The 72,089-nt window shown below is 45.3% G+C and overlaps 3 protein-coding genes and 1 long non-coding RNA gene across 4 annotated transcripts; 2 read left to right on the forward strand and 2 right to left on the reverse strand.

The window, feature by feature from the left end:
• Positions 1–735: 735 nt before the first annotated feature.
• Positions 736–2,272, reverse strand: LOC139837822 (uncharacterized). The gene is made up of 2 exons (XM_071827113.1): positions 1,046–2,272; positions 736–945 (listed from the first exon to the last, which is right to left on the reverse strand). Exons 1-2 carry the CDS (start codon positions 1,976–1,978, stop codon positions 736–738), a joined length of 1,143 nt encoding a protein of 380 aa, XP_071683214.1. The 5' UTR covers positions 1,979–2,272.
• Positions 2,273–14,260: 11,988 nt separating this feature from the next.
• LOC127338092 (uncharacterized) lies at positions 14,261–15,782 on the reverse strand. The gene is made up of 2 exons (XM_051364346.2): positions 15,499–15,782; positions 14,261–14,801 (listed from the first exon to the last, which is right to left on the reverse strand). Exons 1-2 carry the CDS (start codon positions 15,756–15,758, stop codon positions 14,516–14,518), a joined length of 546 nt encoding a protein of 181 aa, XP_051220306.1. The 5' UTR covers positions 15,759–15,782; the 3' UTR covers positions 14,261–14,515.
• Positions 15,783–19,374: 3,592 nt separating this feature from the next.
• LOC139837823 (uncharacterized) lies at positions 19,375–22,402 on the forward strand. The gene is made up of 3 exons (XM_071827114.1): positions 19,375–19,431; positions 19,490–20,045; positions 22,344–22,402. The coding sequence occupies exons 1-3, from the start codon at positions 19,375–19,377 to the stop codon at positions 22,400–22,402; spliced, it is 672 nt and encodes a 223-aa protein (XP_071683215.1).
• A 7,279-nt stretch (positions 22,403–29,681) lies between these two features.
• Positions 29,682–31,083, forward strand: LOC127340976 (uncharacterized). Its single transcript, XR_007875096.2, has 2 exons — positions 29,682–30,107; positions 30,206–31,083. It is a non-coding gene; the product is annotated as an uncharacterized lncRNA (long non-coding RNA).
• The last annotated feature ends 41,006 nt before the right edge of the window (positions 31,084–72,089 follow it).

Here is a 72,089-nt window from a genome sequence, read left to right on the forward strand (position 1 = left end):
GAGCAAGAGAGAAACTCGCCAAGATCTTCAACGACATGTCGTTTGAGTCATCTGTGGATTCATATATAAGCGATGGTTCAAGCAATGTCGACAGTTACGACTTCATCGACAAATCTTTGACAGTGGGCAAGGTCTTCATCAATCTCAACGACGATGTCACCAAACCCAACATAGATCTGAGTACAAAGTATCATCAGATTTACGCCATTGAAAATCAAGAAGAGACATCTGAGGCTTTCGACAGTTTGGGAAATCCATACGTCGATCCCTCCAATCTGCGACAAGGCTTGGGCAACAAATACGTCGGGCCAGAGCCGCGAGATAGAGTTCAACTTTCACAAGCAGCGTGGGACAGAGCTGCGAGAGCTATGAACGGCACAGAACCAATGGCTACCACAGCCACACCAGAAGAATTGCAAGCATATCAATATAGGCTCGCACGAGCTGCCAGGGAATTGGAAAAACAGACAGCTGAGTTGAACAGGAGAAAGGAGGCAGCTTACGCATCCCGCCGGAGAAGGGCAGATCTAAGTCGACAATCTAGAACTACGGGTGATAGCCATCGGGAGGCGCGGAACAGAGCAAGGTCAAGACTGCAACACATACCCGAAGCGGAAAGAGAGCACTTGGTTCAAAACCTCGACATGTCCTTTATGTCGATAGATACAAGAGGAAACATCATCCCTAAGACACCAGAGGCTGGGTATATGGCGACACATGCTTTTATCCTTGCATCTAAACCACCTCCGGGTGACCCAAGGGAAACACTGCACATGTTGTACCTTCAGAGGCAGCATCCTTCTCAGTAGATCCCGCAGATTTTCGAGAATCTGCGGGTTCATTAACAAAAGAGGGGGTCTCCTGGTTGTCATCATCGACAACGGCTCTTTCTTCGACCTCTCCATCCTCAGGAAGAGGAGGAAGGGAAGCCATAGTAGGATGATTCTACAAGGAAATAGTGACAAAAGAGAATAAGTGAGATACCACTGCAATAAGATACAAGGAACAGTTCAGAACAAGATAGAAATTCGAGAAGACAAAATACCTCGGGAAGAGGATTGGAAGCACTGTATGGTTCCACTCGACAGGAGGAGGGAATAGGATCCTTCTTGCCTAATCGAGAAATTCTTCGAACCAATTTTTCCAGGTCCTTTACAGAAAGATCACTGGAAACTCTGTTGGCGTCATTTTCACCAGAATACGTCCAAAGGGGATTTTTGCGAGCCTGAAGAGGCTGCACTCTAATCCTAAGGAAGTAGGCAGTAATTTGAACACCAGATAGCTCTTTGCCTCGAGTGTTTTGAAGATGATGGATACGAGCCATGAGCGCCTCTGTCGCCTTTTTCTCTTCTTCAGAAGCTTCGGCATCCCAGGAACGGCGACGCTGAATCCTGGCACTTCCGTCAAAAGGAACTATGTTGTGCTCCACAGAATTGGCGCTTTCTTCGTGAATGTAGAGCCACTTTTTGCGCCATCCTTGGACAGAGTCAGGAAATTTGACGTCGAAATAGTCGACATCAGTACGAACACAGATTACAACGCCACCTATGTTATAAGTGACGTTGTGGGAGCCATTGCGGCGGAGGCAGAAAATTCGTTTCCAAAGAATCCAATTAGGAGTGATTCCAAGGAAGCACTCGCAAAGCGTGATGAAAATAGAAATGTGAAGGATGGAATTGGGAGTCAACTGGTGTAGTTGAATCCCATAAACGAAAAGAAGGCCGCGGAGGAAATCATGGATTGGGGTCGAAAGGCCGCGGATTAGATGATCAACAAAACTAACCCGGTACTCCATTGGAGGCTTGGGGTAGCTTTCTTCGCTGGGGAAGCGGATGGCGTCCTCCTTCTTCATGAGGCCAAGCCTCTTCAGCATGTTGGTGTCTTGGTTGGAGATTTTGGATCTCTCCCACTCAAGATCCTCGGCAGCCATCTTGGATTCCGGAGTGCTGTGGCGAGTGAGTCGCGTGCGCGGTGGCATCAACGGCAATGGGCAGAGTAAGGTCTGTGAGTGCGGAAGCTTGGAGAGATTCGGGCGCAGGAGAAGTTTTGCGAAGGGGAACAGATGAGCGGCGCAAGCGAGGGGATGAACGGAGGTTGAAGAAAGGTTTATATAAGAATCGGGTGAAGCAGCGTGCCGTTGGATGGAGAAATCGTGTGGTGAGAATAGATCTTCTAGAAACAAGGGTAAAAAGGTATTTTTACTGAGATAGGCGTTACCGTACGTGCGCCAGAAAAAGTGGAGGACGTGTGTCCCCCACTTGCACGACGTGTCAACGTGGTCGAAGCAATGGACCCACAGGGCAGAGAACTCACGACTATTAGAGAAGGATGAAGTAAATTTGATTAAGGGAAGTATGTCGACAAGAAAAATAAAAGAAAAGTGGCGACAGAAAGAATTATTCAATACTTCGGGAGCCTTTGATCAAATACAAGTTTTTGCCCAAATGCTCGGGGGCTACTTCAGAAAAAAGTAAATTTTCGAGTATGACAAATATAGAAATTGCGGGAGCCTACAACCAAGCACAAGTCCTTGGCTGTAGCCTCGGGGGCTATTCCCATCGGGAGCGCTGTTCGCGCACCCAAGAGATAAAAAAAGAGAGAGAAGAAGAAAGAGATCATATTGGAAAGTAATGAAAATATAGCGACAAGGTGAACTAAAATGTTGAGCCTACAACCAAGCACAAGTTCTTGGTTGTAGCCTCGGGGGCTACTCCCATCGGGAACGCTGTTCGCGTGCCCGATGAAATTAACAAAGGAAAAATAGAAGAGCAAGAGAGTATATTTCGAGTTATAATTAACTCTACATATACTCCCATCGGGAGAACAATATAAGTCATATTTGACTCAATAAAATGTGCCATTCCAGCAGCCGGAAAAGCACTCGACAATATATTCTCAGAACGCCAAAGTTGCGATCAATTTCTGAATGCCGCAAATTTGCGAAGGTAAGACCCCAGAATCCATTCTGCTGGGCGTGGCATCGCCAAAGACTGCGCTCTGCTACTTTTATCCGTATCAACAGATACGAAGAAAAATCCTAACGGACGCGTTAGGTACCCGATAAATTTGACTGGGACTCGACAGAATGGTAAGACCTTAAGCGGCACCTGTCGAAGTTTACACCAGTATCCCGAGATCATGTCCGGGGACGTGATTTTGAAGTAGGTTTTTGCGGATTGCCACTAGAGCAGTTAACTAGTACCTGATCCGTCAGATGAACTAGCCCCAATTACCAATATCCCTGTACAATATAGAATTTTATGAGAAGAAATATAGAAAGTTAAGGCTTTCGGGTAAAAATAAACAGTGGAGATTTTCCCTGACTTTACAATTCAAGCAAAATCTCGGGGGCTACTGACATAGGCATCCCAAATGGGCCTGCCGAATATAGTACCCGGGGTTTATTGAAGGCCCACTACCCGAAGAATAAGAAGATTCGGGAGCCCAAGATGCGTTTAAGGAAGAAATAGAGTTGTAATAGGAAGTGTTACTTGTAATCTGGCGGGATGAGTTAGAAACCGTCCCGAACTCTGTAAACTTGTACAACACGAATCCTTCGACTCCACCTCCTATATAAAGGGGGAGTCGAGGGACGAAGAATCAATCGAATCATTGTCTGCAAACCCTAGTTTTCATAGTCGTCGAGTACTTTTCGGCTGAAACCTTCGAGATCTACTTGCCCTCTACTTCTAACTAAACCCTAGCCTACAATCCATAGGCATTGACAAGGCAATACCTTGTCAATCCCCGTGTGTCCTCAAGAACGTTTGGTCATCATAAGTAAACAAACCGGCTTGTCCTTTGTGCTAAAAAGGATTGGGCCACTTGCTGCAATTATTATTCCCGCATTTTACTTACTTGTATTTTATTTATCTGCTATATCAAAACCCCTTGAAAACTTGTCTGTGAGCATTTACAGTGAATCCTTCATCGAAACTGCTTGTCAACACCTTCTGCTCCTCGTTGGGTTCGACACTCTTATTTATCGAAAGTACTACGATACACCCCCTATACTTGTGGGTCATCAAACATCTTTTGGGTTGATGGTGCAGCAAGAGATGTGTACAAGCTGTACAATGATTGCATATCGTTTGACACAACCTTCACGACTAATCAGTATAATATGCCTTGCGCACCATTCACCGGAATCAATAGATATGGTTAGTCCATACAGCTTGGTTGTGTTTTCCTGAGGAATGAGAGGGTTTCGAACTTTGAGTGGCTATTCCGGACATTCTTAGTAGCAATGGATGGTTTGCACCTTCTGAACATCATTACTTACCAGGATGTAGCTATGAGGACTGCAATTGAGATGGTATTCCCTGACACCATTCACCGGAACTGCAGATGGCATATCATGCAGAAGGTTCAGGAAAAAATTGGTCCTATGGCAGCAAAAAGAGAAGACTTGAGGAGGGATTTCAATGATGTTATTGACTACAGTGTTACTGAAGAAGAATTTGAAACTAGATGGGCTGAAATGATCCAAAAACATGATGTTGTTGATAATGATCATTTCAAGGACATCTATGTTCTAAGGAAATGTTTTGTTCCTGCTTATTTCATGAAATGCGTTTTCCCATTCTTGCTTGATTAAATTTGCAAAAAATTGCAGTAAAACATAAATGAGAAGAAATTCCAGATGTAATTGCTTGATTCAATTTTCCATTTCTCAGTTAAATTGTTCTGTAAAAAAATGAGGAGAAGCAGCTTCATCACCTTAACAACAAGAAAGCAGACCTAGATGTATAACCCCCAAGGTGCTTTGTTCTCCGCGCGGAGCCATTTGTCAGTGTATAGTTTTCTGATGTTTGGCAAGTCCTTCTGTGTGAATGATGAAACCATCCTTCCATGTTTTTCCTCAAGGTTCTTCAACATAAAGAAACCGCAATCGTATCTAGGTGTGCATATGGATCAGGAACATAGTTAGCATATATTGAGATATCGATAAGATGTAACAGTAAACTATTTGTCTTGTCAAGTACCAAAAACAAGAAGTCTTACGTGTTTGTTTGACGAGGACTGTCAATAACTTCTATTGGCCAATTCGCGATTTGCACTTTTGATTTTGCGTACTCTCTTTTCCACATAACCTTGATTCCCGCTATGAGCATGTGACATGCTTCCATCATAAGAGCTTCCCCCTTTTTCCTTGATGATAACGAGTCAATTATCTCGAATCTTTCTGCTTTTATGTTTAGAACAACCAACCAGTAATGTCCAGAACAATTTGTAGGTGTTCATGCCCACTTCTCGAGTGTCGGGAAACAAACCTGTTAGAAGAAGGATGTTATTGTCTGTATGTTTTTTTTTTAAAATCAGCTTAATGTGCAGGCACATCTGGTGTATAAAATTCAGTTAAAAAATTCAGTTTAGAAGTTAGCGAACTTACAATTTCTTTGTGATCAAGTCTGTTGGCTGGGCTGTTCTCGAAACACCTTGTAACATCTTTTAAATCATATCGGGAATCAATGAGGTATTTCTGTACAAGAGATGCAGGAATTACATGCTGTAGGATTAATGGTGACAAAGGAAGTGCATGAACAAAAATGGTAAGAACAAGAATTCGATGATTGTTTACTTACAGCAACACGTAGTGGCATTATGTATTTCTTAGGATTTTTGTTCTCCAATGTCAATATGTGGATTCCAATCTCAGCTACTGTATTTATCAACATCTTCCCTGGTGCAACTGAATCTGCCAACTGCCCGAGGTTGCAATAGTAGTTTGTTGTATCAATGACTATTTCTTTATTCGTCGGTGAGCTAGTCTTCCATCCATGCTCACACACCATGTTATACAGAGTTTGCACAGACTTGGAAACATTGTAGTTGACCTTGGATTCTAGGTTGACGAATGGCGATTTTGCTAAGTGGCCTATTTTGACATTTCTCTTTTGATATTCGTGAACCACAGGTGTAATACTCCTTGATGAATCTGTTTTTTTCTTGATGTGTGGTGCTGCAACCATAGCTTCTGCTTCTTTTATCTCCACTTCTTTGTTAGCTTCGTTGACGACTAATGCATCTTGATCATTAGTTTCTGGTGGTGTGCTTAGATCAAAAGGTGGTGGGTCCGGAGCCATCCTCATTGCGTGCATTCTCCTTTTAGATTCTGTGCTGTCGAAGTTTAGTTTCCTATTCATTGGGTCGAACTTTGTTGAACTTGGGATGCTACTGGTTGTTGTCTTGATTCCAGATGAACTTGGAGTTGCATCTTTCTTGGGTTCAATTTTTCCATCACTTCCTGCTATTTCTCCGTCAGTTTTTGCTGTTGCCATAGTGCTCAGTGTTGAATGTCTTGTTTGTTTGCGAGAATTGCTGTCACTTGGACTTGATACATGGCGATGAGTTGTCTTTGTTGGCATCATTGTTCTTCCTTTTGTTGCTGTATTTACTTGGACTCCACCTAGATCCTGCGCTTTCTGTGGGCTTGAAGCCATTTCTTCGTGGGCAGCAGATCTTGTTCTGTATCTGGATGGAGATGGAACTACAGAAACTGATTCCTCTTTCATTTTCTTGCTTGGTCCATGTGCGAACGAGACCTTTTTCCGTTTGTTTGCTTCTACTTTTGGCACCATGTCTAACAAAAATTTATCCATCTCAGTTGTTTTGCTTCCATCAATTAGTGATTCCAATCCAGAAGATACTTCTACATCTGGCTTGTTTGTCAATTCCTGAAACATCTGTCTCCTTAGTTCAGATGTATTTTCTTGAATCCCACTGTTAGATATCTCTGGAACTTGAAGGATTGGTATGCTTAACTTGTGAATGTGTGAGAACCCTACATAGTGCATGAAGCCTATCCTTCTTTTCTCTTCAGTGCTTACTGAGCTATCTTCATCATCGAACATGACACCTGATAGTTGATGGTAAGTTACATTTTTGTGCTCCAAGATTCCAGTATCGACAGCTTGAGTTGATGGCAGCTTGTCTGAATTGGTGATAATGCCGTTATTCTTCATGGTTGATGTCCCGGTCTCACTAACAACTTCTTGATTTCCCCCCTTTTTCTGCTTATATTCTGCCACAAGTGTACCCAGAGAATATAATTTCGATTTATCTTCATTGTTGCATCCTACATGATTGACATCATCCACTGCGCTCTTGTATACAGTATCTGATATGTCAACTTTCAGCTCAATGCCTGCCTCATCTTGAGCAGAAATTGTGGGTGGAATGCTTTGGTCTTCGATGAACGCTTGTTCAGCAGCAGGCCCTGTATGTGGAATGACCGTTTTGTTAGTGTTTTCGACATCTTTCACTAAATTGCCATCAGGATGTTCTTTCACCTCAATATCTGCATCATCTTCAGCAGGACCCATAGTTGGAATGCTTTGGTCTTTGATTAATGCATGTGGACTCGCTGGTTTGGTAGTGGCATCAATATCTGTCAAAGTATTGCCATCTGGATGTTGTTTCAACTCTTCTTCAGATCCTTCTATGTGTCCATCTGGTACTGATTTGCTGGCACAGCCCTCGTCTTTGCCCATAGAAACACAGCCCTCGTCTTTGCCCATAGAAACACAGCCTTCTGAATGCATCCTGAAGGTTTTTTCATCATGTGTTGTTGATGGTTGCTGCTTGGAAAAACCATTTGTGGCTACTGAATCTTTACTTTTTCTCAGTGTTTCTTGCGAGCTGATTTGCTGACCTGTGAAATCTGGATTGTTTTTACTCTCTGGCCTGGCTGGTAACTTTCGAACTAGCATCTGCAAGCTTGCTTCAAAACCATGACAAGCGTACTCAATTGCTTCTTTGAATCTATAGGTTTCCTGCAAATGACAGTAAGTTTGTAAGTAGTTTTATCAGCATTATTTCGTACAGAAGTAATAAAATTGCAGGGAATGATACATCCTAAAGAATGTGAACCAATGTGTAAAACTAAAGAAATTAAGATCCAATGAAAAAAAGTATTTAACTACAAAAATTATGTTAAAATCCAAGTTCTTGTTAGTGCAGATGTTTTTTTCCTGAAAAGTTGGTTTAAATTGGTGTCACACTTGTATAAGAGGGAAAAATGTATGTCAAATTCCATGGATGTTAATTCAGGTGGTAGTTGTATGTAAGGGATGGGTAGCACTCCTTTTATTCTACTAGTGGTGGTTGAAAACATGGAAGATTTAAGCAGAAAAAACTATGGTAATTAATTGCAAAATTGAATCCTCTGATGGTAACATTCAACTCCAATGCGTACATGTTTTTTTCAGATGAAAGTTTTATTCTACTTTAGTGAGGGTGTTATTTTCTAGGTGAGACGTAAAAAGAGTAACAAAATTTTGTTTCATGCTTACTTGCTCTGTGCAGGTAGATGGCACATTGTGTCTGATGAACCTATCAATAACATCCGGGTCTGCAAAAAGTATGCTTTGCCCCCCAGTATATGCTTCTGGTTTGTCATCTTCAAACTCTTCTTCATTTATGTCACCATACTTCCATTCATCATCGGCAGGTTCTTCAAAATGTTTGTTGTCGCTTTGGTCTTGATGGTATGTGTTGTCTTCATCATGTCCGAGTGTATGTGACTGCTCCATAGATTCATCCCTATCAGTTGACCTATTGCTTAGGTCGTTGAGTTTATCCTGCCCATGAGCTTCTGAATTTTCAACAGATACATCTCTTTCAGTTGATTCAGATGCACTTGTGTACGCATATTCAGGTTTCAACTTCACATTCATAGACAGAGAGGAACATTTATCAGAGAACATTCGTATGGTTTGGCTGAAAAGCAAAAAAAACTACAGTTAACTACATATGCTATTTCTGTATGTACTTACCGGTGCATTGCCGAACGAACCATCAGCTCCTGTATCCTGCTTAATAGCTTTCGTGATCATTGCGTTTGTCCAAACTGAAACACGCGTCCCTTCATCACTGATATCCATATCATTTAGTTGCAATGAATCTAGGTATTTAACATGTAACATATGTAAAATGAAAATCTGTAAATAAAAGAGGACATTGTTTCCAGGCATGAAATAAAAATGATCAAATGGAAAACAAATTAGGAGCAGAAAAAGCTACCATTATGTACAACATGCATGACTTTAGAATTGCCTTTTCTGAGCTTGACTGAGTTGCTTTCTGAATCATCGTTATCACAAACTTGCAGACATTCAGATTTTTTGCTTGTTTGATGTTAATAAAAGATGAGTATATCCTCGGGCTAATGCGTACTCCTGTAGTAGGAGCTAGCACGGAGCACATCCCTTATGTTATGAACAATCTTAGGTACCGGCTGTCAGCTTTCTTCATTGTAAGAAGTTTCTTTTCTAAAGATTTGATAGTTGGCTGGTGGTTTCCTACATACCCAATCTCTTCTTTCATGAACTTTATTGCATCTGGAACTAGATCGTATGATACTTGTAACTTGCCACGTGGGACTCCTATAACCTTTTGTACAGATTCTTCAGTAATAGGGATTGAACCTCGCCCAGGGAAGACCAAACTGCATGATGCTGAATCAAAGCTTTCCATGAGAAACTTGCACAATTCAGGTTGCAGTTTTGAACATTTGATTTCCAATAATCCACCATAATCTGCATTCCTAATCATTGTCATCTGATCAGCTGTAATGCTAGGATATAACCTCACTAGCTTCATTGGGGATGCACGCTGTAGTAATTTCTTCCTTTTCACCTAGAACAAATGCAAAAAATGCCTTTAAGTAAACTGGAAAAGGAAATTATACATGTACATACAGTCTATGTTTTAAATTAATACTTGTCAAATGAAATGATATTGTTTTAAGAGACAACTTGTAGTTGGAAAGGAAAGTCAATAAGTTTCTGAATTTGCCAATTTGCCTACTACCGCGGTAAAGCCCGCTGTCTTGGGTATGAATGATTTTACATTTTTTTGGGAATGCAGTAACAAAAAGAATATATTAAGACTTACTGAAAAACATGTACATCACTTCCCCCATAGGAAAACATATAGTAAAAAATGGAGATGTACTACAAGTTGTAGGTTCTTTATCTCACCTTCACAGGTTTTACTTCTTCCTCAACAACATTTGCTTCATTTTGTAACTGAGCTTCTTCAACAACATTCACTTCATCGTGGATAGCTTCAACAGATACATCTCCTTCACTTGGTAGCTCACAGTGAATTGCTGAAACCTTGTGCTTCAATGTAAGCTTCTTGCGCATAATGCTTAGCTTACTGTGTTTTCTGCCAGACTTGTTTTTCCTATGACTGTTTGACTTTGTCATTGATGCCTGTTGAAAATTGCCAAGGTGGAAATTATTAGGGGAAGAAATAGCATATGTCCACACAGGTGTAGATGTCACTTAGCAGAAAAATGTTACTATATGCGGAAAAATGGTGCACTGATGTCACATATATAGCAGAAGGTTTGAAAATATTTCAAGTGGAATGTCAGTTAGCATGTACTGAAAAAATTGGTGTGAAAATATGTTTCTGATTCAGATGTTACTGAGACAAAACATTTGCTACCAGATGTTGCACACAACCCACACGATGTCATCATGATTCAGATGTTACTGAGACACAACATTTGCTACCAGATGTTGCAAAACAACACATGATGACATCGGAAAAACCTAACTGACCAGATAGCAACAACCTCAAAAATCAATTGCAGTAGCATGTTATAGTACATGAAATTGCTACTAGATGTTGCACAAAAAATACACATGATGACATCGCAAAAATCCTAAGTGACCAGATAGCAAACATCCTCAAAAATTAGCTGCACTAGGATGTTATAGCAGCAAATTTTCTACCAGATATTGCACACAAACCACATGATGACATCGAAAAAATCCTAAGTGACCAGATAGCAAACATCCCCAAAAAATCCCATGCACTAGGATGTCATAGCAGCAAATTTGCTACCAGATGTTGCACAAAAACCACATGAGGATATCACAAAAATCCTAAGTGACCAGATAGCAAACATCCCCAAAAATCCCCTGCACTAGGATGTTATAGCAGCAAATTTGCTACCTGATGTTGCACACAAAACACATGAGGACATCACAAAATCCTAAGTGACCACACAGTAACATCCCCAAAAATCCCCTGCACTAGGATGTCATAGCAGCAAATTTGCTACCAGGTGTTGCACACAAAACACATGAGGACATCACAAATCCTAAGTGACCACATAGTAACATCCTCAAAAATTCCCTGCACTAGGATGTCATAGCACGAAAATTGCTACCATATGTTGCACAAAAACCACATGAGGACATCACAAAATCCTAAGTGACCACACAGTAACATCCTCAAAAATCCCCTGCACTAGGATGTTATAGCACGAAAATTGATACCATATGATGCACAAAAATCACATGCGGACATCACAAATTCTAAATGACCACACAGTAACATCCTAAAAAATCAACTGCACTAGGATGTTGCGCAGAAACCACGCGTACCTTACTGTGGCGGAGACAGAGGAAATCACGTCGAGGATGTTGTCGGAGAGACGGCGATGTTAACAACGGCGGGATTAACAGACAACAACGGCGGCCACACACGACCAGAACACCGGCGGCAGCGCGAAGAGTAGATCCACGGAGAAGGATGTCACCTGAGAAAACCCCGAGGTGAAAAACAAGCAGAAACGAGAGGCACTCATGCGGGGACAGCAACGGAAGTGGGGCGGAAAACCAACCTAGGGCGAAATCAGACTACGGCGAGTAATAATCCGTCCACGGCGACTCCGACGACCACTCCTATCGGCCAGAAATGAGAACCACGGCGAAGGATGGCACCCACCTGAGAACCCGAGGAAAAAATTAGAAGCAGGGAGAAGGTGTGCGACGGTGCGGAAGAGCAATGGAAGTGGGCGAACCGAACCTGGTGCGAAAATATGTATCCGGCGAGTAAGATCCGTCCACGGCGACTCCGGCGGCCACCCCAATCGCCAGATTTGGGGACGGGGCAGAGCACCTGGACGAACGCATGCGAGGAGGGAGGAAGAGGAAATGAAGCCGCTCTCCCGGACAGGCCGCAATTAATTTTGAAAAATTTAATGCTCGGGCTACGGGTACCCAACAACAGATACTGCACGTGGGTCCCCACCAGGTGCGCCAGGCGGAACGCTCCGGACCATCGGATGCCAATCGCGCGGCCAGGAGGAGCGATCTGGCGTTAGCTTATAGCCAGATCAGCTTAGAGATAGATTTTCCGTTGTATCATATATGTCTCCCCTTAGCAATAAATTTCCTACCAAAATTTAATTAATCATATTAATTGCTAGAGATGGATGTAAGAGATAATGCATTGTATGACTTATATCTAATGCTTTCTCTAGCTGATGTGGCGGGGTAAGGGAAGGCATGCCTTCTCTACCATTGTACATGCCCTAAGTGAGATAATCAGATCCAAATCTATCTATCTATTATATACTAAAAGCAAAATAACGATGTTTAAATGAGACACCACGTTAATCCACATGTACTTAAATTATTTGATCCATTGATCTATTATATACTAAAAGCAAAATAACGATGTTTAAATGAGACACCACGTTAATCCACATGTACTTAAATTATTTGATCCATTGATCTTAATTGTAATGGTTAAGATTTAAAGCCAGCAATGTTACGTAAACTAGAGTCATGTACAACATGTCACGTAGATGGACACGTAAAATATTTATATATATCGACCAACTATAAGGATGATTGCGCATCGTCACGTGAGAAAATGAGCCGTCTCAACAACTAGCATGGGACACGATATACCTAAAAAAAAAAGAAGAGAAAATATGGAAGGATAGATTAGAGATTTATTGTTATGATGTAATGAAAAAATATTACTCGCGTAACCTATCTGACACGATATTTTTACAAATATCCTACGCTAGAAAAAGACTACCATGTACGCTAGCTATCCCGGTAGGAAAATCAGGTAGAGGATATGTTCTCCCGTAATCAAGCAGTCGGACCATTAAATAATAAGTTAGGATCTGCTAGAATAGAAAAAAAAATGTTTGGTAATGATTTGATTCCATACGGCACAACCGCTCAAGGTGCAGCTTGCATGTACGTTCCTCCGTTCAACATAATATAAGGAAGAAACAAGAAACAACTGATTCGTTTCCTTACGATGTGTTCCATCTAACATAAGGAAAAAAAATCAAAGAACATCGATCATATCGTAGGTGCGCGCACGTCCGTTCACGAAAAAGAAAACATGGCAATGTTTTTTTCTTGAGACGAAAACAAGGCGCTAGACCATGGTTACACGATAGATGTGATAATAAATAAGCCGATAACGTACTGATCCGTATAGTACATATGTAATGTATATGCAAGTTATTTTTGTTGGCTGGTATTTCCGAAATTTCGCAGGAAATCGGTTTTACCGGCATAATCGATATTTTTCTACCGGACTAAATTTGCTGATATTAATATTATTTGGTCAAATTTAAATATGTTTTAGATAGTTTGAAAGAATTTATGAATTTGTTTTATGTATCTCGGGCGGAATACCTGCCCATATTTCCATATTGTGAAGAATGAAAAATAACGGTACCTAGCGATTTTTTACCCTTCCAAGAAAAAAAGAAACTTGATTGTCCATTGACTCTTTTTCAGCCGGAGAAAAGCTACTGCGAATTGAAAATATGTTATTCATAATACATGGTATGATACATGTCGATCTACATATACATCTACCGATTGGATCTCACATCAATATTTTTCTCAGCGGTACCGGTATTAACATAATTTTTTCAAATATAAATAATTTTAGGTAATTTGGAAGGATTTATGAATTTGTTTTGAATATCTCGGGAAAAATATCGGCATGTAATTCAGTTTCCTATGGTAATTTTAGGCAACCAAGAAAAAAAACTTGACTATAAATAGAATTTTTTTCCTCCCAAGGGAAGCTACGCAAATTCCAAATATATTATTCAGCGTCAGGGTTCAAATCCATGCCAACCTACATGTACATCTACCAGATTGGATCTCCCATTAAATGGATGGAACTTAGGTAAAATACACACTATTACAATCTCGCCGTACAATAAAAACTTCATACACAAACCTAGCTAGATCGTGGTTTTATAATTTCATTTGTATCACATATAAAGAGATACAAATGTTTATAAAACATTAATTCTGTTCTAAGATGCAAACTTACTCAGGGATAGGGAAACCCCGACATATTCACATTGAAATGAAAATAAACAATTGAAATCTATTATAGAAAATATCGGTGGATTACAACACAAACTACAATCCTGAATTTCTCACATCGGTCTAACTATTTTTGCGGACTATGGAACTATATTATTTCCTTCAATGGAAAGTGCCACTTTCAAAAAATTAAAGATGATGCCCTCGCAAGGGCCACACTGCTAGTTTATTAAGAAAGAAAAAGTGAGTCTACAGTCAAAAATGAAAGTCAAGGCCAGTGTCCCACCTTTCCCACTTCTACATCCTCCATTACGCCACGTAGAGACTAGAGAGTGTAAGCTCTAGGATCAATTCAGTGAGGCATCAACGCTCCCTCACAGGAGATCCATCAGTGGCTACATATTGCAGCTGCCGGCGTCCGACATTGCACCATCATCGCTGGCGGCATCACTGGCATCCTTGGGGAAGGAAGGATGTCCAGGGTGCTCCTCTTGTTTGTTTTGTACTGCACTTTCCCGGTGTTCGCTATGCTCATCAGGTGACGGTATCAGAGCTTCTAGTATCATACATTGGTTGTCGTAATCGAGGCGCTTCAGCTTCACGGTCATCATCGGTGAGTACCAGTGTGCCTTGACCTCTTCGACCGTCCTTCCAGGAAGCCTCCCGGCGATGATGGACCAGCTGAAAAATATCAATAGATCGGGAAATAAAAAGTAGAGTTATTTATGGAACCTTATTTTTTCTCTCTCCCAAACAACTATTAATGAGAAACTTTACGGGTCAACACAATATTTTTTAGTACAAAGTGTAGATTTTAGTAAACCGAGAGTATGTGCATACAATTCATACAATTTTCTCTCCGTTGCTTCTTCCAAGTGGCAAAACATATGAATGTTACATGCCAGCATAACTCTAGTAGGATTTAGCCGTATGCAGCAGGTTAACATTGAAATTAGTCCAATAATCTATTTGTAGTTTTTATTACTTCTGGATCTCTTTCTACTGGTATTGATGATTATTAACAGGTCGGTGAAATTTTCGCAAAAAAGAAGAAATTACTCATAGCTGACCGGCGTGTTCCTGGAATTACATGGATAATTACTTAACCACTTCTATAGCAACCCAGCAGTGCTTTTAAAACGACCCAGCAATTGAGCATAGATGTACATATCAGATGCATGTCTAGTTATAGAAGAAAGAGTGTTGGTTTCAGATTGCAATACCTTCGACACTAAATATTTGTTGCCAGTTAGGGCAAAACATTTACCAAAATCCATCTAAGTTCATTGACGCTGCGACAAGTATTTAGGGCCGGAGGGAGTAGGTAATTTACCAGAGAAGATAGTTTACTAGAGAAGAAAGAACGTCGACGCCGTACCGGTTACCGAGCAAAGCGTGCAGCTTGATGAGGAGGTCCTCCTCGTCCTCGGAGAAGCTCGCCGTCTCAGCAACAAAACTTGCAGACATAGCACTAGGAGGCTGTACCGACGACAACTCATCACTACTGCTGGTAGCGGTCAGATGCTCGGAGCAGACAAGCTTCGCGTCTCCCGTGCTGCTGTTCGGCCGTCGGCGCCGTTTCCGGCCGTCTCTGGTCATCGCCATCGGCTGCTTGCGTCGTGGCCGTGCCTCCCTCATTGTTAGCTAGCTAGGTAACTTAGGTTGTCCTGTACGTGCTTCCAATGGATTAGATCTTCTTTGCTAGTTAGGCAATATGGCATATATGCATGCATGACAGTATGAGATGAGCTTTGATCGTCTGGTTTCTTGTTGACTGGAAGTAACAGCAAGACCGGCCGGTCGGGTTGTTTCGGCAGCTGTACTGAACGAAGCACGCGCGTGCATGCGCACCCATACACTGCATGCATGCTCCCCTTTTTGTTAGTTGTGGCTTGCATTGCGTGGTGCCTTAGCAGCCTCTGTATGCACGTACACGTGCCGACTTAATTTCGGTCAGAAAGCTACCCACAGATTTCCCAGCTACGATTGAAATATCGGATTTGCTAATTTATAGGCAACTCAGAAATAATATGTCCGAGTCAAGTCTAATCCGTTAGATATGAGTATTGAGATCTATATCTATATCTATACCTATAATAATAATAAAACACAAAGGGGTTCCGTCGTCCGTCGGTTGTTTTGCGTTTTAGCCCCTCAAAAAGTGGTAATCAACCTGCAGTCCTGTACATTTGCACACTAGCTTTAGCGATACCACAAACGGGTCGAGCCCAACAAGGAAACCCTGGCTTCCTACGTCAACCCGGCAGCTCAGTCCCGATCGAATACGCACAGATTTTTCCGTTTAATGTATTGCCTTCTCGCCCACCAAAACCCACCTATATATAGCCCCTCCCCTCCGCGTGATTCGCACACAAACCCTACAAAATCTATCGCACGATATCGACGTTGTTCGATTGCCACGAAGCTACATAACCATTTCAAGTCAGTATTTTTAAGTTAGCATCTTGACTATTTACGTCAATTGAATTATGCATGTTCCTACAAATAACATCCTATTCCAATCAACTTATATCCTTTCGTTTTTACAAAATAGAGTTATCAGAGAAATTCCCGCTGCAACGCGCGGGGTATCCTTCTAGTTCCTATACATAGGAAGGGGTGATTAGATTTTTATCACATGGCTTTAACTGTTGACTTCCATACATAGGCATGGGCAGCCCGGCCGGCCCGACTTGCGTGTCGGGACAGTCTTGGGCCATTATGGTTTGAACTTTTCGGTAAACATAGAAGAACTTTTGGGTGACTACATGAAACAACAGGCTACTCACAATAGATTGCATTCACACGCTAGTATATATCATAGTGTATGACGATATTATCTCCACAATGTATGATATCATATAATAGTATTATAAAGCCGGGCCAATGGCCTTATGTTTATATATAGTAGTATTATGTTTTGATAATATTTATTAATTTGTAGAATCTCAATATAAATATGTGTAAAAGATCTATTTGACATTAAAATTTTGAGTAGAACGTGATATGATACTGTACTATCTATGATACTAGTATTCCCTCTCTCATCTTTAATTGCACCGCTCAATCAGATTTTTGCATGCAAGCAATGCATGATACCACCTATGGCCGAATATCTGAAATCTCGCGGAAAACCGAAAATTCTGTTACCCTCGAGAAACACTGATACCGGTTAAATTTATTTGGCTCAATTTGAATATAAAATACAGTCTATGATAAAATAAAGATCAAATTATTTTCTGTTGAGCGAAAAGATCGAATGCTTTATATATCAAACAGTTCACTAGGTAACGGTTGTTAGGTCCAACGCAGTCTCTCGTGTGATCTTAAGTTCGAGTACCCTATCCTACAAAGTATCATTTTATTCACTTTATTCTGCTTTTTTGTTAGCTTAAAAAGAAAGAAGGACAACACTACACGGCGGCGCCGCACCAAGAGCGGGTTCGTGCGGCGGATTTCCTTCACTAATGTGCATGCATGCATGCAGTGACACGGATGATGACATCATCTAGATTCCCTTCAAGATCTAAATTAAAAAACCTTTATCTCTCAAACCGGTAACTTGTTTCAAAATCCGTTTTCACGGTGAGCTTAGTCGCGACGAGATCTTCAAAACTAGATCCCATGTTGGTATATTTTGTAAACTTTTTTTTTATCAATAATTGCCAGATTCTTTTCACTAACTTGCCAGATTATTCGCTACTTAATTTCCAGATTGTAATAAGTTGATTGGTAGATTCATGTATGTTATTTTCCATCAATGTAAAGCTTCATGATAGCTAATTTGTGTGGAATGATATCATTGCTTAGCTCTTAAAGACACTTAAACACCGTTCATTTAGTTATGCATATCATTGCAATATTTAGAAATGACTAAAAATTTATCGAATAACCATGTACAACTACCGTTGTAATTGTTCATTATTAATCTAGCAACCATTTACTATAACATGATAATTGTTGTGACAAAAAGAACATCGTCACACCCACACTGTAGATGTGATTAATAATGCAATGTCTACAAAAAATGTCAAAAGTTATTTTGGTAGCCATGTACAACTATTAAGGTAATTATTCGATATTAATCTGGCAACTGGTGCAGCGAAAAAAAAAGTCTTCGAAACATAGCAACAAGAGATCTTGTTTTGAAGCCCTCATCGAGACGAAATTAACGGTACAAACGAATCACTAATCGGAATAATGGTTTAGAAGATAAATCATTTTAAAATTTTGAATTTAGCAATTAATACGATGATGTAAGCCATGATGTTCAATAGTCCTGCATGCATGCATGATATCTCTCCTATAGGGGAAAAGCACCAAAATTTTAACGCCGCAGGGAGAGAAGGATTGTGCGGCGCCTCCTACTAGATTTTCCCAAGAAAGAAAGGTGGCGGAAGTAAGATTTGAGGAAACAACCTACTGGTGTTTGACGGATTGTCTTACCACCGAGTTGAACATGCAGTTGTGCTAAAATTCGTTATTCTTTTTGTTTCATCATAGAATTTTTTTGAATTCAAATTTCATTTGAATAAATTCGTACGAAAAATTCTCGAGATTTCGCGGTAACCGAATTTTCCGGTGTCCTCCAGTAAAGAAAAGTTACCGTAAAAAAAAACATTGCCTATGATAAGTCTATTGTGGATAGTCTCAGTGACGCTCCCCGGGCTTTCCTTTGCTTGAAGGCATGCTGCCGATAATTCTTGAACTGCCGATGTTAAGCGGTGTTTCCACTTTCATCGCCATGCAGGGTGACTGCTCATATCAGGATGTAGACGGACGCGTCTGTGAGAGCATCTCCACCGGCGCCCCGGATAGCGGTCCCGATAGCTTTTTGGGGGCCGGCAGCGAAAATGGGCTCGCACCGGTGCGTCCCAAACGGCGCCGGCCAATTTTCGAGCCCAATAGAATCGCTGGCAACCCCATGCCGGCCCCTTCGCCAAGGGCGCGAATCGGGCGCGCCGGCACCTCGCGGCACGTCTGAAAACGAGCGTGGGCTCCGCCTGGCAGCCAAACACGCCGATTTCCCACCTCCTACACACACCCGAGCCGACTTCCACCCCTCTAGATCGCCACTGTCGCCGCCGCTGCCGCGCCCCCTGCTTGCAATAGACACCGCCGACTGTCTAGGAACCGCCGTCCATCGACACGGCCGCCACCCCCTCCACCGGCGGCCGCTGTTTCGCCCGGAACAGAGCTCGCCGCCACCGCGATAGTATCGCCCCGCCCGCAAGGTGTTCGTCCGATTGCCGCGATGGATAGCGACGACGAGATAATGGTGCAGCTGTTCACGGAGGAGCAGAACGCTCAGGCTGTTTTGGCGGCAACAGCAGCAGCTAATTCTGATGAATATGCTGCGCGTTCGCCAGCCTTTCTTCGTCGTGCCTCGGCGCGGCGGCTCAAAGCCAGGGAAGAGGAGGAACATCAACCGGCATCGTGAAGCCGGCGCAATGCTGGTTGACGCCGACTACTTCAACGACGACGCGACTCATTCGCCAAAGGAATTTCGGCGCTGGTTTAGGATGAATAAGGAGCTGTTCTTGAAGATTGTCCACGGCGTCAGGGAGTACGACAAGTACTTCATGGCCAAAAAAGATTGCACAGGTTTGTGGGGCTTTACCTCAATTCAGAAGTGCACTGCTGCAATGCGCTGTCTTGCATACGGAGCTCCTCCAGATACAGCCAATGACTACCTACGGATGGCAGAGTTGACATGTACAGAGACTCTATATAGGTTCTGCCAAGCTGTCATAGCGGTGTTTGCTAAAGACTATTTGAGAGCACCAAGACAAGATGATACAACTCGGATCCTGCAAAACAATGCAGCAAGAGGATTTCCTGGGATGCTCGGAAGCATTGACTGTATGCATTGGGGCTGGAAGAATTACCCTTTTGCTTGGCAGGGGATCTACAAGGGGCATACTGGTGAGTGCAATGTCATTCTTGAGGAGGTGGCAGACCATAACCTTTGGATTTGGCATGCATTTTTTGCCATGGCAGGAACAAACAATGATATCAACATGCTGCAGCGCTCTCCGGTGTTTGCCAGGCTAGCTAAGGGACAAGCTCCTGATGTGAACTTTGAGGTAAACGGCCACGCATATAACAAGAGGTACTATCTAGCTGATGGTATCTACCCGAAGTATGCTACATTTGTGAAGACAATTGCCTCTCCATCAAACGAGATGGAAGCCTATTTTGCAACATGCCAGGAAGCAGCACGCAAGGATGTTGAGCGTGCTTTTGGGGTGCTTCAGCAGCGTTTCGCCATTGTCAGGTACCCTGCTCTCACTTGGTTTGAGGCTCAGATGTGGGAGGTGATGAACGCCTGTGTGATCATCCACAACATGATCATTGAAAGCGAGCGCGACGCACCTGTACAGGATGATCATCCATTTGATTATCAAGGGCCACTAGCTGAGGTAGAGCATGTACCCCAAGAATTTGCTGCTTTTCTTCATATGCATAATGAAATTCGAGATGCAGGTGTCCATGCCCAGCTGAAGGCGGATCTAGCTGTGCATTTGTGGGCGAGGAGAGGAGCCGTCAACAATGCATGATTTTATTTCTATTTGTTTGCATGTATGAATAATTTAAGTACTATTTGTTTGTTGGGTTGTATAAATAATTTAAGTACTATTTGTTTGATTGTATGAATGATTGTATGAATAATTTAAGTACTATTTGTTTGATTGATTGTATGAATAATTTAATTCTATTTGTGTGATTGTATGAATAAAATGTGATTGATATGTTGTTTCAAAATATTGTAAAAAAAAAATTTGGGGACCGTCGTTTGGGAGGCGCCGGTGTGGGAACAGCGTCCCCAAATGGAGGATGCACTGTCGGCGCCCCAATACAGCAGTGCCGACGCCCCTGCCGGCGACTATTAGGGGACCGGCGGTGGAGATGCTCTGATGACCGTCACACCAATCGCATTAGCCGCGTAAAGTAATTCAGTTGTGTGGGCTTCCGTATAAAGTAATTCGGCCGTCCGCGAACATCCACCGGGCATACACGGACATAACGACCAAATACTAGCTAGCTTGTACACACTGCGACTTCCTCTTTGTAATAACGAGCAAATACTAGCTAGCTTGTACACACGGCGCTGCACATGCTATTCTCTAATTCGCTATCCCTCCTCGCAGTGGCACGGGCCCTTTGCGCGGCATGTCGACCTGAGCCGCAACAACCTTCACCCATGGCCGCGAGAAGCGCCGCCCATCGATCACCGTACGTGAGCTGTGACAACCGTCGGCGAAGCAGCTTGTTTGCAGCATCAGCTGCAAGCTTCGCAGCAATGCCGATTTACCTTTGCAGCTGCACTGGCTGGCCTTCGTAGCAACGGTGAGCCACCTTGGCAGCCGCAAGCGATAACAGTTGCCGCCTTTGAAGCTTCGCTGATGGACTTGTAGCATCAATGACCTAGCTTCGCAACATTATTATTTCGGGATCACAACAGGGTGGGCTGGCTTTGCAGTTGTGGTGAGCGCTGTAAAGATCGCTAGATCGACTAGGTTAGATCATTGTCGGGTAGGAGAGAGTACTGTGAGCATTGACCTTCTCCCTTGGAGGTGGAGCTCACCGACCTGGACATGGTGGCGACGGCGGCGCGTAGGTGAGGGAGTGGTGGCGGCGGAGCTTCCCGTCGGCACTGCGCAAACCCTAATCGGTGGGTGTGTCGGTGGGGCCAGTGGCAGCTCCAGGCAACCTCTTACTGAGTGCCACCCGCCCCCACCTCTTTTTATTGCACAAGCGACAGGAACCCACCAACCAGTGAACGGTTGGGCGCCCCCGATCAGGACGCGGTCAAAGAGCACGTCGAGCCGTTGGGCTCGTACGTGGTGGAGATCATCCTAACAAGCGCCACCCAATGGCTTGCAGCAGCGATGCGCCTTCAGAATTTTCTGCAAGAATGAAATTATCTTGCAGCAGCGTTGCGCCTTCAGAATTTTTTTGAGAATGAAATTATTTGGTTTAATCCATAGAATTATTTCATGTGTACAATCATGAAAATCGAGTTGCATGAAAACTGGTAGAAGTAAAGTGCATGGATATAGCGTAATCTAGGATAGAACTACTAGTATGTTACACACTCGACTATTGAACTACTGCTATCTTTTTCGCCAAAAAAAAAAAAAAGAACTACTGGTATCTTAAAAGCTCAACTACCGAATATTATTGCACCATGATGCCACACTTTTGTTTTTGCATTTTCAGATTTGCCATCAGAGAGAATTGATTCTAAATTAGAATATCATGGTACAAATCAGTCTTGAAATATGACAATGGTGAAAAATCTTAATGCAAACTAATTTGTATTCTAGGCTACACGAAATTGGCAAAATATTACAAATTTTATAGTTTTGAAATATGCACGATTCACTATAAATTTATCGGAATTTGTCAGTTTTATGTAGCCTAGAATATAGTTTGTTTAACATGATTATAGTATACATCATTGGCTATCTCTAAAATTTTATTTCAATTTTTAAAAAACTTTGAAATATAAATTCTAAGTGTTTACAAATAAAAGGCTACGTGTAGCTCGGTCTCTGTTTTAAGTTTTCCAACTCTGGCCTCCTTATATTATACCCTATATAAAAGTTGGTTAACTTCTCGCCATCTGATGCCATCAGCTACTGTAGATGGACACATTTATCTCTTGCTCCTTCAATAGTTTTTTTTTTTCGAGAAAACGCAAAAAGCCTTTGCGTTTCATTGCATTGAAAAGAAGGAGAGCATAAGTTCAACAGTTACAACCCGCGGAAGGGGCAGAACAGGGGACAAGCAAAAACAAGCAAAAAAAAAATCAATGTACATCCCATGTGCTCGGCAAGACGACGCGCAGGCCTCGTGCTCCAGCTCTTGCCCAGGTGCTTGCTTCATCACGGATCTTGGTGACCACGCCAGGGACGGAGGGGGTTGCGCCGTCGAAGACGCAGCCATTGCGTTCCTTCCAGATCATCCACGGAATGAGCAGCGTCATTGAGGCGAGACCTTTGCGCAGGGTTTTGGGTGTGGTTTGCCTAGCTTGGAGCCACCAGGAGAGCAAGGAGTCATCCTGGGCAGGTGGTCTACAGGTGGCGCGAAGCCAGGAGAGGATGTCAACCCACACCTGAGGAGCGAAGCTGCAGCCGATGAAGAGGTGCTGTATAGTTTCCATCTCCTGGTCACAGAGCAAGCACTTAGCATGGTGCGGGAGACCTCGTCGTTGCAAACGCTCGGCCGTCCAGCATCTATCCAGGTGTGCCAACCAATGGAAGAATTTGACACTGTGAGGTGCCCAAGTCTTCCAGGTAAGCTGCCAGGCATCACAGAGCAGGGATCCATGAAAGGTGGCTCTGTAACAGGAACTTGCCGAGTAGGATCCGTTGCTGGTCCACTTCCACACCATGGTGTCGGCCTGGTCAGAAAGCTGGACGTGCTCGAGTCTCCTCCAGAGCAACAGATAGTCGCCGATTTCCTCGATACCCAGGGTGCCGTGTATGTCCCGGACCCATTGGCGGTTTTGCAGGCCCTGAGCGACGGTAGTGGCGCGCCTCCGGCGCTTGGGGATGCAGGCGTATAGGCGCGGCATGATCTCGCTGACAGACCTGCCGTCGATCCAGCGGTCCTCCCAAAACCGCGTCGAGTGTCCATCGCCGAGGGATATGGTTGTCGAGGCGAAGAAGAGGGCACGCTCCTCGGCGGAGAACTGCAGGTCAAGCCCATGCCATGCTTTCGACGTGTCGGTGCGGCTGAACCAGAACCACCTCAGGCGCAACGCGAGGCCGGCTTTGGCCATGTTCTGGACGCCGAGACCGCCAAATTGGATGGGCCGGCAAACCCTGTTCCAATTGACATGGCAGCTGCCACCGTTAGCTTCTTTGCGTCCAGCCCATAGGAAGCCCCTCTGGATCTTCTCAATTTGCTTGATGATCTTCTTTGGTGGTGCGTAAACAAGGAGCTGGTGAATGGGGATGGCGCATAGCACCGCCCTGACCAGCTTCAGCCTACCAGCCTTGTCCATGAGGTGCGCCTTCCAAGTTGGGAGACGTGCGGCGATGCGGTCCACGAGGGGTTGAAGCTGCGCGCATGTCGGTCTCCTAATCGTCAAGGGGATGCCCAGGTAAGACATGGGCATAGTTGTCAAGGGGCAGCCCAGGCCGGTGGTGACCACGGCGGTGTCCTCGTCTGTGCCGTTGATAAGGGCAGCGGAGCTCTTGCCATAGTTGACCAGGAGGCCGGAGGCGCGTCCAAACAGCAGCAGGATCTCCTTGACGGCGGCTATGCCATCGCACGAAGGGTGGCAGAAGAGGACGACGTCGTCGGCGTAGAGAGAAATCCCGGGGATGCGGCGGCGGGGGTGCAAGTCCTTGAGGATGCCCACTTCGGTGGCGCGCCTAAAGAGCCGGCTCAGCACGTCGACGGCCAACACGAACAGCTGCGGGGAGAGGGGGTCTCCCTGTCTCAAGCCACGACGGTGCCATATGGGAGGGCCAGGTTCGCCATTGATGAGCACCCTGGTGCTTGCCGAGCTGAGGAGGAGGGCGAGCCAGTCCAGGAATCTGTCGGGGAAGCCGTACCGGCGCAGCACCTCGAAGAGGAAGGGCCATGAGACGGAGTCGAAGGCGCGGGCGAGGTCCAGCTTTAGCAGCACACGGGGCTCGCGCAGCTGGTGAAGGAGGCGAGCAGATTGCCTGACGAGGACGAAGTTGTCGTGTAAGCTGCGGCCGGAGATGAAGGCGTTCTGATTCTTGCTGACCAGAGTGTCGAGCTTGGGGGCGAGGCGGAGCGAGAGCGTTTTGGCGAAGAGTTTTGCCACAAGGTGAATCAAACTGATCGGCCTGTACTCGCTCATCGTCGCGGCATCTGGTTTCTTGGGCAGCAGAGTTAGAAGCGCCTGGTTGAGCTTGTGAAAGCCGCGGCCACGGAGGGCATAGAGCTGGTCAAACGCCTGGACGATGTCGGTCTTGACGATACCCCAACAAGCGCGCAGGAATTCTGCCGTGAAACCGTCTGGCCCTGGGGCTTTCCGTGCCGGTAGGCGCTTGATGGCGCCCCAGATTTCCTCCTCCGTGAAGGGAGCGTCCAGGTCCTGCAGATCCGCGGAGGGATCGATGAGCTGCTGCAACTCGAGGGCGACATCCCGCGCACTCTCAGTACCGAGCATGGTGTCAAAATGCGCGAACGCGGCTTCGGCCATGTCGTTATGATCTGTGAGGACGTGGCCATCAGCGAGGACGCTGTAGATCTTGTTCTTCTGCCGGCGATAGGAGCAATGCTGATGAAAGAAGGCAGAGTTGGCGTCTCCATCTTTGAGCGTGGCAAGGCGGGAACGTTGCCTGGCGATGGTGCGGTCGAGGGAGGCGAGGCCAAGGTAGGAGACCCGGAGGTTTTGGTGCAGCCATCTCTCCAAGGGCGATAGAGGCCGATCTTCCCTGGCTTTGTCAAGTTTCGCAATCACCTCACGGCAAATGGCCATGTTGTGCCGCACGCTTCCCACCGTGCGTGCGCTCCAGCTTGTCAGCGCCCTCGCAGTGGCTTGAAGCCTCAACCAAAGGCGGTGGAAGGGGTCCGTGGCATTGACGGAGTGCCAAGCCGTGGTGACCACGTCATGGAATCCATCTTGGCGGAGCCAAAATTCCTCGAAGCGGAAGCGTCGGTGAGCGGCCGGCGAGGGAGAGCAGTCGAGCACCAATGGACTATGGTCGGAGAGGACAGAGGCAAGACAACGTAGGTGACATTCGCCAATCATGTCCTCCCAGTCCGAGGTGCAGAGGGCTCTGTCAAGAAGCACCAGGGTTGGTGGGTCTTGGCCGTTGGTCCAGGTGTATCGGCGGCCGTTGAGATAGATCTCCTTCAGGGCTAAGTCGTTGATGCATCGGCGAAACTTTCCCATGAGCCGCCGATTAAGATTGTTGTTATTCTTGTCCTCGTCCCTGTAGATAAGATTGAAATCGCCGCAAAGAAGCCAGGGTCCGATGCAGGTGGTGCGGATATGCCGCAACTCGCTAAGGAATTCAACCTTGTCCGCATCATCTTGGGGGCCGTAGACAACGGTGATCCACCAGGGTGCGGACTCGGCCATCGTGACCTTGGCCGTGAGAGCGTTGGTGGTGAACAATGGGTCCGTGACACGCACGTCCCTGCTCTTCCAAGCCAGCAGGATCCCTCCACGTGTGCCCTCAGCCGGGAGATAAGTATAGTCGTCAAACTAGGATCCAAGCGTCTCGAGCACAATGTACGAGTGAATGATTTCCATTTTCGTTTCTTGGAGACATACAATGGACGCGCCCGAGGAGAGAATGAGGGAACGGATAGCGGTGCGGCGTGCCCGGGCGTTGAGGCCGCGCACGTTCCAGATGGCGATCTTGAGATTCCTATGCATTAGGCACGAGATCGACGGTGTGCTGGTCCTGAAGATCGGCGGGGAGCTCTCTGTTCACCAAGGCAGCAATGGCGGCGATCACGTGGCGAGGGAGAGGTGCGGCAAAGATGCTGTCATAGGCGCGCATCTCCGCGGCGGTGATCACCTGGTCGACGCCGATGATGCCGATGGTGCGAAGGACCTGGACCTGGGCGCGTCGCTCGGCGGTAGGTGGTGCGACGGTTGCAGTTGCCTTTGCGGCACACTTGGCGGAGCGACCACGTCGCGGAGAGAAGGACAGAGCGTGGCGGCGAGGGCGCCGTCCAGGACAGGGCAGAGCTGCGGAGATGTCCTTGGTGGCGGCTTTGAGGAAATCCCCAAGGGTCCAGGCCTGCGGGGCAGGGGACGTCGTCTGCTTCTTCCTGCGACGGATGGTGATCGGCGGTGACGCGAAGCGGCTGGCGGAGCGGATGGTGGTATGCGGGAGCTGTTCCTGGGCCGCGACCGCCGAGTTGAGCTCAGGCGTGGTGGGCTGGGCCTTATCTGCCGAGGTGGGCTCAGGCGTGGCGGGCTGGGCTTCAGGATCGGCCCAGGTGGGATGGGAAGGAGGAGGAGTTGGCGCCAAGCTGCGCATGTGGTTGGCCTCGTCCTCTTCGGCGACGTCCTAGTGAGCGGGTCCCGGGGTAGCAGCAGCACAGGGTGGTGCAGACGAGGTTTGCCCCGACAGGAGATCTGCCTCGGGCGCAGCGCGTGGGGTAGCTGGCTGCGAATCAGGGACCTCGCTGCCCTCAAAACCGCTTTGCATGCTTTGCTCCTTGGATGCTTCTGGGGAGCCAGGCTCGGGATCAGCAGCCATTGGCTCCGGGGGTGACGACGCGGGGTCGTGGTCCACGTTGGCCTCTTGACCAGAGAAGCTGCCAAAGAGGACCAAGGCTAGGGCCCCGTTTGCAGGAGCAGACACAGCGCCGGTCGGGGCCGAAACAGAGCAAGAGCCAGCTGCAGTTTGGACAGGCGTGGCCTGTGGCGATTGGCGCGGAGCGTCTGGAGACGTTGTGTCTGCAGAGGTGGGGCCCGCGTCTCCACTTTGAACAGCTTTCTGACGCCGGACAAGCTTTCCCTTTCTCTTTTTGGCGTGGCGACGACGGCGGCGGTGGGCTCCACGGTGCCCAGGCCAAGGCGCCATGGATCGGTCCGTGCAGGCAGGGAGCTGCCCAGGCGGCGCGCCACGGCGGTGGCCGGCGGCGGCGCCCCAAGCGGCGTCGAGAGCCAGCCCGTCTGCGCGTTGGTGATGGCCAGGGGCGGGCCAGGAGAGTGCGTCCATGGCGAGGCCATCCGCGCGTCCGCCGGCGGCGGGAGAGTTGGGGCGGCGGCGCTTCCTGGTACGCCGACGAGGCGGGCGGCGTTCTTGGGCAGCGGGAGGTTGGCCGCCACGATCCTGGTTGGTCTGGTCACCCTGCCCACGACGGTGGCCGCCATCACGAGCATCGGCTGGTGGCGCACTGTCGGCTTCGTAGCGGACGATGTCGATGGAGATGGGATAGAGGAGCCGCTTGATGGAGGGAGCTTGGGAGGCATGGCGAGCGGGGGTGACCTCCACCACTTCCAAGATGGCATGGCGGCGGATGGAGGCGGGGTCGCAGGTGCGGGCGTCGAGCCGGAAGACCGCCATGTCGGCCCTGGTGCGAGTGTTGGGATGCAAGCGCTCGATCCAGCAGCTGGGGTTGAGGAGGTGCTCGGCCGTGGACAAGTTCCAGGCTTGGGGCGGGATCCCGCGGAGCTCCAGCTCCACCTTGTAGTCGAACGAACCCAGGTCAGCATGGGCGAGCTTGCACCACGGCCTCAAGGAGAGCGTGAAGCCGTAACCAGCGCCGCCAAGGAAGTGGTCGCCGGAAAGACGGTCCTTCAGCTCCATGGACCGGAAGATGAGCAGGAAATCCTCTGGGTGGTGGAGGTGGACGGAGAAGTCGCCGGGCCGGAGCTCGAACTGCTCATAGATCGCAGTGGCAACCTCCTCCGCGGTGACCATGGGGCGCGTGCCCGCGATGGTGGCGACGACGGCGCGACGGAGGACGTCCTCAGCCTGCTCAACCTCGACAGACCGCGAGACGATGACGCGCGCCGGACCCTGGGGATCGACGGCGGGTCTTGTCCGGGTCGGCGTAGGAGCAGGCGGGGAGGGCCTGGGCGCGGCGGCCGCGAGCGGGACCATGGTGGTCAGCGCGTGCGAACGCGCTGCTGTTCCCGGCGTTGCCGTGTCGCAGCCGCATTGACGTGACACATGGCCGAGACGGCAGCGAGCCCGCAGCGCACGTCGCCGGTGCGATCGCGGACGCGGTGGTGAGGTGACGAACGGCCGGAAGCGAGGCCTCCTTCTTCCTCGGGGGTGGGGCTGCGCGGGCGAGACGCGGCGAGGCGCGGGGTCGCGGCGGGGCGGCGCTGCCGGTGGCGTCGCCGGGGTGTTGGAACCCGTCGGCGTCGACACTGGCGCCCGTCGCGCACGCGGTGGACCTCCGAGCGCGGGCCGAGCCGGGCCTCGCGCAGAGACGCGAGCCGCAGGTCCAGCGGCCGGCGGCGGGGCGGCGGCGGCGCTTAGGGGCCGGACGAAGCGTGGCGCGGGTGTGGGGACGCGCTGCTCGCGACGTCGCAGTAGGAGCGCGTCGAGGAGCCGGAGTCGCTGCCGGAGTCCAGCCAGCGGCTAGCGCCGGAGCCGGAGGGCACGTCGGAGGTCGTCATGGCGGGGCGGGGGACGCCGGCGGGGCTCAACGGAGGAGGAGGGGGCGCGGCGAGGCTAGGTTAGGCGCGGGGAGAGGGGAGCAGAGGGGAGCGGAGCGGAGCCATCTAAGACAAGTTGTACATTAAAAAAAAAGTAACCCATTGGCGGTTTTGCAGGCCCTGAGCGACGGTAGTGGCGCGCCTCCGGCGCTTGGGGATGCAGGCGTATAGGCGCGGCATGATCTCGCTGAATAGTTACATGACACGTTTTCCCTTTTTGTATAGACTGGTTGTTGTTGTAGAGTAATTGCTTTCCATTTTATTTTCTTTTGTGTCAATAGGCAACGGGTTACCGGCTGTTTTGCCGGTCATTGGGTCATTCGGTCAAAGCGGTGGCGTGGTAGAACAATGGAGCAGTTTTTGATTGGATCTTGGCATGAAGCGATGTCTCCCCGACACGTGCTATCTAGACCCTTCCTCGCTATCTGCTTAGCCATCCACCTTTCCTATCTCTTCCCGATGGCAGTTGGACAGCCGGTCCTTTGCGCCCCCAGCCCCTCCACGAATACCACCGACGAAATCGTGCTGAAGCCCGTGGCAGGAGGGCTCCGCTGGCCGCAGGGTAGTGCGGGTTGGAGGCACTGGTGGTGGCGCCGCACATGGGGGCGGATCCCGAGTCGATGGTGTCGCATTGGCGGCAGGATTCGCAAGGTTTGGCGGCGATTTCGCGATTATATTTGGTTCCTGATGAATTGGGTAATATTGTTAGTCCTATTCGCTGGCGTGGTGATGCCGGAGGGAAGGCGGTGGCTGGTTGGTTCGAGGATTCGAGCAGAGCATGATCTTGATGACGCGTGCGCTCTAGCGCCTTGAGGATGACGATTTCAGGACGGCTTGGAGGGACCGACGCAGGTTAGCGGGTCAGTGCTATCTATTTATCTCCTCCTTTATTTCCTCTTATCTTCGGCCAAATTCCGGCGTGCATGAGTACTCTCTCCTGACCCGTGCCTCTCGACAGCACCCCATCATAGTTTGAATCGTTGTTTGACGAATTGATTCTTGGGCACCTAGAGGGGTGCTGTACCGTTCAATCCATTATTGGGTACAAGTTGCAGAAAACAGTCATGTACGTCGCTGCTGTCCTTCCTCGAGCAGCAAGCCAGCGTCAGGCTGCCTCTATTGAGCCCCTACCGCATGTATTGCAGGTCAGATCTTGCACTCAAATAAATCATACGCGGGCTATGTACACTGAAGTTAATGTCATGCCGTGTTAGTACACCACCGACTTATTCTTGACCATGGTTTGAGTTCTTGACTTGGTATTATCTTTCTATCAAGCAAAAGTTTGTAAGATATAGTGGTTCAGACATAGTCCCTCCTCGACAATAGATGAAAGGGTAGCCCTCCACGATGACCAAGTATAGATAGTTTATATGCAGGTTCGTGTCATGAGAGAAGTGTCTATCTGATTAATAGTTTAAAACACATCACTCATGATAAATAAGACAATTGTAGTGCCATGAGTGATTCAATTCCTGGCCTAAACTAACCATCCAACTGTTTATTTAGGTATACTTCATGAAACAGAACCATTACATGGAATCCGTCTTTTAGCGGGTATAGTAGCATTTGAAGGGGCAATCTGTTGCTGTTTATCGGCCACGAAATGTTGTAAAAGTGGGCGCAATGAAGAAAATCTCCAATTTAGAATTGATGCACCTCATTTGTGTCATTTTCTCATCTAGCTTCTAATATGGGACCATCAGTAACAGTCGCTGCAGTTGATGAATCATTAACTCCAGTTGTGGATACTTTCAGTCTGCTCAATAGTGTGGACCAATATGATGTGTTGGCTTCTGATATATATTTAGGATGAAACCAGTTTCACATTCATCATCTACTGCATTTCTCTGGCTTGGTTGGTCAATGATTTTTCTGTTGCAATCATATCTACTTCACTGGCAATGTTTGCTCTGTTTTTAGCTTTCTGAAACAAGTACCTTATTAACCTGTCAAACTATGTTTAGTACTCATGTACTGTGAGTAACCAGGGATGTTTTGTTCATCAATTACTTCCTTTATTATTCAACAACACAACATATAGGTTTTCATGCATTAAGAAGGTTATCTTCATGATTTGTGTACACTTCGAAATTAAACAAGATTAATATGTATGATCTGTCCATTACATCTTCTCTGAGAGTTTAATCAATTCAGCTATGGATGCTGACTCAATCTTCAAAACCAAGGTAAATAAAGCACCTCCCTTAAGGTATTTTCTACTCTACTCTATAGATATTAGATATTAGTAATATGCATATGTATTTTGGGTGTCTGCAGATAGTCTGCATATTCTGTCTCTCAACATCGTTTTTGTCTGTGTATTGGTTCAGACGATGGTGAATTGTTTGTTGGATTAGCAAGACCTCCAATACTCATATGCAGAGATCTAGCTTAAGTAAAATCCAGACTAGGACGTATGTAAGTCATAACAATGTAGAATTAGGAGCAGTGAAATGCTACAGAGGTGCCTATCTCGAGTTTCAGATATTTCTAAGATGTTCAAAACTTCCCTATAAATATAATTTGCAAAAGGAGAAGTTAGTGAACAAATCAGTGAAGGATCTCTCCCTTGGAAATTTCCACTTGGGTATAAGGAGAAAGTTGTGATTTTTTTTTTGCATTACATATTGTGCCAAGACATTTTATAACATGCAGTAAAATAATAAAAAGTAGGAAGATGCACTTGATATCATGCCATATTCATCCATAGAAAGTAAAAATAAAAGAAGGGGCAAATTTTACCTCCAGCTGGCGTGTTAAGCTTGAGCACCTTGAAACAAATGTCAGACATGGCCTCAGTGTCAAGAAGCATGCACTCATCTGCATTCTCAACCAACTGACTGACAAAGAGAGTGGCATTCTAAAGGTCAAGCACATTATGAGATACTTTTGGTGAGGAGAAAACAGAAAGCGTTAGCATCATGCGCGCATTCTAGGTACTACTCCTTGATCTTTGACATCAAAAGTGTCCCCATGTGAAGTCCTAAATCCTCTGTTCTAACTAGATTTTATTGAAAATAAATTATCTAATTTGTTCATCTACAGTCCTACAGTCTTATTTGAGGCATATGCCGTGTCAGCCAAATGTAACCAGAGTTATAAAATGTTCATGTTTCATTTATACACTATAACTTCATAGCGACCAAATTAAGTATGTACCAACTGGGAAATATTATTCATGTGCATTCTATCTTATTTGCTCCATTAGCTTACCTACCTTCTTCATTGATTTGATCTCTATTGGATGATATATGAACGTTTTTTATTGATTTCTAGCAACTCAATATTTGTAAGTTCTCTATTCTTTCGATATATAAATATATGCAGATTTGTGACCTTCTAAAGTACTCCACCTGTCCCATAACATAAGACATTATTACAACCAATTAGCTCATATATTTGCTGTAGCAACGTCTTATATTATTGGATGGAGGAAGTAGTTTTCCAAAAAACGCATTCCTAAGTCTGGTTTGCCTCTTTGCTTTGAAATAAGCCTGCCGCCAGTTGCAGGTCTCCAACAACAAATATTAGAACCGTTGCAAGAAAATGGGAAACTCTGAAAGTAAAAAGGCATGCCAACCTGATGTTGACACAGAGCTTGGCAAGAAGATGATTCTGCTGAGAAGAAACAGATAAAGCTCAAATGGAGACATGCTTGACCTGCTTCTTTGAACTTCCATTTTATTAGCACATTTTTGGTGTGGGAATCAGGAGAAGAATCTTGCAGATGTATTCAGCTTACTTTCTCTGAGTCATATTTGACTACTTGGGTGAATATTTTGTGGCTCAAATGGTCAGAGAGACATAATAATAACTGTTTATAACCTGTATTTGTTTTATCCTACTTGAGACAACCCCAAAAATTATGTAATGAGATCTACTATTCTCTACTTCACATATGGATGCATTCCGAACAACAGATTCTATAAGAATTTACATCACGGGCGCGGCGTGTCACCGCGCCAAAGCTTTCTAGTACTTATATAGGATAGTGCTCCTCTACTCACTATGGTGTAATTAATAAGAGGAGTGACTTAAGCCGCACACTTCCTTCGCCGCCCGCTTCATCTTGGCCCGTCACTACGCGCGTGCATCGGGAGAGCCAAGCCGAGCTCATACCTGTACATGTTGTTTGTTTTTTTAGCTACTTGGAAACTTAGTGTATTAATTTTTAAGTCATTCACATATCATTCAGCCGTTTCTATATTTTCGAAATCGTGGGTTGTGTTGACTCGGACGTGGGTTGCGCCCCATGTCTTATCCGATATGCACTATATAACAAGACATGCATGAACCATAGAGGACACACAACACATGCGAATACATGTTTCCAGAACCTTGTGTCACCACCCACGTCTTTCTCATCGCATCTTCTGTCGTACATCAAAGGACGGGATAGTAGGCCTCTGCAACCGTGTCTCTTGTATACTTATACAAGTTTTTTTTTTCGAAATGGAGGAAATATCGCCCCAGCTTCTGCATCTAAAGGATGCACACGGCTTTTTTTTATTAGATTATTCACAACACCTTATAAGAGCAATACAAAAGATCAAACTCGAAGCCACCTCGCTAAACCTAGAGAGGGATGAAGGGGGTGACAATTCACCAACTCATATCATCCAAAAACTAAATGCCTTCCCAGGCCGTCCAATAGCAGATGAGAAGCACATCCAGTCAAGCAGACTCTGAGCATACGCCAACGCACACGCCATAGAAGTTGTTACCACCGTCTTCCTCGACTCCATCTTCAAGAGAGATCATCGCATTGACCATGCCAGGCCTGCCATCGATGCCGCCACGGCGCCAAACGACTCCACCATCCTGCGCGTGTCCATCACACTGCATCCGTCCCGAGACACCACTGCACCATGCCGCGGCGGCTCGACGACGCCGACACAGCAAAAGCACACCGCTCCACCTCAGCACCACCGCCATCCGTTGTCTGCTCCAAAAACGATACCCCCAACAGGGAGAACGGCGTTGGGTGCCGCCATCGTCCGATCCGGGAGACCCGGGTCTAGGGTTTCCCCTGGAGCAGCCCAGGCGAAGAACGCAGACTGTAGAGACAATGCCTTCAACAAGGTAACGACGAAACGCGCCGCCATCATCCGCCATGACCGAAGTCCGGGCCGGCTTTCACCGGTAGCTGCGCCTCGCCATCGGGAGCTAGGCAACGGATCGCAAGATCCGCCACGGCTAGCCACACAGCTATCCGATCTCCTCTGGCGAGAGAGAAGACCACCACCGCGGTGCCACGGTCAGCGGCACCTAACGCCCGCCACCTGCCACCAGGTCGACGCCGTCACCGCCATCGCCATCCAGGGCCGCCGCCCTTGGTGCCGTGGTCCCAGACCTTGAGGAGGAGCAGCACGAGATCCGCCCCCATCCCCACCCGCCCGGCGATGCCGAGACGAGGAAGGAGGTGAGGACCGCACCGCCATGATCCGGGGCTGCGACGCCGCCCCCATCACCGCCCGCCTGGCGAGGCCGCGGCGAGGAACGGAGGAGAGGGCCGCGCCGCCATGGCTCCAGGGCCGCGCCGCCACCCCCATCACCGCCCGCCCGGCGAGGCCGTGGCCAAGACAGGATGAGATACCGCGCCGCCATCGACCGGCAGGTACCGGGACCATCCCCCCGGCACGGAGGCGTGCCTCCTACCGCCGCACCAGGGGACCACGCATGGATCCCCGCCGCCCCCATCACCGGCCGCGCCAGGCTTCGCCGGCGGCAGCCTCAGGGGACGGCGAGGAGGGAGGAGGGGGGTGGGGAAGGCGGTGGCGGGGAGGAATAGGGTTCCGCCCCGAGTCGCCCTGGAGGGGACGACCCGAGCGAAGTCTTATATACTTATACTTATACAAGTGACAGGTGGTAAGGTTTTTAGGGAGCACTCTCGCACGACAAGTAGCAATATCAAGTCATCTGAGAACTCCCTACCCGACGACGACATCTTCTAGGTTGATGACTACCTCTTCAGCGACATGGGCTGACAATGCCAATGTGAATGATCATGCTGCATTGTATGTGATATTGTTCTCTTTCTTTAAGATTTTGTTAAAGTTTCTTGTTCTAGAAATCGAATTAGATATGATCACTTTATCATGTTTAAATGCGATATGTTCATCTACTTTGCTAGTTCGCATGTCGAGTTCAATTCCAGATTTCCTATACTTAGCATCATGATTTATTTACTGTCACTTGGGTTAAATCATACTACCTCCGTCCCAAGGAATAAGGCGCACGCGTATTTCAACACAAACTTTGATCATAAAAATTGAACAACAAAATCTTGATTATATTATATGTAATTAGTATCGTTGGATTCGTATTAAAAAGAACTTTCTAATGATGTTAATTCCATACAAATAATCTTTATATATTTGAAGTAATTCTTGGTCAAACGAAAAGCACGTAAAGCGAGGGCGCCTTATTCCTGTAATCGGAGGTAGTATGATAATTTGCTTACATATTCACCGTCCCCATCCTTTATTCGGCCATGGCGCATATCTCGGTTCGGACAACATGAACTCTATTCTGGCGGTGGACCGGCGGGAAAGATGATTTTTGTCCTGTAAAAACATCCTCTCGAGCCATTGATTTGCAACTGGAATGGATATTTTCAAAGCCTCCCAAACTATTTGGTTTAGAGGTCGGGTAGTACATTCGCTTGTGACCTTTTTAAGACCCCCGCTTCTAAATTCGAAGAGCCTTTATGTGATGTCTCTTTTTAGGGCATGTACCAGAGTTTTTCTCACTAGCATCCCGATCGAGTTATTTATGGCCATGGTAAATTGGGTTCTAGACATCTAGTCCGGCTTCATGGCGAAGTCCTCTAACAAGCAGCTGGACGGGTTCACCCATCGTTGGCCTTTCAATGTTCGTCGACAGCTAACGCTCAAGCTTCAAGAATATCGTCTGCCGCAGAAAGACTGTGACCCGACGAGAGCTTGTGGAGAACCCGCTATAGATTGCTAAATTTATCAGGTTGAGCATTAACTTGTTCTTGGTAATTGTGAGATACTTTGTGATATCTTCATATAAGTATTTGTTATCTTCCATGATGATCTTTTGTACTGATATATGTGTGCACACATATGTTGGGGGCCAGGATGCATAAGGTTGTCACCGTTGCATGTTGATAGGATGAGGGACAGCTGGAGCCTGAAAGAAATGATGACCCAATTGTTAGATGCATGTTGTATTAATTCATGGTTAATAAAAGAGGGTATAACTATGGGGACCTTAACTTAGAGCGGTGGTTGGACTTTATGTCTTAATAATTTCGTTGTTTGCTGATACATATGGCCTTAGGATCAATCATTAGTGGTGTATTTGCACATGTCTATGGCTTCACCTATCTATGGCTCCTCTCTAGAAGAAACTATAAAAAAGACTATCTTTATCCTTCACTAATTACGACAACCACACAAATGAAGTAGCAATTTGCTAAAATAATTACTCCCTCGAGTTACTCCACTTCATCTCATATTACTTGATTGCACTTTACTTTTCTTGCGTTATATTTACTTCGTGCATTTTAATTTCAGCACTTGTATTTTCATAGTAAAAACCTCCTCACACACACACAATATCTCCTAGCTTTGCATAGAAGGCCATATATGTGGGTTATAGGGCTTTAGAGAATAGATTGTTTACATTCAGCTACTCGTGGGTTCGACACTCAAATACTTATCAAATTGTACTACGGTGATCCCTGCACTTGGGGGTTAATTATCAGGATACTTTTCTGGCACCGTTTGCCGGGGAACATAGCACTAGTTTACTTGTAATACCTTTATTTTAGAAAATAAAAAATACCAAAAATACTCCTGTTATGAGCACAAGTATGAATATCAATGACACTTTGTTTATGTACTTGAATGTTGCTGAGATTGCTAAGAAACATGGAGAATCAGAAGAAGGGAAAAGATTAGAATATTGCTTGAGACTTCTAAATTCTATTGCTAAGGATTTGCTTGACTACCATTATTATGAAAACTGTTACGTTGTATAGACAAAATTCTAGACACTTTGAATTTCAATGTAGATCCCATGAAGAATATGTTATTGCATCCTATCATAGGGGTGATTATTCTCATTTAGGGATGGAACAAGTCAAGCAATTTGTTGTTTCTATGGCAACCTCTGAATTATACACCTCGTTTGCAAACGTAAAACATACCCTGTAGCTTATGAATCTGAAAATTTAATCTTTTGTATGTTTTATCATTGTATGAAAAAACACATAGATAATATCTATGTTGTTGACTATAATAAGAGGGCCAAAGCTATACAAGAGAGCACTAATATTTTGCAGGGAGAAGGTGATGAAAGCATAAGCTTGGGGATGTCCATGTAGCCCCAAGAGGAAGACAAAGAGGAACAAAAGAAGGAGGAAGAGGATGATAAAAGCATAATCTTGGGGATGCCCATGCAACCCCAACAAGAGCATGAAGAAGAACAAGAGGAGGAAGAATGGAGTAGCTACCCATCTCTAACTTCCAACAATGGTAATACACAAAACACCCTTCTTATAATATTGGTGATGATCCTATATGTGATATAAGTTTGTCTAATTTATGGGAGGATCATGATGATTTAAAAGAAATAGATAATGCCATAAGCTATTAGATGATTTGTCTTTATGTGGTGATTCTGTTCTCAACTATGTTATTGAGTTTGCTCTTGATGCTTGCAAGTATTATGAAAGAGAAAGAGATAAGAGCCCTCTTTATGTATTCATGTTATTTAAAATGCAAGTTACTGGTCATCATATGCATTGGCTACCATTTATTTGTTGTTATTTATTCATATGTAAAATGCTAATGCATAGGAAGAGAGTGAGATTTAAAAGGTATTGGTTTCAAATCTTGTGGTGTGCTCCATATGTTTTCAAGTAACTTTTAATTTCAGCACACCTTTATGTCCTTGTTAAAAAGCTTTACTTTTTATTACATATTAACGAGTTTATAAGTTTTAATAACATAAAAAAGTATTGAAGAGTAAATGAGAAGGATGAGCAATGAACAAATTGGGGTCAACCTTGAGCATGTGTTGTTCATGCCAGTGGAACCATTGCAAAGTATATATATATCACTAAAACTCTTCCTAAAGTAAAAAAAAAAGAGTGTTTCCTTTCTTTATATATGTTAGCTTCTTGAATCAAATGGTTTCCCAATTATTCCTATAGTTCCCATCTTGGTAGAAATTATCATATCATTTGTTTGGAGAACTAACCATTTTGTAGGCATTGGAGTATCATGGGGATGAAAATATTTCTTTGTTTGTGATGTGTAACATGATATGATGAGAAAAGTAGATGACCAGAAGTAGCAAGATCATGAGCTTGGGGACTCCCATGCACCCCCCTCTTCTTTCAAATATCTCAAGTAAATCATTTCAAACTCATGTTCTAGTTTTATCTTCATGATCCTTTTGAATGTTTACGGGGACCATGTTTTTAGTTATCTTTGATTGTTTTTAGTTTTTTTTTCTACGCATCCTTGTTGTAGCATGTTATTTTTGTTTTAGTTTACTCTCTAGTTTCTAAATAAAGTACCAAGTTTTTACCCATTTTGATGATAAAAGTAGCAAACAAAATTTGGAGTTGCTGATCCCCGCGCTGCACTTTTTAGTGCATGATTTTTTTGGTAACTCCTAAAATCTTTCTAAATTCACAGTAGCTGTAATTTTCCTTCCTATATATGCACAAAATTAGCTAAAATTCCTTATGTGTGTAAGTGGTATTAAAAGTTCAGTTTTTCTGTAGCAAAAATTCTGGAGAGATTCTGCCTTTCAATGTTACATCCATTCTTTTCAGTATCATAATGATTTTTGCTTGAAACTTTTGATATATTAGAATGAGTAGAACATTATGTGCTCTCTGGTTCATAAATATAGAATTTTATTTATGAAGAAAATAGTAGCAAGCATGATATCATTTTACCACTAATGTCACCCTGTAGAAAAGAATGGGAAGAAAGTTTTGTGTTGAAGTTTTGTCACAGGGAATGGAAGAACACCAAACAAAGAGCAATCCAAGAATGGTGAAAATCATAAGCTTGGTGATTCCCAAGGCACCCCACTGGACTCATATTAAAACTCTTGATTTGCACACTTCTAAACTTTTTTTTTCAACAACATAGAATTCTCGCTAAAACTTGGATCGTCTTTTATTAGTTTTGTGTCTACTTTTGCTTTAAAATAAATATTACCATCATGAAAAATGCTTTGAAATATTATGAAGGAGATAATGAAGTAAATTATCCTATTCTTAAAGATCTTAATGAAACTAATTTGCATGCTTATGTGGGAATTGATAAAAGAAAGTATGACACCTTTGCTATATTTATGTGTGCACTTTAACCATAGCAAATACTTGCGCATAGTTTTATCAATATTTGGGAAAGTGATATTAGATGTTTTCTATATTTGTGTTCTCCTCGCTATATTTGATGCAAATAAGATACTATTAAGGAACGTTACTTATACTTGATTGAGAGATAGTAGCTTCGAATAAAAGTCTATGCATCCCATTATGCTTGTTATTGCGGACTTGGAACATGTTCAATGATAAATAATTACATATAATGGGCTAAAACTAAGAAGTTCCCAAGGAATAAACATATTCCTATTTGTCTTTAAAATATGAAGGTTGATGTCTGTGTGTTAGTCCAATCTTTTAAATGGTGAACCTCATCCTTGAAGCATATGTAAGTCAATTGATAGTATCTTTGGTTGACCAACCAACCTATTGCTAGCCTTTGAACCAATGAGCCACCACTTAGAAAGAAAAGAAAAAGAAAAACAAGAGAAAAAAAGATGAAGAAAAAGAGAAGAGAAGGAAAAGAAAGAAAAGGAAAAAAAAAGAGGAAAACGCGAAGAAGAGTTAGAATCCAATGAGTCGGCTATTTTTATATCAAGGGGAAGAACCCCTGCCACTCATAAGGTGAAAATCTAAGAAGAGAACACCTGACCCATTTCCATTCCACGTTATGGTCAAATAAAAATACTAGCTAATTCCTCATGTATGATTCTTCTATGAGAGTTTGAATGTTAAAAGACTGGAGGGATATAGCATCCTCCCATTATTTGGTTTGCAATACAAGCATGATGAATTACTAGTCAACAATTGAAGGAATCAAAGTCTCAAAAACCCTGCTTATGATTCCATGAAATGCAATGTTAGAACTCTATTTGTTGCTACTATCAATTAATCATGTCCAAATAGTGTTGCCATATATTATCTCTTTTACACCATATATAGATAGAAGCACACCAACATAGTGGATTTTTATTAGCACATTGCTATTTCATTAATTAAGCTATGTTTCAGATATTTTCCATGTTAAATTGTTATGCATGCATAGAGCAAAGTTCTTGTCAAAGTATTTTAGAAGCAATGCAATAAACTCCAAAGTCCATGTTAGCTTTATCACCTTTATGCTCGAGGACGAGCATAGGTTAAGCTTGGGGATGTTGATGCATGTAAAATGCATACATGAACTTTGCTCTCTATTGCAACATATTAACACATATTTGCATCTTATATAATGTTATTCCCATGTTTTATGATGTTTTAGGGGATTTTATAAACAATCTCCTCTCCTCCGGTTTTAATTCTATTTGACAGAAAATGCCTCTTTTTAGTGGTTTTGACTTTACAGCAGCTACGGGACTCGAAAAAAGGCAAGGTTATGGGCCACGCTTCAGAATTTTCGAGACGAACAAGATAGGCTGAAGCAGGACACCAGGAGATCAATAGGCTGGGAAAGAAGCCTGGTGGTGCGCCCTCCCCCTTCGGGCGCGCCACGTTTGCTCTTTCCCATCTCGAGCGTCTGTTTCACATGATCTTTTCGCCAACCGACTTTTTTGACCTAAAATCTACTATATATATGACTCCCGGGGGTTTCATCGAGGCTACGGCGCCAGAGATCAAAAACACATAAACAGAGAGTCAATAGGTCACCGTCGATGGAGATCGGGGGGGACACTGCTGGAATCTCCTCCGGTGGACTCCACCCCCCTTCAGTGTGGGCATCATCAGCATCTTCATCACCATCTACAGCAGCACCATCTTCATTTACCCCTTGTAATCTCTTGGCAAACATGATGTGTGCGGCAATCTATCGTTTTCCCATGTTGTATTGTACCTCTATGTCTTTGTTTGAGTAGTGACTTGTTCTTGGCAATTGTGAGATACTTTGTGATGGTTGCATATAACTATTTTTTCACTACTAGGAAATGGCTTACCGCCGGCGACCTGAAATGGCTTACCGCCGGCGCCTTCGCATTCACTGGCGATCACCTCGCCGGTGGTAATGCCTCATCGCCGGCGCCTTCCAATTCGCCGGTGGTAAGTGTTACCGCCGGCGCCTTCCCATCTCGCCAGGGGCATCAGGTCGTTACCGCCAGCGCCTTCCCATCTCGCCAGGGGCATCAGGTCGTTACCACCGGCGCCTTCCCAAATCGCCAAGGATACATGTAGAATTTTGCCAGCGGTAATATTAACAGGAGAAAAAATAAAAAAATCGAATTACACAGCATATACACCAGAATTCATAGCATATACACAGAATATATAGGCAAATACCAGAATGACAGCAAGATAGACATCATTAGCAAGATACACATCATTGGCAATGATACACATCATTAGAAAGTCCCGAAATGTCCATAACATGCATGCATGCATCAATAACACAAGTGTCGACCATATGGTTCAAACATATCACGACTCGAAGTAGCACATATTACACAAATACATATAAGTCCAGTCGACGACCTAGCTAAACAACAATGACATAGTAAACTAGAGAGGCGGTGGCGGCAAGCATCATCACGATGAAAGGGGTCCCCCAGATCTCCCTCCTCTGTCCCACTCGAAAGTTGGCGTATCGAGCTTCCGCCTCCTCCAAAGTGGTGTACCCCTTGTAGTTGTTGCTGCTGAAACGGTGGACCTGCCTCCTACAGTCTTCCCAGTCCTCGTAGACTCCAGGAACCCTGCCGTGGTAGACGACATAGTACGTCTTCTATGCAAACACACAAAAAAGAAATGTAAGTTGTTAGTACATTAATAGAGAGAGATATAACATATAGGAGTGCAAAGAAAAAGCATGAAAAATACTTAAGTAATTTTATGACTAACATTTGCAGGGGACAAAAGTTTTTGAGTCAAGTCGGCTTCGGCGGGAAGGGACGGATGCCCTCGAGCATGTTGAATGTTCTGTCGTCACATCCATCTTCTAATCGGCCTTCTATCTCGGAATTAGAAAGTGTGGGACCATAGTGGAACAAGCCACCATTACTGCAGACATCCCTCCAGAGTATTGTGCAAATGGTCCGCTGGATGGCATGGAACTCGGCTCTCACGTTTTCATCGTTGGTGTCCGACATGTTCACGAACTTCCCCTGAAGACCGGATGGCAACAAGAGATCGTTCTGAGACCTTACAATCGCCCTCATCTGTAGGATGGCAAACCAGGCCTCCATCCCATTGTCATCCGCCGATTGCTTGAGGCAGGGGAACTTGGTTATGTGGTTGCACACATAGCAACCTTTAACTTTCTTCTCATGCCTGAGTTTGTCGATGCCAACCTCGGCTATGAAGCCGCTGAGGGCTTTATCAAGTGTAGACTTAAGGTCGGTGTAATCTTTCTCCGGATCAAGCCCGGAGTCGAGATAAGTGACATGGGAATGATACGGGTGAAAGAGGAGGAGGGTGCAGTACTTGAATCTGCGCAAAATGGAAATAAACCATCATACTCAGCTATTAAGGAAATTCATGAAAGAATGTAATAGAGGGTACTTTAGTAACCAAATACTTACTCGTGGAAATATGGTATGGAAAAGCATTTCTTATCCTTGTTTAACACCAAGAAATCCTTGATGTACTTCGCTAGAAACGCTTGTTCGTTCTGGGCGACAGCTGGAGTCATGTAGAAGGGGTCCATGATAGCGATGTGCGCTGTGTTCTCCATGACGATATCGTGCGCCATGCTGAGCGATACGAGGCGGACCAAGTTTCGTTCTAGCTGTTGCATGTTCAAGAGCCTGAAGATGTCTTCATATCGAATGAACATCAAGTCCGCAGGGTATGTGGTGACAAAGCCAAAGCCAGTGGGCACCTTGGCCGTCAAAACCGGGTACGAGGGATTTCTATCTTGAAGAAGTAGCTGCTCCTTCATTAGAACAGCATCATGCACGCTCCTCATATCCGGCGTCACCTGCTTGACAACGTGTGCCGGCAGCATAGGCTGGCCTAGGTGATGCATCTTCCTCCACGGGGTCGGCAACTTGTCACTAACCACTATCTTGCTTGCGGCAACATCTCCCGACTTCTTCCGCTTCCTGCCCTTCTTCTTATTGCAACTGGGAGTGGCGTTTTGTTTCATACCATCCGTGGTCGCACCAAGGAGTGTCCTCGGGGTAAGCCCAACTCGGGGTGGAGCGGTGAAGGCGGTAGTGTCTTCCTGCTCGGGCGTTTCTTGTGAAAGGAGCAACTTCTTCTTTAGGATATGACCGGCGGGTGGCTTGTAAGGAGAAACCCCGTCGCCCTCCATCTCAGCGATGAACGTATCGATGGGAGCTTGATCGATGTCCAACGTGTTGTCGTGCTGACTGTCGGGCTAACTATCGGGCTCAAAAGGACCACCAGCCGGTGGAGGACTGACCCTGGCTTGGCTCGGGGCAGCCGTCGCATCCTTAGGAGTGACCATGCCATAGCTTGCCTCCGAAACTGAGGCGGTGTTCAGCCGAATTAGGGCTTTCGGCCATAGAAGGATGTGATTCTTGAGGTCCCCGAGAGTGAGCGGGGTTTCCGTTTCCGGGGGTTGATAAGGAGGATGGAGGTGTTGGCATCCCGGTAACGCCCGATTCACGTGAACCCGGCTCATGCTATCATCCATCCTGGCGCAGTGGAATGTCCGATTTTTTGGCAGGAGGACACTGCCGCTCGCTACATCCTTCAACTTGTTATCCACATTCTGTAGGAAGGTGCAAGGAGTCACGTCCTCCTGTGAAAACATGTGTAGGTCAGAGAGGGGCGATGACAAAGTAACTAATTTGTAGAGGCTTGAGAGGCTAAATTAATTACCGTGAGGGCGTCGAGCTCGGCTCGCGTCGAAGGACCGAGGCTAGGCGTGCACGTGACTGAGGGGCTACTGGCGCCCCCCATGGCCGGCGAATCCTCTCTAGCGCATACCAAGTTGGGTGTGCATTGAGCGTGTATAGTTGGAGGCCGGTTGTCCGAGTTGCTGGCGCCTAGGCTGATCACCGGCATCGGTCCCTTTTGGCCGCCGGCGAAGTAATTCTTCATCGACAGCACAAGATCAGGGATGATTTCATTGACCCTGCTTGCCACCGCGTCATCGACCTTGCTAGCAACCGCGTCATTGACGCGTTGCTCCATGGTTGTTTCCAAGTCGGCCACCTTTTTCAGAAGAGCCTCGTGCTCCCGGTCCTTCTGCGCCTGCCGCGACTCCTTAGTGCTTGCGGGCACGTCCAAGCCATAGTCGACAAGCTTGCGACCTCCTCCGGCGCCGGGGACACGGTGGGGCTTGTCCAACGGTGGCCGCTCCTTCACGATGTTCAGACCCTTGATAAAAGGCGTGTCCCACGGGACTTTGCCCGTCGACATCTGGGACGAGGAGCCAGCTGATTCGGCGGCTGCTTGTTCGTTCAACTGCCAGAAGTAACATGAACAATTTTAGAATGTAATGGACTTGGTGAGCAGTATCAAATTAATAAGCTGGTAAATTGCTTACCACTGCTTTCTCAAGTGCGATCATCTTCGCGTCGGCGACCAACTCAACTCCCACCACCACATCAGGTTTCGTGACACGTTTCCCACCCATTTCTCTATGGTATCGGGACCTGAGATATGCCCTGAAGAGTGGGTCTTTGTACTTGGCAAAAGGGGGCTCGAGGCCAGCGTTTATGTAGGCCTGGTCCTCCTTGTCCCATACCGGCTGCTTGCCTTCGAAGCCACGGCAACCGAGATTGTGGTGACCGATGTTCTTATCCGCCAGCTCCTTCCCCCAGGCCGATTGTTGTTTGGTGTACTCGAGCTGCTCGTTTTCCAAGAATTTATTATACTGCTCCAGCGTCATCCGCGGGAAGTGGCGCTGGATCTCTGTCCAAGTCTCATTGTCACCAAGCATCCCCCTCAGCATGGTTTTATAACCGCTGAGGTTCTTGGTGAACTTAGAGAGGGCTCGTCTGTTCACGAGGTTATCCTTGGGATCCTCGTTCCTGAATTTCACAGGGAATTCATACCGCACGTGCAGCCGCGCAAGGAGTTGGGCCTGCAGATGCTGCTTCTTCTTGGTTCGGAGTTTCATCTCGTTGACGTCGACGACGTCCCGAAGGATTGCTCCCAGTTGGAGGCCGTACCCCTTCGCCAGGTGCTTGGGCTCAGTAGGAAGACCGGTCTTGGCGTCCACCGCGGTGATTATTTCGCGAGTGGTGCCGACCCTGTTTGGGCGCCGCTGCTTCCGTTTCCTCTTGGCCTCGTTAGTAGTATCCGAGCTACCCCCGGCAACGCTACTGTCGGTGGTCTCGTCGGCAGCGGCCCTCTCATCCTCACCATCATGGGCATCATGTTGTCCATCTCATCATCCCCCTCCTCCGAGGACTCGTCATCGCTGCCCCTTGGAAGTTCCTCCAGCTGATCCGAGACCATGAGCCTGTAGTGCTCATCCAACTTCCGCTGAGAAGACCCGTCAACGTCTTCGTTGGGGTCTGCAGAAGACGACATCGCTAGCTATACCTACTGTAAGTGCACAAGCTACTGTAAGTGCACAAGCTATTGTAAGTGCAAAAGCTACTGTAAGTGTTCATTTTAAAAATATACTCAGAAATTCATATACTGTAACTATCACTTGACAAATTCAGAAATTCATATACTGTAACTATCACTTAACAAATTCAGAAATTCATATACTGTAACCCATGTCCTGAAGAGATTTATGAATTTAAATCTACTGCTTATTGTACTTTGATTATGATCAGACAGCATACTTGTTGGCTATTTACAGTAGCACAGTGGGATGGAGTATGATCTTTAATTATGATTGTAAGCTCAATTACAGTAGTACAGTAGCACATTCATCAATTCAGGTTTCAGACATAAACTACTCCACATATGTTTCAGTCATCAATTCAGGTTTCAGATCATATAGGTGCACAAGATTTGGATATGGGCGCCTACACTATCCATCACAGAGAGGATGCATATAAATACATAATAAAAAAGAAAGATTTATAAAAGAGGTCATAATGAAACCGTACATCTATGTATGCAAAAATCTCTCCTATTATCTGAGAACGGAACTACATATGCTTATCAGCATAGCATGCTTTATTTTTCCTGGACTGTCGTAGTTCACAAGCTATATCAGCATAGCATAGCATGCTTTATTAACAGGGTGGAAATCCACTACTAGGTACTACCCCTAGCTCTGTTAAGCTTATGCTTTTCATTTAATTGCAATCTCTCTGCCTACGGCGAAAATTCGGCATGACCTTTGCTAAAAAATGGTCATGCCGGAGTGCCAGAAATTCGCCGGAACGGAAGTTAATCGACATTCCGGCGAAACATTGGCACTCAATGTACCTGCAGACACATTTCACACAACTTTTCCTTCCAGACACATCAATATAGCAATGACCTGAGCCTCCAGCATATGCTCAGGTCTAGCACCACCACATCAGGTCCAGCATATGCTCAGGTCTAGCCATTTCACAGCTATGCCATTTCACATTCATCCTCATTCTAATTACCTCGAGCTTCTGGAGGAGTGAGCGGTGAAGACGAGGTCGGAGAGGCGGGCAGCTTGTTCCTGCGGCGGTTCCTGCAATTCAGAAAATTCAACACTTAGTCTCCACATATAAAAATGAGACATATGAATATTGATTCCAAATAAACATCTTAAATGTTGCAGCCAGTAAAGGGCTTAACATCTTCATGACTGCTAGGGCAGGGGTAAGAACTCCAGTTTCTGGCAGAAAATGATAATTGCCATCTAGAGAAAAATTAAAGGATAGGGGAAATTTGAGCAGCAGCTATGCCATTCCCTGAAACATCATATACTGTTAGGCTTGTACTAAAGGATACTCTGTTCAACTGACTGAAGAAATTATGTGCTATGTGAATTGTTAAGGATGGACCCCTGTTTTTACAAACTTGTGCTCTTATATGAATATATGTGTTTTATATCTTAACTATTCTTCACCATATAAGCTCACAGGGAAAGAGTATTAAAATAAAAATTCATCCTGTTTCACTGTCATACTTTAGGACAAACAATCACAGCCAAAAAGAAGACCCCAAATGCTTGCCTGCCAACTTTGATTTACGAGTATATGTACAGGTCCAGTCATTAGTATACAAATGCAGGACCAGTAAAACAGTGCAGCAGAGTTGAGGACCAGTAAAACAGTGCACCAGTAAAGCAACAAACAACCACAGCCTATTTACTTATGTTGCCTGCTTATAGCTTGATCTGCTTGCACACATGCATTGGGTTATTCAAGTAAGGTTTGGGTTGTACTGTATTCCCTATTAAAGCTGGATGTTCCTCATTGTTTTCTCATTTTCCTTTCTATTCTGTGAAGATTGAAAGATGATTTAATCATGTTGGCAAGCTTAATTCATATGCAGGATGGATTCTGTAGCAGTATCAAAACTTGTGTTGGCTCATCCTTCAAAGGTAATCGGGGGAGGCGGAGGGGCTGCAACAGCAACGATAGGGGAGGGGTTCGGGGGAGAGGAGAGGGGGCAGAGGAGAGGGGGCGCACCTGTGGAGACAGCAGCGACGTCGAGGTTGCTGACGACGGCGGCGGTCTGGGGGAGGCAGCAGCAGACGAGCTTGAGGTTGATGTCGACGGCGGCGGTCTGGGGGAGGTGGCGATGGCGGATCGACGACGGCGGCAGGAGATGCGTGCGGTGGGGGATTTGGGGGAGGCGGCGATGGCGGATTGATGACGGCGGCAGGAGATGCGTGCGGTGGGGGATTTGGGGGAGGCAGCGACAGCGGCGGATCGATGACGGCGGCAGACGGGGTGGGAGAAGAAGGCGCGGTGGGATTTGGGGACGACGGGGACGGGGGGGATTTTTTGGCTAAGTCCTAGTCGACTTACCCCCGGCGAATTCGTGAAAACGCCGGCGGTAACGTTTCTGTCGCTTACAGGTGGGCCCAAGTGCAGTTATCACCGGCGAAAGCGTCTAATTCGTCGGGGGTAACATTTTTTTTCCTTCCCAGCTGGCGAGACACCTTTAGTTCTGTAAACCTATAGATTAATCAAAACCGATCCGTTAACACAGTGGTGCCACTCTGTTGTGCACAGCCGAAGCACCAGGGTTCGAATCCCTGTGAGTGCAAAAAAGCCCCCCTTTTTTTCTTTCCCTTTCCTAGCTAAGACATCCGATAAAAAATCAATGAAGGATAAATTGCAAGACATAAATTGATGATTTTAATTCTTGAATGACTTCAAAGTCCTTTCGGCGATATCCGATAAAAAACCAAGACATAAATTTAGGATAAACATGAAGGACAAATGGTTGTTCGAGAGATAATTATTAGAAATACACAAATGACTTCAAAGTTCCTTCCGCTTGGTCCTTGTGACCCCACCGGTATCGTCGCGACTCCTTGTGTACGGAGGAAGACTTGACCTATGTAGCGTCGTCCTTCTTCTTCTTAGTGTGTAGGTTCTATCGTCTTCATCGGGTTCTTCCATCATTGGGTCTCCGACGAGGCCGTCGAAGTCTTTCTCGTCGGCAACTCCATCCATTCCGACGAGGGCCCTTTTTCCTCTCCTTACGACAACACGGTTGGGCCTTGATGGGTCAGTTATGAAGAAGCATTGCTCGACGTGCTTAGCCAATACCCAAGGCTCATTTTGCGCGGTAGGGTTCTTGGTCTTGGATTTGGGGGGCAGTCGCATGGTGGTGACATACGCATCTTCTTTTGTGACGTCCGTAGCCCATCTGACACGAAACATCGGTAGCTTCTCCCCGACGTATTCGAGCTCCCAGATTTCTTCGATCCTTCCGTAGTACCTTTTCTTCTCTTCACCTGTGTACGATTCCATCGTCACACCCGAGTTCTGATAGTCGCTTCTTTTGTCTCTCTCCTCCGTGGAGAATGTGTAACCGTTGATGTCGTATTTCTAATAAGTCATGAGGTTGGGGGCGGGCCCATAAGACAAGGCCAATATCATTTTGTCTACGTCGCTTGCCATTGGTGGGGGATTGGCATCAATCTGGTCTTTGAACCAGCGCGCGAAAGAGGAGTTGTGCGCTCTAAATACCTCTTCTTCCGTCATCGGCTTGTCAGCCCTGCTCTTGATCATGTTTATGTGCTGATCCACCCAAGGCTCGACCTCGTTCATGTGATGTAGTGCTACTAAGTGGGCCCTATTAAAGTCTGTTCTCCTATCATCTTGATCCGCGTCGAGTTCCCTCCTGCCAGCGTTGTGGCCTACTCCCTCGAATCTGCCGAGGTGCTTGTTGGCGGGCAATCCAACCGGGCGTGGGTCATCCTCGTTTAGATAATTCTTGCAGAAAGAGATGCACTCCTCGGTGAGAAAGCCCTGGACGATGCTTCCATCCGGATGTGCCCTGTTACGAACGTATCCTTTGATGAACCCGTTCATTCTTTCTAACGCCATCATGTTGTGAAGGAACGGAGGCCCGAGATCCTCGATATCGTCTACTATATGCACCAGCAGATGGACCATGATGTCAAAGAATGCGGGCGGGAAGTACATCTCCATCTCGCATAGGATGGTGACGATCTCTTCCTGCAGCCTCCCGACTTTTTTGACGGTTATCGACTTTCGAGTGATGACGTTGAAGATGTTACACAGGTCAGTCAGCGTCGCACTGACGTGCGGTTCCATTATCCCTCGGATTGCAACCGGAAGTATCTGCGTCATCATGACATGACAGTCATGAGACTTCATCCCGCTGAAGATTTTTTTCGTCGGGTCTAGCCATCTGCGTATCAGCCCCGCGTAGCCTAGGGGAAATTTGACTTCTAGGAGGCACTTGAAGAATTGTTCGAGCTCGTCGGGATATAGAGTGAAGCAGGAGGGGCTGGGAGTTTCGCGCTGCTTGGCCACCCTTTTGTGTTTGCGACCATCCGTCTCCTCCTCCTCAGTTTCCTGGTCAACCGGCGCGAAATGAAGCTCTTTTCTGATATCAAGGGCCATCAGGTCGTGTCTTGCTTTCGACCCGTCTTTGGTCCTCTCCGGCATGTTGAGCACAGTGCCAAGCAAGCTCTCGCACACGTTCTTCGTGATATGCATGACATCAAGGCTATGAGGCGTACCGAGGATCTTCCAGTACGGCAAGTCCCAAAACACGGACCTCCTTTTCCATACCCCCAAGAGCGGCCCGGGTTCCTTTTTCTTTCTCTTATCTCCTTTCTTCCGCTTCAGGATCTTTATCTTACCCGCCGGAGGGCAGTCTATCCAGTTTTTCAACAGAGTATCTATCTCTTCGCCGCTTCGCCTAGGTGGAGGTCCCTCGACCTCATCCTTCCCATTGAACAGGTCTCCACACTTCCTCCACGGGTCATTCTTGGGAAGCCACATTCGATGCCTCATGTAGACGGTTTTTGAAGACCCGGGATCCTTACCCAGCTGTAAAACGGCGTCTTTTCCATGCACCTCACACATGCCTTGTGTCCGTGGCACACCTGGCACACGATATATCCGTATCCAAGATAGTCATGCACCGTCATCAACAGTGCAGCTTTCATACGGAAAGTTTCTTGTCCGTAGGCATCCCAAGTTTCTATCCCTTCCTCCCACAGAGTGACTAGCTCCTCCTTCAATAGCTCCAGATACAGGTTGATATCGCTCCCTGGCTGCGTCGGCCCTTGGATTAGCATACTCATGTGTATGTACTTCTTCTTCAGGCATAGCCATGGAGGGAGGTTGTACATCCATACAAACACGGGCCAGGTGCTGTGCTTGCTGCTTTGGTTCCCAAACGGATTGAGTCCGTCGGTGCTCGCACCCAACCTGATGTTCCTTGGTTCTTTCCCGAATTCTTCGTAATACTCATCGTCTAATGTTTTCCACTGGCTTGCATCCGAAGGGTGTGTTAGCACTGGGTTTTCAACCCGTTCTACATCACGCATCACCGCCTCCTTTCTTTCCGCGTGCCAGCGCATGAGCTTTGCTTCCTTGGGGTCCACGAAGTACCGCTGCAGACGGGGCGTGAGCGGGAAGTACCACACAACTTTTCGAGGAGATTTTCTCGTCCCTCTCTTGTATCGAGATTCACCACACTATGGGCATGTATCGAGCTTGGCATGCTCGTTCCGATATATTACGCAGTCACGGATGCAGGCGTGGTATTTCTTGTGCGATAAATCGAGAGGGCACACGATTTTCTTGGCCTCCTGTAGGCTACCGGCACACGTGTTATCTTTAGAAAAGTGGATCTTCAAGTATCCGAAGAGTTCGTCCACGCTTGTATCCATCGATTTGTATTTTGCCTTCATCTCCATAATATCGAGTGACATAGGCATCCCCAATGGGCCTGCCGAAGATGGTACCCGGGGTTTACTGAAGGCCCACGACTCGATGAATATGAAGATTCGGAAGCCCAAGTTAGTATTAAGGAAAGCTAGAGTTGTATTACGAAAAACATACTTGTAATCTTACGGGATGAGTTAGAAACCTTCCCGGACTCTGTAACCTGTGTATTGTGAATCCCTCGACTCCACCTCCTATATAAGGGGGAGTCGAGGGACAAAGAAAGGATCGATTCATTGTTTCACGCAACCCTAGTTTTTACATCGTCGAGTACTTTTTGGCTGAAACCTTCGAGATCTACTTGCCCTCTACTTCCGCTAAAACCCTAGTCTACAATCCGTAGGCATTGATAAGTTAATCCCTTGTCAATTGGCGCCGTCTGTGGGAATTGGAGGTGTCAAGGATCTGATCTCGATGGCACGTTCAAGATCGTCGACTTCGTCAACTGCAAGCAACGCGATGGACAGAGGTAAACAGATCGAAAATGGTCTAATTGATTTTGTTCCTCACCCGCCCTCCCGTTTGGATGCATATGCGTATCTGGAGGAGCCCATGAAGATGACGTTCGGAAAGTTCCACTTCCGCGTCGAGAAAGAAGGAGCGTATCGTCTCGAAATTCCGATCTCGTCGGGATTATCAGCGGTCGATCCCGATTTTTTGAGTTCTGCATCGTCAATCGAGTCAGGCGACGAGGAGACTTCGTCGCCACGCTTCATCAGTACTGTGGCAAGCGAAAAACTCGCCAAGATCTTCAGCGACATGTCTTTCGAGTCATCTGCGGACTCCGATATAAGCGATGACCCGAGCAACATAGACAGCTTCAACTTCATCGACAGATCCAATGTTGTGGGGAAGGTCTTCACCACTCTCTATGATGGTGTCACCAAACCTGACAAAGTTCAGAATCCAAAATATCATCAGATCTATGCCATTGGAGAAACAAGTCGCCCACAGAAGGAGACGTCAGAGAATTTCGACGATGCGGGAAATCCGTATGTCGACCCTGCAGATCTCACTCGAGGTTTATGAACAAAATATGTTGGGCCTGGAGCGCGGCAGATGACACAATTTCCGCAGGCAGTATGGGATAGAGTTGCGAGAGCCATTGATGGCACAGAACCAATGACCGTAACGGCGACACCTGAGGAGTTACAAGCATATCAATATAGGCTTGCACGTATCAGGCGAGAGCTCGAGAAACAAAAAAACGAGTTGGACAGGAGGCAGGAAGCGGCTTCCGCGTCAAGCAGGCGAAGGGCGGATTTGAGTCGACAATCTGGCACTTCGGGAGATAGTCACAGAGCAGCTCGAAATAGAGCAAGATCGTGGCTGCAGAATATACCTGAGGCAGATAGGGAGAATCTGGTTCAAAACCTCGACATGTCCTTTATGTCGATAGACACGAGGGGAAACATTATCCCTAAGACACCAGAAGCTGGGTACATGGCGACGCAGGCTTTCATCCTCGCATCCAAGCCACCTCCCGGAGATCCAAGAGAAGCATTGTACAATATGGCCATGGCAGGAGTTGGAGCCATGGGAACGGCGTTTATAAATTCGCCTCCCGAAGGATCAGCAAGGCAAAATAGTCCACGACCTACTGCAGCAGCACCAGGTCCTGAGAGAACAAGTGGGGCAAGAGATACAGCAACCCAAGCACGGGTAGACAGAGCACGACAAAATAGAAGGGAACATCGGCATTCCCCCGAGATAGATGACGAGGATATGTGTGGGCTACCGTGCTTTACAAGGAGGGTCCGGAAAACTCGGGTTCCTTCAGGGTTTAAGTTACCCGATAATTTCAAAAAATTTGATGGCCTGCAAGATCCCGAGGATTGGCTAGTCGATTACCTCGAGACGGTGAAGCTGATAGGTGGAACCAGAGCAACAGCCATGCAGAGTATTCAAGTACACCTGAGTGGAGCTGCAAGATCTTGGATAAAGAAGCTTCCCCCAGGTTCCATCGACAGCTGGGACAGTTTTGAGGATGTATTCGTCAAGAATTTCCGATCCACCTGCAAAAAACCCGCATCACTAGAAGAGTTGAGATCGTGTCGACAAAAGCATGATGAATCAATGAGAAAGTACATCCAGAGGTGGAACATCATTAAAAACTCGGCAGAGAACATATCTGACGAGAGAGCAATAGATCCGTTCGTAGCAGGAATTCGACGAGGAGATTTTGTCTAAGACTTGGGGAGAACTAACCCAAGGACAGTGTCAGCATTGATGGAGATAGCAAGCAGATGGGCAGATGGAGAAGATGCTGTCCACAATAAGCGACACATGTCACCGGAGGAGGACCGTAGTCGAAATTTTCAAAATAGACGACGATTCCCTCGGCAATTCTCGAGTTATGATGCTCCTGACCAAATATCGGCTGGTTTTCGGGGAAGTACTAGAGGAAACAATAGAGATGAATATCAAAGGAGTAACGAGCAGCGAGGCGACAATAGAGATGACTCTCGGAATAACAGAAAAAATAGTGGACCAAGGTTTCAGAGACCTTTTGTATCTCCCGAGGATATGATGAACGGGCCATGTCAGATGCATTTCTATGTCGACAATAATGGGAAGAGGCAGTCAGGACATCTACAGAAGGACTGTCGAAATTTTCAAGCAATGTTGAGGTTTGCAGGGCAAGCCAATGCTCAAGCAACAAATAGAAACCCCCAGGGGCCCAGGAGTGAGATCCACCTGCCACCTCCTCCCGCAATTACGGACGAAAATCGACACTAGCTCAGAATAGCGGCAGCACCACACCCACCTCCATATGTCGACCCCAATTCCAACGGCGTGGTCTCGATGATTCAGAAAGCTAGGCCGTCTAACAGGGCTCAGAAAGTAATCTTGCGACAAGTGTTCATGGCAGAGAAGATGCCTCCACCAACGATTGAGTACCTAAATTGGTCGGGACAGGACATTGGCTTTACAATAGCGGATCACCCACAGCAAGTTTCTCGACCAGGGCAGTCAGCACTTATCTTACCAGCAGTGATCGCAGGATTCGACGTATCTCGAGTATTCATAGATGGAGGCAGGAGTCTAAACCTTATGTACGCAGATACACTAAGGAAGATGAACATATCCCTAGCAAATCTGAAACCAACTGATACACGTTTTCATGGTATCACGCCAGAGAAGCCAAGTTATCCGTTGGGGAAGATCAATCTCGACGTTCAGTTTGGGACCCGAGAAAACTACAGGATAGAAAAGCTAGCGTTTGAAGTCGTGGATTTCCCGTCGCAATATCACGGCCTGTTGGGACGACCAGCATATGCCAGGTTTATGGCGGTACCACACTACACGTACCTGTTGTGGAGGCTACCTGGACCTAAGGGACCAATTACAGTCAAAGGAAGTTTCGCATTAGCTGATAAATGCGACAAGGATTTTCATCGACTGTCAGAAACTTTCGGGATGCAAGCAGAATATATGGCGTCAAGGCTCACAACTGATTATGATGTGTTGCCAGATGTAGGAAGGCCCCTCAGGGAGCCAACCTTTAATACCACGAAAGATTCCAAGGAGGTGCAGATTCACCCGACAGATCCAAAGAAAACGACGTCCATTGCAACAAACATGGACCTCGCATAGGAAAGCGCGCTCGTCGAGTTCCTCTGTGAGCACTGGAAAATCTTCGCATGGTGTCCAGCTGACATGCCAGGAGTACCCAGGGAACTTGCCGAGCACCACCTAAACTTGGATCCAATAGCGAGACCAATTAAACAATCTTTGCGGCGTTTTTCGGAACCAAACCGTAACGCTATGCTGTCAGAGATTAATCGACTCAGAGAAGCTGGTTTTATCAAAGAACTACATACAGAGGCCACGTGGGTAGCTAACCCAGTGCTGGTCCCGAAGAAAAACACGAAAATCCTTCGCATGTGTGTCGACTTTACGTGTCTCAATAAACATTGTCCAAAGGATCACTTTCCCCTCCCAAGGATCGATCAAATCATCGACTCCACGGCAGGATGTGAACGTCTTTCCTTCCTGGACGCATATTCTGGTTATAACCAGATTAGATTAAAAGAAGAAGATGAGGTCAAGACAGCATTCATTACACCTTATGGCGTGTTTTGCTACAAAACAATGCCTTTTGGTCTGAAAAACGCGGGAGCAACATATCAGCGGATGATGCAAAAGTGCTTGGCAACACAGATTGGAAAAAACGTACAAGTATACATTGATGATGTCGTTATAACATCAAAAAAGGGGTCAACATTGATCGAGGATTTAAAAGAAACCTTCGACAATCTTGATAAGTTTTGCCTCAAGCTAAACCCGACGAAGTGTTCTTTCGGCGTCCCTGCGGGAGAACTTCTCGGGTTCCTAGTCTCAGCAAGAGGGATTGAAGCCAATCCAGAGAAAATTCAAGCTATCGTAACAATGAGGAAGCCAACAAAGTTAAAAGAAATACAACAGCTGACTGGGCGAGTCGCAGCTTTAAGCAGATTCGTCGCCAGACTAGGAGAAAAAGCGTTACCGTTCTATGCTCTAATCAAGCAAGGAGAGAAATTCTAGTGGAACGAAGAGGCCGACAGAGCTTTCGAGGATCTCAAACGCACAATTTCGACACCACCAATCTTGGTGGCGCCCAAGGAGAAAGAACCCCTCTTGTTATACATTGCAGCCACGCCTCAGGTGGTCAGCACAGCACTTGTAGTCGAAAGAGAGGAAGAAGGAAAACTCCATGGAGTACAGAGGCCGGTATACTTCATCAGCGAAGTTTTATCTCGCTCAAAACAGCGGTATCCGCAGTACCAAAAGCTAGCGTATGGAGTGTTTACAACCGCAAGAAAATTGCGGCACTATTTTTCGGCACACTCGATAATAGTGGTCAATGAGGCGCCTTTATCCAATATACTAAACAATCCAGAAGCTACGGGTCGTGTCTCCCTTTGGGGAATAGAGCTTTCCCCTCGGGACATCACGTACGAAAAAAGAAAAGCAATAAAGTCACAAGTTCTACCAGACTTCATCGCAGAGTGGATGGAGTTACAAAATACGGGACCCCCGGATTTATCGAGAACCTGGACTATGAATTTCGACGGGTCCAAGAGATTAGAGGGAGCTGGAGCAGGCGTGATACTAATATCACCTGAGGGCGACAAATTAAAGTATGTCTTACGAATGACGTTTCCAAACGCATCTAATAATGAGGCAGAATATGAAGCCCTCATACACGGGATGAAGATGGCGAAGGCTTGTGGTGCAACTCGATTAAAAATCTTTGGCGACTCACAGTTGGTGGCTCAGCAAGTCATGAATCAATGTGATGCAGTCAACGATAGCATGATAGCATACAAGGAAGTTTACAATGAGCTGGAGAAGCTGTTTGATGGGTGCGAGGTAAATCACATCAGCAGGCTAAGCAATGATGAAGCCGACGTTCTTCCAAATATTGGGTCGCAGTGTCTCGCGATTCCACCAGGCGTATTCTGGGAAGAGATAGCCGAGAGATCTACAAAGTCGAAGAAACCAAAGAAGAGGGAGAAGGATGAGAAACCCTCGGGGGCTATAAAAGTGGCACTGGAAGAAGAGGAGGAACAGGACCTAGTAATGATGGTACAAATTCCATGGATGCAAGCATACATATCATACATCCTAAGGAAACAAATACCCGACGATCCAGTTGAAGCAAGGTGAGTTATTAGGCGGTCCAAGGCCTTTACTGTGGTCAAAGGGGAGTTATACAAGCGAAGTATTTCGGGAGTGTTACAAAGGTGCGTCACACCCGAAGAAGGAAGGATAATTCTGAAGGATGTACACGAAGGAATATGCGGTCATCATGCAAGTAGTCGAGCTGTAGCAGCCAAGGTTTTCAGAGCAGGATTTTATTGGTTGACAGCAATTGAGGATGCGAAAGAAATAGTTCGTACTTGTGACGCGTGCCAGAGGTTTGCCGCTAAACCTCACTCTCCAGCAGCAGAGCTGATGCCAATACTGCTGTCTTGGCCCTTTGCTCAGTGGGGTCTCGATATGGTGGGGAAATTACACAAGGCTTCGCCAGGAGGATACGAGTATATGCTCGTCGCTGTCGACAAATTCACTATGTGGATAGAAGCAAAGCCGATAAATTCACCAGACGGAGCGTCGGCAATCAAGTTCGTGAAAAGTATCGTTTTTCGGTTTGGAGTACCTCATAGCATTGTCACAGACAATGGTAGTAACTTCACATCAAAGGAATTCAAGGCATATTGTGCAGAGGTAGGTATCAAACTACACTTTGCATCAGTTGCGCACCTGCAAACCAATGGTCAAGTCGAAAAAGCCAATGGAATTATCTGCAATGGTATCAAGAAGCGTTTGCTAGCACCATTGCAAAAAGCTCGACATACCTGGCCTGAAGAGTTGCCCAGTGTGTTATGGAGTATTCGAACAACACCAAATACGGCGACACAGGAAACCCCGTTTTTTCTGGTCCATGGAGCTGAAGCAGTATTGCCGATAGAAATAGAGCATGATTCTCCAAGAGTCACAGAATATGACGAAGAGGCTTCAAGAAAAGCATTGGAGGATGATGTCGATGCACTAGATGAAGCTCGAGACGAAGTGTTATCACGAGTTACTAAGTACCAGCAAGACCTGAAAAACTACCACAGTCGACGTTTGCGCCCAAGATCCTTTCAGGTCGGCGACTTAGTCCTTCGGCTCACGCAAAAAAGTCATGAGAAACTCGAGTCGCCGTGGCTTGGCCCTTATATCATCACAGAAGTAATCGAAGGAGGAGCATACATCCAAAGGGGATTTTTGCGAGCCTGCAGAGGCTGCACCCTAATCCTAAGGAAATAAGCTGTGATTTGAATACCCGATAGTTCCTTGCCGCGGGTATTTTGAAGCTCGTGGATGCGTGTCATCAGTGCCTCTGTCGCCGCTTTTTCTTCGTCAGTGGCTTCAGCATCCCAGGATCGGTGGCGACAGATTTTTTCGGTGCCATCAAAAGGGGGAATGTTGTATTCCGCCGAGTCAAGACTTTCCTCATGGATATACAGCCATTTTTTGCGCCACCCTTGAACTGAGTCAGGGAATTTGACATCGAAATACTCGACATCAGGGCGGACGCAGATAACAACGCCGCCTATGTTATAGGCAACATTGGGAGAGCCATTATGGCGAAGGAGGAAAATGCGCTTCCATAAAGCCCAGTTAGGCTGGACTCCAAGGAAAGATTCGCAAAGAGTGATGAAGATCGAGATGTGGAGGATGGAGTTGGGAGTAAGGTGGTGAAGTTGCAATCCATAAACAAAAAGCAACCCACGCAGAAAATCGTGAATAGGGGAAGAAAGACCGCGGATGAGGTGGTCAACGAAACTGACCCGGTACTCGATCGGCGAAGATGGATAGCTCTCCTCACTGGGGAAGCGCAGTGAATCTTTCTTCTTGCTGATCCCGAGCTTCTTCAGCAAGTTGATATCTTGAGCGGAGATTTTGGATCTCTCCCACTCCAGATCTTCCGCTGCCATCCTCGATTCAGGAGTGCTGTGGCGAGTGAGTCGCGCACGCGGCGGCATCAACAATGGCGAAGGCGAAATGTGCGAGTGTGGCTGAGCTCAGGAGGTGTTCGGTGCAATGGGGATTTTTGCAGGAGGAGAGCAGAGGTGCGGCGCAGGCGAAAGTATGAACGGAGGAAGAAGAAGACCTTATATAGAGAATCAGGCGAAGCGACGCACCGTTGGATGGAGTAATTTTGCGGTGGATGCTGTACCCTTGGCTAAGGGGTAAAAAAGTATTTTGACTATGAGAGAACGTAACAGGCACTACAGTAATTGCGCCAGGAAAAGCGGAGGACATGTGTCCCCCACTTGCATGATGTGTCAAATTGATGAGGGTTCTGGGCCCGCAAGACAGAGAGAGAGCAGTACTCGCATCTTCCCGATACAGTGGTCGTGGCTATCGTCAGCAGTGATGTCACCTTGTCTAAAGGGAAAATTTCGGCTGTGAAGACTAAAAGAAATTGGCGGCAGGGAAAAATTATCAATTATTTCGAGAGCATTTGATCAAATACAAGTTTTTGCCCAAATCCTCGGGGGCTACTTTAGAAAAAAGAAAAAGCTCAAGTATGATAAAATAGAAATGGCGAGAGCCTATGATCAAACGCAAGCATTTGTTCATAGCCTCAGGGGCTACTCCCATCGGGAGCGCTGGTCGCGCACCCGATAGACATAAAAAGCTCGAGAGAGATTGACAATATAGCGGCATAAGATGTTGAGCCTACAACCAAGCACTAGTCCTTGGCTGTAGCCTCGGGGGCTACTCCCATCGGGAACGCTGTTCGCATGCCCGATGAAATTATAAAAAATATAGAGAGAAAGAAGAAGTGAGCATATTTCGAGTTATACAAATAACTCGAAACATACTCCCATTGGGAGGACAATATAAGTCATCCATTGACTCAATAAAATGTGCTATTCCAACAGCCGAAAAAGCACTCGACAATATATTCTCAGAGCGCCAAAGTTGCGAATAATCTCTGAATGCCGCAAAACTCTGCGAAGGTAAGACCCCAGATCCGTTCTGAGCGGCGTGGCACCGTCTCTGACGTCGGTTTGCTACTTTTTTCCGTATCAACAGATACGAAGAAAAATCCTAACGGACGCGTTAGGTACCCGATAAAACATGACTGGGACTCGACTGAATGGTAAGACCTTAAGCGGCACCTGTCGAAGTTTACACCAGTATCCCGAGATCATGTCCAGGGACGTGATCTTGAAGTAGGTTTTTGCGGATTGCCACTAGAGCAGTTAACTAGTACCTGATCCGTCAGATGAACTAGCCCCAACTACCATTATCCCTGTACAATATATAATTGCGTATCCAAAGATATGTGATAAATTTGACAGTTATTGAATGACTATAGAGTTGGAGATTTTCCCTGATTCTTCGATTCAAGCAAAATCTCGGGGGCTACTGACATAGGCATCCCCAATGGGCCTGCCGAAGATGGTACCCGGGGTTTACTGAAGGCCCACGACTCGATGAATATGAAGATTCGGAAGCCCAAGTTAGTATTAAGGAAAGCTAGAGTTGTATTACGAAAAACATACTTGTAATCTTACGGGATGAGTTAGAAACCTTTCCGGACTCTGTAACCTGTGTATTGTGAATCCCTCGACTCCACCTCCTATATAAGGGGGAGTCGAGGGACAAAGAAAGGATCGATTCATTGTTTCACGCAACCCTAGTTTTTACATCGTCGAGTACTTTTCGGCTGAAACCTTCGAGATCTACTTGCCCTCTACTTCTGCTAAAACCCTAGTCTACAATCCGTAGGCATTGATAAGTTAATCCCTTGTCATCGAGAGCTACTCTCAGACGGCTCTCCTCCGTCCCACGAGCTGCGTCGTACAACGGAGTTCTCGAGTCTACCTCCAGTTGATCCAGCTTAGACTTCCGTCTACCAGTTATTTTGGGGTCGGTCGATGTGTTGCTGAGAAGAAGTTCTTGACCATGACGGTCCTGCACGGCCGCGGTTAGCGGGGTATTTCTACTCATGTCCTCGTCGGCCGCATGTTCTTCCCGGCCTTCTTGATCACCATCAACGTGTGCGACATCCTCTTCAACCTCGTCTCCATTGTCGTATGGGGCATCCTCTTCATCACCTTCATTATCATCATCTCCACCATCATCATCTCCATCATCATCACCTTCGATATCATCATCTCCATCATCACTCATCCACTGAGTATGCCCCTCCATGAAACTATACCTGAGTAGGTGCTGATTCACTATGCCTGAAAAGGGGTCGAACAACGACCCTAGCTTGCATCTTCGACAAGGACACATTATATCCTTTCGCTTTTTTCGATACATGTTGGCCGTCGCGTGTTTCACGTATCTATCCACGACGCTTTCCCTCATCTTGATGACCATCGTCGCCTACAAGACAAGATATTTGATTACAACCGCCGTCTCGGTTTTCACGAAAAAATTCGGCATGACCTTTGCTAAATATTGTCATGCTGGAGTTCCAAAAATTCGCCGGAACGGAAGTTAATCAACATTCCAACAAAACATTGGCAACTCAATGTTCCTGCACACGTCAACAAATGCAAAACAATGCATTTACATATATGGAACCGCCTTTTGCCATCACTAGTGACATAACCGCGACTTTTCGCCAACTCATGAAGATTCCACACTCATTAGTTATATACCTATTAGTTGAAGCGACATCCAAAAGCACCGGAGAGACGCCACACGTCGACTTTATGCTCGAGAGATCTAGAGATCTCTAGAAATAGAGAGATCTAGCTAGATCTAGTGAAAAAGGTGGTGGGAGGAGATAGATCTAGATCTAAATTATGCAAATCATGCTAGAGGGGCTAGGTAGTGCATGATTTGCTCAAATACATCATATTTTGTTGGTTGAAATAGCTAAAATGGGTGGGGGAATGAGCTAACAAGTGCTTGGGTTGATTTGACATCACATATGAGTGTGTGAGGGTGGTGGTAGGTGGCTGGTCGAGTTAATGGCATATCCCAGGTTACCGCCGGCGCCAACATGTGCGTTTGCCAGCGGTAGGGCCCATTACCGCCGGCACCTACGGCCCACAAACGCCGGCGGTAAGTGCAGGCTGGGTGGTCCACCCAACCACTCGTTACCCCCGGCATTTTCCTTTTCGGGTTCGTCGGCGGTACATCCCGCTACCCCCGGCGCTTTGGGCCTAAAACGCCGGCGGTAAGTGCAGGCTGGGTGGCCCACCCAGCCACTCGTTACCCCCGGCATTTTTCTTTTCAGGTTCGCCGGTGGTAAAGCCCGCTACCCCCGGCGCTTTGGGCCTAAAACGCCGGTGGTAAGTGTAGGCTGGGTGGCCCACCCAGCCACTCGTTACCCCCGGCATTTTCCTTTTCGGGTTCGCCGGTGGTAAAGCCCGCACCCCCGGCGCCTTGCGTTCAACTCGCCGGTGGTAGGGTTAGGCCACCCTGGAAGGTCTTACCGCCGGCATTTTCAAACCGTACTCGCCGGCGGTAAGGAGTGCTGCTATAAGCCTTTTCCTAGTAGTGGTTACTTCTATGACGATCTTTTGTACTGATATATGAGTGCACACATATGTTTGGGGATGCATAAGGTTGTCACCGTTGCATGTTGATAGGACGAGGGACAGCTTGAGCCTGATAGAAACCATGTTCTGATTCTTATATGCATGCTGTGAATTAATTCATGTTTACTCAAACCAGGGGTATAACTATGGGAACCTTTAAACTTACCGCGGTGGTTGGACTTTATGTCTTAATAATTCCTTTGATTGCTCATACCTATGGCCTTAGGATCAATCACTAGTGGTGTATTTGCACATGTCTATGGCTTCACCTATCTATGGGTCTGATATGTCTCAAACGTATCTATAATTTTTGATGCTCCATGCTTATTTTACACCAATTCCACTATGTTTTATTTACACTTCGTTGCACTTTTATACATTTTCTGGCACTAACCTATTGACAAGATGCCATAGTTCCAGTTCCCTGTTTTCTGCTGTTTTTGGTTTCAGAAAAGTTGTACATGAAATATTCTCGGAATTGGACGAAACAAAAGTCGAAGTCAATATTTTACCGTAATGAAGACAGGGACCAGAGGGGAGTCGGAGAGGCGCCAGGAGGCAGCCTCACCATCCCTAGGCGCGGGCCCCCTGGCCGCGCCTAGGGGTGGTGTGGGCCCCCCCGGCACCCCACCGACCTATCTCCTCCGCCTATTTATTCACGATCTCGGGAAAAAACTAGATACCTGAGACTCCATCCACGAAAAGTTCCGTCATGGCCGCCATTGCAGAACCCATCTTGGGAGGGTTCTGAAGCTCTTCCCGGCACCCTACCAGAGGGGGAGATCATCACCGGAGGCCTCTACATCGCCATGCTCGCCTCCGAAGTGATGTGTGAGTAGTTCATCCCTGGACTATGGCTCCATAGCAGTAGCTAGATGGTTGTATTCTCCAATTTGTGCCTCATGTTTAGATCTTGTGAGCTTCCTATCATGATCAAAATCATCCTTATGTAATGCTACATGTTGTGTTTGCTGGGATCCGATGAATATTGAATACTATGGCTGAGATCGATTATATTCATGTCATATGTTATTTGTGATCTTGCATGCTCTCCGTTGCTAGTAGATGCTTTCGCCAAGTATATGCTTGTGACTCCAAGAGGGAGTATTTATGCTCGATAGTGGGGTCATGCCTCTAGTAATCTGGAAGAGTGACAATAACTTCTAAGGTTGTAGATGTGCTGTTGCTACTAGGGAGAAAACAACAATGTTTTATCCAAGGGTAATTCTATTGTTTACTTTACACACATTGCTTAATGTGATTATCTGTTGCTTGCAACTTAATACTGAAGCCACATATCATGGATAAAACTTCTTGTGGTGCTTTCCCCGAGATTTCATAATAACATCTATCCATACTTTAGCCAATTCTTCTTATTGTTCCTTATCAGAGAAAGAAACAACACTAGGGGAAGAATAAGCAGAAGTCACTAGCATTATCATCACTAATATTAATACTAACACCGAATTCACTAGCCATATTGTCTAAATCATAATGTTGTAGAACATTAAAGGGATTGGAGGACATTATATATACCTATTGTTCTGGGAATTTCAAGATTGATGATTTTCTTCAATTCATACGCCTTCTCCAGAATGTTTTTGGATCTCTCAATTCTAGTGCTTTGCCTCGTTGGATGCACAAGCTGCCATTTTGATTACTTCATGACATGTACCTCTTTATCCACTAAAGAATCTCCCATTGTTACCTCAAATTTTGGCATGATGTCATCAAGAAGATCAATGTCCTGAGTAGAAGCATCCTCGAGCATCTGTTGTATATTATTCTTGAGCATCTTTTCACTGTAACAAAACCTTTTCACTTCTCCAGCCACCTCAGTAGTTGTTGGAGTTTTGTCCCAAACAAAAGCACATGCGATATCCGCCAAGCCTTTTTGGACCATCAACTAGAAGACAACAGAAGCTTTTGACCCCTCAGAAGAGTAGTTACCATTCATAAGTGGATTTTCAGCTTGATCCTTCTGACTAAACTGATCATTTCTAGAGACTTGAGAAATATTGCCAATAGAGAAGGTTTGTGATCTATATGGAGGACTGATGGTGCTTATCGTTACGCTGACTTCACACTATTGGGGAACCCCAAGAGGAAGGTATGATGATCACAGTAGCAAGTTTTCCCTCAGTACAAAACCAAGGTTTAATCGACCAGTAGGAGAAAGGCGTGACTTCTGAAGGTGTTGCTAGCTGACTAGTGGCAGGGGGCACTACCAGCGTCAGTAACAACATGGAATCTGCAAACAACACAACCAAAGTACTTTGCCCCAACTTACAGTGAGGTTGTCAATCTCACCAGTTTGCTGAACACAAAGGATTAGACGTATCGAGTGGAAGGAGATGTTTGCAGAAAGTAAACAGAACAGGATTGCAGTTGAATTTATCAGTAAAGGAAATAGGACCGGGATCCACAATTCACTAGAGGTGTCTCTCCATAAAGAAATAGCATGTTGGGTGAACAAATTATAGCTAGGCAATTGATAGAATATCGATCAATACACGACAAGATGATTACTATGAGATTTGATATGGGCATTACAACATAATACATAGACCGTAATCCAACTGCATCTATGACTAATAATCCACCTTCAGGTTATCGTCCGAACCCCTTTCAGTATTAAGTTGCAAGCAACAGACTATCGCATTAAGCAATGTGTGTAAAGTAAACAATAGAATTGCCCTCGGATAAAACATTGATGTTCTCTCCCTAGTAGCAACAACACATCTACAATAAGTTATAAAGTCACTCTCCAAGAAAACTAGAGGCATGAACCTACTATCGAGCATAAATACCCCCTCTTGGAGTCACAAGTATCCACCTGGCCAGAGTTTCTACTAGCAACGGAGAGCATGCAAGATCACAAATAACATATGACATGAATATATAATCAATCTCAACATAGTATACAATATTCATCGGATCCCAGCAAACCAAAAATATAGGATTACATAAAGATGATCTTGATCATGTAGGGCAGCTCACAAGATCGATACATGAAGCACAAAGTGGAGAAGACAACCATCTAGCTACTACTATGGACCCATAGTCCAGGGATGAACTACTCACGCATCACTTCGGAGGCGGGCATGGCGATGTAGATGCCTCCGGTGATGATTTCCCCCTCCGGCAGGGTGCCGGGAAGAGCTTCAGAATCCCCCGAGATGGGTTCGGCGATGGCGGCCACGACGGAACTTTCGTGGATGGAGGCTCGGGTATCTAGGGTTTTCCCGTGAAGATGTATAAATAGGCGGAAGATTTAGGTCGATGGGGCGCCTGGTGGGCCCAGACCACCCCTAGGCATGGGCCAGGTCCAGGCCGCGCCTAGGGTAGGTCTGGCCGACCTGCTGCGTCTCTTCAACCCCCCTTCGGACTTCATCTTCGTTTCAGTAAAATATTGACTTCGGCTTTTGTTTCGTCCAATTCCGAGAATATTTCCTATACAACTTTTCTGAAATACAAAAACAGCAAAAACCGGAAACTGGCACTGTGGCATCTTGTTAATAGGTTAGTGTCGGAAATCATGTAAAAGTGCAACGAAGTGTAAGAAAAACATATATGAATTGGTGTAAAACAAGCATGGAGCATCAAAAATTATAGATACGTTTGAGACGTATCAGCATCCCCAAGCTTAACTCCTGCTCGTCCTCGAGTAGGTAAGTGATAACAAAATAATTTTTGATTTGACATGAAGCCAACACAATCTTGATCAAGCATGTAAAGCATTGTGTGCTGGAATCTAAGTACTCTAACATAGGCATGAAAGATATAATTCAATTGAACTTAGCAACTATGTTATAACATGAAGAGTAACTCAAACAAAGGATCATGAATAATAGTGCATTGAAAGCAACTGCTTGTTTATGAGCATAAACTAAACATAACAAAGTGGTATTCAACATGTCCTTTATGGAATAGCAAAACATAAATGCTAGGACACCTTCAAAGTTCAGAGGGTGACTAGATACAAGTAATTCAAGAGAAAGCAATAGCACAATCATGAATCAATCAATAATAATTTTGGGACTATGCACATTGCACTAAGAATGACAACTATGCTCTCTTAATTGGTGCATAAGGTAGAAGATGAAGACTCAACATAAAAGTAAAAGAAAGGCCCTGCGCAGAGGGAAGCAGGGATCACTCATGTGCTAGAGCTTTTTATTTTGAAAGCAATAGGAGTGTTGAAAATATTTATTTTGAGAGGTGCTACTCATGTCAACGGTAGTGATAAATAGTATGGCTTATGCATAAAAACTTTTGACGAATCTCATTTGATTTCTCAATTTTGATGAATCTCAACTTTTTGGACATCCATACCGGGAAAACAAGGACAACAGATATTTGGACTTTTGTCTAGCTGAAACTTCCACCATGTGAACATGGCTTTAGTTGGCGGCCCAATGTTCCTCTCTAACAATATGCATACTCCAATCTTTTCAACTCATGGTAAATCTCCCTTACTTCAAACAAGATGAGCATGCATAGTATTTCACATGATATTCAACAAAGGCATATTCATGGTGTTCCCCATGACAGCATGGTTATCACACAACAAAAAACTTATAAGAACTAAAAATGCATAGGACATAATACTTACCACAATAGTTTTTAGACTACTTTCACATGAGCTATAATTTACACAAAACATGTGATAATTTTTGAAGGTTTAAAGGTAGCACACAAGCAATTTACTTTGGAGTGGCGGTAAAATACCACATATAGGTAGATATGGTGGACACATTTGGAAACTTTGGTTTTTGGTGGTTGGATGCACGAGTAGAGCTCATACTCAGTACAGGTGAAGGCTATCAAAAGACTGGGAGCGCCAACTAGGAGAGCAATAATGGCCATAATCATGCATAGCGACAAAAAATTATCAATCAAAGCATAAAGTGGTATTACAAGTCAAAAACTAAATGATCATAGAGGCTTTAGTTGACTGGTCATAGTCATAACATGGTATAAGCATGCGCTAAGTCAACCCAATAAAGCATCAAAGAAGAATATCACAATACTATGCTTTTATGATAGAAACAACACATGATTCTTTCAATGACACATTATGCACTCTCAGCCATTTGAAACAAGTCATGCTAAAACAATAGATACTAAGCATATGACAAGAATAACATCCAACATGACATGCCAAAGTCTATGCCACAGTCTAGACAAGCTTCCTTTGGCATCACTATAGTCATGAAATATTTTACTCGTATCCAACACCAATCAACTTATTTGAAATAACTCTCAGAGATGAAATACATAAGACCAGAGAGCTAATCATACATAAATCAATAATACTAACGTGCTCTGAACATAATTCAAGTGAAAGAACAAGAGCTAGACGCAGTACGCGAAAACTAGAACACTCGCAGAACAATAGCAGCGAAAACTAGAGCGTTCTATGCAATTAAAAAGGAGCGGGTCTTCCTCCAAAACAGATATGCCGGGATCCAACATATGCTACAGCAAACAAAACTAAACTAAAAACAAAAATAAAGATGCTCCAAGAACAACACATAGCGTATGAAGCAATAAAAATATAGCGCATAGAGAGATGACCTGTTGCTTTGTTGATGAAGAGGAGATGCCTTGGGCATCCCCAAGCTTTGACGCTTGTACCTCTTGAATATGTCTTGGGGTGCAGGGGCATCCCCAAGCTTGAGCTTTTGTCCATTCTTCATCTCATCACATCATTCTTCTTTCCCTACACTTGAAAACTTCCTTCATACAAAAACTTCACACAATTCTTCATTAGTAGCATTAGTACAATCAAAATAAACAAATCCACTTGTGTTCAGTACTAACATATATCAAACATCTATTAAAGCATAAGCTACTGTAGCAACCTTTCAAAAAGCTCTTTGATCAAAAGAACTCAAAAAGAAAGAGATTTATGAGGGAAATGCAAATAGTGCAAAAATCTGTCAAAACAGAACAGTAGGTAAAGATCGATTTTTTCGGAAATCCTCTATTGCTCATCTAGAAAAGTGGTCAACTAACGAAACTTAGATAATAACCTGGGGCATATGCATAAAAATGACAGCTCAAAATTACGCTCTGGCTATTTTTACGAATTTTTATGGTAACAGCACAGAATCTGTTTCTGGACAGCAACTTCCCCAAATATTACTTTCTTCCTATTAGAGGCTATTCTTGGCACAAAAATGAAATAAAAATGATAAGGAGAGGTCATTACAGTAGTAATAAATTCCAAGACTCAACAAAACGAAAAATTACTGTAAATAAAACATGGGTTGTCTCCCATAAGCGCTTTTCTTTAACGTCTTTCAGTTAGGCGCATTAAAAATGCTAGCATCAAGTATTATCAAGTGAAGAAGCATCAACATCGTAGTTTGTTCTAATAATAGAGTCATAAGATGACTTATTTCTCTTTCTAGGGAAGTGTTCCATACCTTTCTTGAGTGGGAATTGATATTTAATAATCCCATCTCTCATATCAATAGCACCACCAACAGTTCTAAGAAACGGTCTTCCCAAAATAATTGGACAAGAAGCATTGCATTAAATATCCAAAACAACAAAATCAACGGGGACCAGGTTATTGTTAACCATAATAAGAACATTATCAACTTTCCCCAAAGATTTCCTTGCAGCAATATCAACAAGATGAACATCCAAATAAATTTTTTCCAACGGTGGCAATTCAAGCATATCATAGATTTTTCTTGGCATAACAGAAATACTTGCACCAAGATCACATAAAGCATTACAATCAAAACCATCTATTTTCATCTTAATGATGGGCTCTCAGCCATCTTCTAACTTTTTAGGAATAGAGGCTTCACGTTTTAATTTATCCTCTCTCATTTGCATAAGAGCATTTGTAATGTGCTTTGTAAAAGCCATATTTATAGCACTAGCATTAGGACTTCTAGCAAGTTTTTGTAAGAACTTAATTACTTCAGAGATATTGCAATCATCAAAATCAAACTCATTTTTATCCAAGGTAAAAGGACTCTTGTCTCCCGTACTCCGAAAAATTTCAGCACACTTATCAGGAGCAGTTTCAGTGGTTCTAGGAAATTTTGTAGAGGGAGCGGGGACTTTTCTTACACCATTTATTTTATCATTAATAGTAGGAGTGTGGATGGCATTTGAGACTTCATTACTACTAGTGGTGGTGATGGTATAGACTTTAGTCCTATTATTCATTCTAGCAATTTCATCTTCCCTTTCCCACCTAGCATGCAATTCCGCCAACATCCTAACATTTTCAACGATTCTAACTTGAATGGAATTCAAAATTTTACTTTATTTAACATCATGGGGCAACACTTTTAATTTAATAAAATCATTGTCATGAGCAATGCTATCAACTTTAGAAGCAAGAATATCAATTTTGCCAAGCTTTTCCTCAACAATTTTATTGAAAGCAGTTTGTTTACTAATAAATTCCTTAAGCATGACTTCAAGATCCGAGGGTGCACTTTTATTATTGTTGTAGGAATTACCATAAGAATTGCCATAAGCATTACCATTATTAGAAGGATATGGCCTATAATTGTTGCTACCAAAATTATTCCTATAAGCATTGTTGTTGAAATTATTGTTTTTAATAAAATTCACATCAACATGCTCTTCTTGAGCAACCAAAGAAGCTAATGGAATATTATTTGGATCAACATGAGTTTTACCATTAAGAAGCATAGACATAATAGTATCAATTTTATCACTCAAGGAGAAGGATTCTTCGACATAATTTACCTTCTTACCTTGTGGAGCTCTCTCGGTGTGCCATTCAGAATAATTTATCATTATATCATCAAGTAGGTTAGTTGCAGCCCCCAAAGTAATGGACATAAAGGTACCTCCAGTAGCTGCATCCAGGAGATTTCTTGAAGAAAAATTTAGTCCTGCATAAAAGGTTTGGATGATCATCCAAGTAGTCAGTCCATGAGTGGGACAATTCTTTACCAAAGATTTCATTCTTTCCCAAGCTTGAGCAACAAGTTCATTATCAAATTGTCTAAATTTCATTATGTCGCTTCTCAAAGATATAATCTTAGTAGGAGGATAATATTTTCTGATAAAAGCATCTTTGCATTTAACCGAAGAATCAATACTATTTCTAGGCAAAGATAGCAACCAATCTTTAGCTCTATCTCTCAAAGAGAAAGGAAACAATTTCAGTTTAATAATGTCACCATCTATATCCTTATATTTTTGCATCTCACAAAGTTCAACAAAATTATTAAGGTTTAATAACAGCTATCCTCTGTACTAATACCAACTGCGGTATCCTCTCTACTAATACCAGAAAATTGCTCTTTCATGACAAGATTTAATAAAGCAGGTTTAATTTCATAGAAAGCTGCTTCGGGAGCAGGTGGAGCAATTGGTGTACAAATAAAATCATTGTTGTTGGTGCTAGTAAAGTCACACAACTTAGTATTTTCAGCAGAACCCATTTTAGTAAAACTAAAACTAAGCAACAGAAATAACAGCTATAATAGAAACTAATTTTTTGTGTGTTTTCAATATAAAGTAAACTATAAAAGGAAACTAATTTTTGTGTGTTTTTGATATAATAAAGCAAACAAAACAAAATAAAGTAAACTAAGCAAACTATAACAAAGTAAAGAGATTGGAGATGAGAAACTCCCTTTGCGGAAATCCTCTTTATCCCTAGCAACGGCGACAGAAAAATAGCTGTTGCTGTGGGAGTAAGCAATCTCTATGGTGTAACTTTTCTTCAGTTCCCCGGCAACGGCACCAGAAAATAGCTTGATGGTGCTTATCGTTACGCCTCCTTCACACTGTTGGGGAACCCCGAGCGGAAGGTATGATGAGTACAGTAGCAAGTTTTCCCTCAGTACGAAACCAAGGTTTAATCGACCAGTAGGAGAAAGGCGTAACTTCTGAAAGTGTTGCTAGCTGACTAGTGGCAGGGTGCACTACCAGCGTCAGCAACAACGTGGAACCTGCACACAACACAACCAAAGTATTTTGCCCCAACTTACAGTGAGGTTGTCAATCTCACCGGTTTGCTGAACACAAAGGATTAGACGTATCGAGTGGAAGGAGATGTTTGCAGAAAGTAAACAGAACAGGAATGCAGTTGAATTTATCAGTAAAGGAAGAAGGACCGGGGTCCACAGTTCACTAGAGGTGTCTCTCCATAAAGAAATAGCATGTTGGGTGAACAAATTACAGCTGGGAAATTGATAGAATATCGATCAATACATGACAAGATGATTACTA

The sequence above is a fragment of the Lolium perenne genome, chromosome 3 (genome assembly GCF_019359855.2).
Source record: "Lolium perenne isolate Kyuss_39 chromosome 3, Kyuss_2.0, whole genome shotgun sequence".
Taxonomy (NCBI): Eukaryota; Viridiplantae; Streptophyta; class Magnoliopsida; order Poales; family Poaceae; genus Lolium; species Lolium perenne.

Bases quoted from the DNA above. Each gene is read 5' to 3' on its own strand.
- LOC127338092 (XM_051364346.2), bottom strand. From the start codon at position 15,758: ATGAGGGAGGCACGGCCACGACGCAAGCAGCCGATGGCGATGACCAGA. The intron at 14,802-15,498 runs GTACGGCGTCGA...GATATTTTTCAG, and splicing joins CACGCTTTGCTCGGTAACCG to CTGGTCCATCATCGCCGGGA.
- LOC139837823 (XM_071827114.1), top strand. From the start codon at position 19,375: ATGGATAGCGACGACGAGATAATGGTGCAGCTGTTCACGGAGGAGCAG. The intron at 19,432-19,489 runs GCTGTTTTGGCG...CGCGTTCGCCAG, and splicing joins CGGAGGAGCAGAACGCTCAG to CCTTTCTTCGTCGTGCCTCG. The intron at 20,046-22,343 runs GTGAGTGCAATG...TTGCATTTTCAG, and splicing joins GATCTACAAGGGGCATACTG to ATTTGCCATCAGAGAGAATT.
- LOC139837822 (XM_071827113.1), bottom strand. From the start codon at position 1,978: ATGCCACCGCGCACGCGACTCACTCGCCACAGCACTCCGGAATCCAAG. The intron at 946-1,045 runs GTATTTTGTCTT...ATTTCCTTGTAG, and splicing joins CTTCCAATCCTCTTCCCGAG to AATCATCCTACTATGGCTTC.